This window comes from Gigantopelta aegis, chromosome 12 (genome assembly GCF_016097555.1).
Source record: "Gigantopelta aegis isolate Gae_Host chromosome 12, Gae_host_genome, whole genome shotgun sequence".
NCBI lineage: Eukaryota > Metazoa > Mollusca > Gastropoda > Neomphalida > Peltospiridae > Gigantopelta > Gigantopelta aegis.
The window spans coordinates 45125233-45197321 of NC_054710.1; the positions used below are offsets into that span (position 1 = coordinate 45125233).

The 72089-nt window shown below is 39.7% G+C and overlaps 1 protein-coding gene across 1 annotated transcript; it reads right to left on the reverse strand.

The window, feature by feature from the left end:
- Nucleotides 1–2845: 2845 nt before the first annotated feature.
- LOC121386933 (sodium-dependent glucose transporter 1A-like) lies at nt 2846–39654 on the reverse strand. The gene is made up of 4 exons (XM_041517984.1): nt 39583–39654; nt 19090–19261; nt 6979–7264; nt 2846–5696 (listed from the first exon to the last, which is right to left on the reverse strand). The coding sequence occupies exons 2-4, from the start codon at nt 19249–19251 to the stop codon at nt 4624–4626; spliced, it is 1521 nt and encodes a 506-aa protein (XP_041373918.1). The 5' UTR covers nt 19252–19261; nt 39583–39654; the 3' UTR covers nt 2846–4623.
- Between the last annotated feature and the right edge of the window lie 32435 nt (nt 39655–72089).

Consider the following 72089-nt stretch of genomic DNA (forward strand, 5'->3'; position numbering starts at 1 on the left):
ATAAATATTATGGAAAAAAGAAAGAATAAAGGAAACAGAAAAAAGATGTGCAATAAAGTATTCTATGTGTTGTATAATTAAAGAAAACGCAAAACACAAACAAGGCATCGCAATGATTACGTAATGGCTACACAAATAATCATAATAGCAATAAAATAAATAAATAGTAATAATTTTAAAGATCCATCCTTTATTTACTAATTAGGGAAACGTTTTGTTTCATTTATATACTTAAGTACATGAAAAAAATATTTCGTTAATGTCTTATTCACTTAGAGAATTTTACCTTTTAAAACTAGTTGTAAATCTATTGGACGAAATCTTTGCAATGAATTCCAGAGAGTGCGTCTTTGCCTTTCATATAAAATGCATTCACAGAAAAAACGATAATTGTTTTCAAAATTATATCCACAACTGCACGAGGAATCGGTGCTAAGACCAACACAATAAAAGTCTGCTTTTAAATCGCTACACCTGTGTCTTAACTTGGTATGTAATACATTTTCTCTTCTATTACTACATGAATAGTATGGCGCAACGCATGGGACATCGGGTTTTATAGGGTTTTTTTAAATGAAGATGTGTTTTGACAATTTCGAATTTCAGCCCATAATGTATATCTATGAGTGTATCAGTATAACATGCTACGGTGTTTTCGCGACCAGGCCAACTTCCGGTTACAACTCCGAGACAAGACAGACAGATAAGAAGAAACCATCAGTTGTAAGGTCTTATTCCAATTGCTCTGAGTCGTGGAATTACCGTAATGGGATTTATTTTCATCCCTTGACTTCCTACCGTGTTTCTGGCTGTTGTTGCAGCTAACAAGAAGCGGTTACGTTGATAGTTTCTCCTTATCTGGCTGTCTTGTCTCTGCGTTAAGCCTGGTCGAGGACGGTCACAAACACTTCTGGTCAGGTTATATCGCTTATTCAACCTTGAAATTGTTGAAGGGTGCACTTAAAAATTCCTAGCTACCCGTTGTTGCGAACCTCCACCACCCAACATTCCCAATGCTCGCTCCCTCTGGCCATTGCCGAGTCGTGGAATTGTTTCACATTGACTTATCCAACAATCAATCTGTGCCTTTTATGCGTCCAACGTATGCGGTTTGCATGTGCAAAGTATTCTGAACATACTGCACACTTTTTAAGTTTTACACTAAATTTTTATTTTTCACAGTTTGTGTTAATTGCAAGAAAAATTCTTGTTGTAAACTCACGTTGGCATGCGGGAATACACCTTAGCATGTTATAGTAATACATTCATAGATATACACTGGATAGTTTTGTTAGTATCACATTAAAACCAAATTGCGTTTTCATAGTGTGTTAGTATAGTTTGTTTGTTATTTATTTACATAGCCTCTCTTTATTTATTAGCCATTTTGGTTTCCGGTAATAGAAGCATCATAGCCACACATTATAACAATGATGTTTTACTTGTTTTCTCTATTTGCAAATATTTTCTGTTATCGAGTTAGTGATAAGCCTATTAATTGCAACATACCAATATCGTTTTACTTTATGTTTATTTATTTCTTAATTTTAATTATATATTTATTCGACACATCGAGACAAATGTTGTACATCTTACATACAGATATGACAGCAAATGTTTCGACTCGCCTTTCCCGGTGTTTGTTAAGTATTTATTTTTATATTTAGAGTTATTTTGTACACAGAGTTCACAAATTAAATATAGAAAATTGTATATATTTACATTTTACTATTAATAAAATACATATTGCTTTTGATGTTTCAGTAGTAATCATTTTATGATTCTAGCACTTCTTCTTTTTTTCTAATATGGAAAGCTGACCCAAACACCTTAGAATATTTGCCTGTGCCTGTACCCTCAGCATAATATTCTACACACACGCCTGGACACACGCATGCGCACAAACAGTGTCCGTGGTACATAAAGGGACAGGGTGTAGCCCTGTGGTAAAGCGATCATCTGATGCGTGGTCAGTCTAGGATAGAAGTACAGTGGACTATTTCTCCTTCCGGTCAGCGAACCATGACAGGTATATCACAAGCTATGGTTTGAGATATCCTGTCTGTAGGATTGTATATAGAATTTCCAGATGTTTGACATCCAATAGCTGATGATGGACAGATCAATGTATTCTAGTGGTGTCGTTAAACAAAACATTTTTTTTTTTAATTACAATTTAATTTCCATTTAAGAGGGAATCTTGACCAACATATGTGGCAAATTCGATATTATATTGCCGCCTTAGCAGAACATCCGATAATTGTTTTCTCTGATGGTTCATGCACACATCATATTGTATTCTAACCTAAGAGGGACTAATCGTTGCTGGACATCCTCATTGACAACATATCAAATTTGGGAATAGGACATGTAGACAAAAATATTGGAATCTGCATGAGCACGAACTGTGATTGACTACTATACTTACGATTTGCTTCTCTACACATATGAATCTGATAGAACATCTGACTAATCTGGTTAAATCAAACGAAAAGGATCCGGCTAAAACTTTTAACTTTACTTTCTGCTATATTGATGATTTTATATCATTTAAGTATTGTCTGTCCTTTCTTTTACGTTCATCAGGGTATGAAGCCGTCTCACTGTGTCTGCAGATGGTTTGTTTTTGTTCATAGCCAGGAAATAATAGACAATACTTATAAATACATTTGAATCATACTTGCTAATAATAACACTAAAGCTTCATACTTTATTTTCAATTATTCCATACACAATAACGCTCAATAAGAAAACTTGTCCATATAAAATGACGTCATTAGATATGACGTCCCCTGGCGACGTAAAATTTTACATTCATCAAGAAATGAAAAAACCTCCCGTTGCTACGTCTGGACCAATGGGATGACGTTATATTGTAATGATTGTAACTGAAATTTAATTATTCAATAACAGCAGAATAACAGATTGCCTTTCAATGATTTACTCACAAGAGGTAGAAATAAAAGAAACACCTGAAGGTATTATAGCAGAATAACAGATTGCCTTTCAATGATTTACTCACAAGAGGTAGATATAAAAGAAACACCTGAAGGTATTATAGCAGAATAACAGATTATCTTTCAATGATTTACACACAAGAGGTAGAAATAAAAGAAACACCTGAAGGTATTATAGCAGAATAACAGATTGTCTTTCAATGATTTACTCACAAGAGGTAGAAATAAAAGAAACACCTGAAGGTATTATAGCAGAATAAGAGATTGCCTTCCAGTGATTTACTCACAAGAGGTAGAAATAAAAGAAACACCTGAAGGTATTATAGCAGAATAACAGATTGCCTTTCAATGATTTACTCACAAGAGGTAGAAATAAAAGAAACACCTGAAGGTATTATAGCAGAATAACAGATTATCTTTCAATGATTTACTCACAAGAGGTAGAAATAAAAGAAACACCTGAAGGTATTATAGCAGAATAACAGATTATCTTTCAATGATTTACTCACAAGAGGTAGAAATAAAAGAAACACCTGAAGGTATTATAGCAGAATAACAGATTGCCTTCCAGTGATTTACTCACAAGAGGTAGAAATAAAAGAAACACCTGAAGGTATTATAGCAGAATAACAGATTGCCTTTCAATGATTTACTCACAAGAGGTAGAAATAAAAGAAACACCTGAAGGTATTATAGCAGAATAACAGATTGCCTTCCAATGATTTACTCACAAGAGGTAGAAATAAAAGAAACACCTGAAGGTATTATAGCAGAATAACAGATTGCCTTTCAATGATTTACTCACAAGAGGTAGAAATAAAAGAAACACCTGAAGGTATTATAGCAGAATAACAGATTGCCTTCCAATGATTTACTCACAAGAGGTAGAAATAAAAGAAACACCTGAAGGTATTATAGCAGAATAACAGATTGCCTTTCAATGATTTACTCACAAGAGGTAGAAATAAAAGAAACACCTGAAGGTATTATAGCAGAATAACAGATTGCCTTTCAATGATTTACTCACAAGAGGTAGAAATAAAAGAAACACCTGAAGGTATTATAGCAGAATAACAGATTGCCTTCCAGTGATTTACTCACAAGAGGTAGAAATAAAAGAAACACCTGAAGGTATTATAGCAGAATAACAGATTGCCTTCCAGTGATTTACTCACAAGAGTTAGAAATAAAAGAAACACCTGAAGGTATTATAGCAGAATAACAGATTGTCTTCCAGTGATTTACTCACAAGAGGTAGATATAAAAGAAAAACCTGAAGGTATTAAATAGTTTCACACTTCGATCTATGCATAGCTATTCAAAGCGACAGATGCCTCCAAACTAATATGTATGACAAAAGGGATAACTTGAACTTTCCAGTAGTGAATTGCCCCTTTATGTCAAGCAATGTACCTTCTGCTTCAGCTTGTGATGTATTCATACCACAACTTCTAAGCTATCTTAGGGTATGTTCAGTGTATTTGAAACAAAGCCAAATCATTCTGATTCAGAAACACGTTTAATATACAGCCAGTAATATTTTGTGCAGAAAACTATATTTTATATGTAATTACAATCGTTAAACAGTCTCTGTTAGTCGATAACATCTTAAAACGTGCATTAAACTCAGGAATGTCCCTTCAATGGAAGGCCTAGGATGTAAATTTTATTTCGTTTCTGTAGGAAGTTTGTATTTGTGAATGACCTTTTTGACGTATATCACCAGTATGACAAAGACGAACGCGAAACATACCGCCTCTGTCAGCAAGACGTAATTGTACCACAGTGGACTGTACATCTCCATGGTTGCTCCGATCACCTGAGGGTTGCCCAGCCCGCCAGCATACAGCGCGATATACACGGAGCCCACCAGCTTCCCTGACAGATGGGTCAGCTCCTTCTCTGTCCACGTAAGGCTGGCCGGGAAGATCACCGATATGGCCAAACCGATGACGATGACGCCCACCCACAACCCCCATTCCCACAGAAACCAACCCGAGAGGAAAAGACAGACGTGGCCGAGGATGAGCGAAACGCTGCAGATGGAAAACAGCTGGACGTGCGTGATGAAGCCGATTATCAACATCCCCACACCACGACCTGCGCAGTAGGACGCGAAGAAAGCCGCCGTGACTCGAGTTCCAAATTTCTTGTCCTGTTTGAACTGCTCCACCACGAACGTGGCCATGAAGGACGGTGTCGTGTCCTCTACCTCGTCCAGAAAGAAATACAAGGCGAAGAAAAGGCCCACAGCACCGACGATGACGCATTTAGGAATGGGACGCCTCGTGATGTTCTTGGCAACCTCCTCGTCGTGTTTTTCATCATCCGTGGACACGTCTTGGATTTTCATCCTGTCTCCATCCTTCGTCTCCATCATTATTCCTACTTCGCTGACATTCACCTGATGTGAGCTTCCGCGTGATATCTTTGTGGTGAAGTATTTCGCTAGGAAGACCAAAGAAGACAGGCAACCTATGACAGCTGCGATGAGAAACCCGTAAAATATTTTTGACTCTGGATTTGTGGGCTGTGTAGAGACTATCGTGTTTATCTCAGATGTTCGTGGATATGTGGTGTTCATCACAGTTTCGTCGAGTCGGGAGGGTATTGTTGACAGAAAGGGTTCAAGAGACAGGGGCGAGATGGCGGCTCCGAGCGAGAAGCTGAAATGCAGGCCCTGCATGTAGGGCTTAGACGCCCCCGCACCCCACACATTCACGATCTCCACGTTAGACCCTAAAAAGACACAAGAGAAATATTCCTTTAGTACAGGGGCGGGCTGTAGCCCAGTGTTAAAGTGTTCACTTGATGCGCGGTCGGTCTGGGATAGATTCCCGTCGGTGGGCCCATTTGGGCTATTTCGCCCCAGCCAGTGCTGCACGACTGGTATTTCGAAGGCCGTAGTGTGTGCTATACTGTCTGTGGGATGATGCATGTAGTATCGACAACAGGTTTCCTCTCCCAATACCTGTGTTGTCCTTAGTCATATGTCCGACGCCATATAACCGTAAATAAAATGTGTTGAGTGCGTCATTAAATAAAGCATTTCCATTTCCTTTAGCACAAATCATCTTACAGTGTCCTGATATTGGGCTTTTTCTCATTCCAACCAGTGCACCACTACTGGTATATCAAAGGCCGTGGCATGTACTAGCATGTCTGTGGTATGGTGCACATAAAATACTATGTTAAAATCACCAAATGTTTGACACCCAATAACCGATGATTAATAAAGCAATGTGATCTAGTGGTGTCGTTTAACACAAGAAACAGCACACATAGAATATGATTTACTAGGAGGTAGTTATAATACTGAAGAAATGAAACGACAATAATCAATTACCAGTACACTATGGTAATTATTTGTTTGTTTGTTTGTTTTGTTTAACGACACCACTTGAGTACATTGAGTAATTAATCATCGGCTATTGGATGTGTAACATTTGGTAATTTTGACACATAGTCATCAGAGGAAACCCGCTACATTTGGTAATTCTGACTCATAGTCATCAGAGGAAACCTGCTACATTTGGTAATTCTGACTCATAGTCATCAGAGGAAACCTGCTACATTTGGTAATTCTGACTCATAGTCATCAGAGGAAACCTGCTACATTTGGTAATTCTGACTCATAGTCATCAGAGGAAACCTGCTACATTTGGTAATTCTGACTCATAGTCATCAGAGGAAACCTGCTACATTTTCCCTAACGCAAAAACGGATCCTTTATATGCACTTTCCTAAAGACAGGATAGCACATATAACGGCCTTTGTCCAATTAGGTGAATGGATCATATCTCTCTCTCTCTCTCTCTCTCTCTCTCTCTCTCTCTCTCTCTCTCTCTCTCTCTCTCTCTCTCTCTCTGTGCGTGCGTGTGTGAGAGACTGTATGTATGTGTGTGTTTTTGTACGTGTTTGTGCGTGCGTACATGTGTGTGTGTGTGTGTGTGTGTGTGTGTGTGTGTGTGTGTGTGTGTGTGTGTGTGTGTGTTTAGGTGTTTGAATGCATCTGTCTCACCTGACCGCACTGCACCTGTCGACATCTCGTGGAGAAGAAACACGAGCACCATCAACCAATACTCCCTGCACAAGGGAATCAGCGCGCACGTTACTCCGTACAGCAGCATGGACACAAACAACACCAGGTATTGGTTGAATCGGTCGTACAGAGCTCCGCCCACAAGGGACCCGACCACGCCCCCTACTCCGGCGGCTGTGAAAAATGCCGCACCTTTGCTTGTTCCCACACCTACAAGCTGCTGCAAGTCCATAAAGGCCGGTCCTTTGATTCCAATAATCCAGCCCTGAAATGATGTTAAAGTATAGCGAAATGAAAAGGAAACTCAAATCAGGCTTATAATCTGTTTGTAATTACGGTTTGGTTTCGATCCTCGTCGGTGGAACCATTGGGCTATTTCTCGTTCCAGCCAGTGCACCACGACTAGTATATCAAAGGTCATGGTATGTGCTTTCTTGTCTGTGGGATGGTGCATATAAAAGAGCCTTTGCTACTAATGGAAAAATGTTGAGGGTTTCCTACATTTGTCCGTTAAGACCCGATTAAGGATCAGGACGCCGGGTGAGCCACGGATACGATACAGTATAATTCGTGACAATCCGTTGTAGTCCGTACTAAACTTTATCGATCCTTGAGTAATCGGTAACGACCCGTAACGACCCGTAGATCTCCCCGTTGTCAACTAACCCCTATCCTTAATAATCCTTGGTTTATCCGTCGAAAACTGTAGTTAAACCATGGTGCATCCGTAGGGGACCGCGAATAGACCACTATCCGGTGTTATCCATGAGGTTTTCATCCGTCGTGAATCTGGCCAGACAATCTTTGACAGTGTAACCGGGCCTTAAGTAATCTAAATATGTGTTAATCAATTCTTTTCTTTTTTTCTTTTTTGAAAATAATAATAAACAAAAAACAAACAAACAAATAAAAATAAAATATATTCGTGCTTCGTTTGTTTTTTGTTTTGTTTTTTTTGTTTTTTTTGTGGGTTTCTTTGACCGGCCTCGGTGGCGTCGTGGTTAGGCCATCGGTCTACAGGCTGGTAGGTACTGGGTTCGGATCCCAGTCAAGGCATAGGATTTTTAATCCAGATACCGACTCCAACCCTGAGTGAATGCTCCGCAAGGCTCAATGGGTAGGTGTAAACCACTTGCACCGACCAGCGATCCATAACTGGTTCAACAAATTGCTATGGTTTGTGCTATCCTGCCTGTGGGAAGCGCAAATAAAAGTTCCCTTGCTGCTAATCGGAAAGAGTAGCCCATGTAGTGGCGACAGCAGGTTTCCTCTCAAAATCTGTGTGACGCCATATAACCGTAAATAAAATGTGTTGAGTGCGTCGTTAAATAAAACATTTCTTTCGTTTGTTTTTTAGTATTTACACAGCCAGCACCTGTTCCAGAATCGATTTATTTTTTAATTAGCTATCACAAAATGACAATTCAAAGCAATAGCGCAAAAACAGCCGCCGTCCCCGTCCTCCTGTCACTGAATCTCATTAACAAGTAACTGGCGGTTTTAGATTTCATTTCGTGTTAGTTTCGTGCTTATATTCAATTAAGGTTCAAGCACGCTGTCCGGGACACACACCTCTGGGTTGTCTGGGCGATCGGAATTTAGTGGGAACTATGATAAAAGTCAAACCAACCGAGCACAATTGAACCAAAGCCCTATGTAATATGAAAATAGCTCCACCGTTGTTTTAGAGAACAGCATGAATTGTATTCAACAGTGCTGCGTTTGCACGTGCATACATTAATATCAGTCAACTTTGATCCTGCCCACGCCAGGTCGGGACGTGTTGGAATCCAGTCGGAGCTGAATGTGTCGCTCATTTGAAATTCCGATTAGGCCTATTCTGATTTTTAGAATGGCCGAAGTAGTGTACTGACTGTGTCCGAAACATGTGGTGTTTTTAAATGTTTGAATGACTGCATTCTGATTTAAAATAAATAAACAAATACATTTTAAAAGGAAATAACCCGGTTTTTAAAGTCTTTATCGTGCAGTTCGCTGTGTTGTTGGGGAGCCTATTTTGATATATGCAACAACTGTCCAACATCGTTGAAATGGCAACTTGGCAATTGCAGTTGTCCGACATCGTTGATTTGCATGGATAATGTAAATATTCGTCTCTCACATTCACAGGTATGTATGCACGATGTGTGTGTGTGTGTGTGTGTGTGTGTATGTTGTGTGTGTGTGTGTGTGTATGTGTGTATATACTCTTCGAAAAAGTAGGGGAACTCTAATAACAATTTACAGTTGCCAAAATTGTAAGGTATATTAGCTGTGGGGAATGGTTATATGATAATAGTGAATTAATTGGACTACCAAATATCTTGAAGGACGATTGGGGTCAGAAGTGAAATTTGAAAGTTGAGGTTTTTTTTCACTAAATCGCAAACTCAACGTACATCCATGCGACGTCAACGTCGATTGCAATGGCTGTGTTCCCGTGTCCCACTGGAGACGTGTGTTATTCACTAACGGGTTTCGGTTCTCGCATTGCAGGCCAGATGGACAGACAGACAGACAGATAGACAGATACATATTTTATAAACATTCTTAATAAAATAATAAGAAGGCCACTTCTTATGGAGTTACGAGAGACTAAAACGGGAAAAAAATTGCTTAAATGAGTACATATTGTAATAAAATACACAGTAGAGATAAACGTGTTGAAATATATACATATATATGACATGAATTAACCATATAAAACCCATTTACGTGTTTTTAAAAATATAATGACAGGTTTTGGCGCATAAAACAGACATACGTGAATCGCTAAAAAAAAACCCTAAAATTTGTCTTCTTCTGACATTTGATACAAATCGTCAATTAAAAACTAGCTTCTAAAAACAGCGGATATCTAAGATCATCATAAAGAGGACACTTCATTAAAACGTGAAATTCATCTTCAATTAAAAGGTTTTTACACATAGCGCATGATCGTTCCTCTAATTGTAGGCTTTCATATCTACCAGTTTCTATCCTTAAAGGTGTAACGTCACATCTAAATTTGGAAACAGCACTTCTATGCATTCCTGGCAAAAGAGTTGACACATAAAATTCAGTAAAATATTCACATTTAAAATGTCTGTATGTTCTAAGTTTACCAGTTTGCCCACTTGTCCGGTGATATCGATGGCCAAGGAAGGACATTAATGTTGTTGTTCTGTAGGAAAGCCGTTGTGAGACGTGCTGTGTGAGGCCTGGCGTTGTCATGTTGGAACACTGCGTTGGTGTTGGCCATAACTGGAACGATGTGTGGCCGGAGGATCTGGTCAATGTAGCCCTGTGCATTCAGGTTGCCCTGCACGTGGACCAGGTCAGTTCTGCCAGTGTGTGAGATGGCTGCCCACACCATGACACTACCCTCGCCGAATCTGTCCACTTCCTGCACGCAATTTGCCGCATAACGTTCACCACGACGCCTATACACGCGACATCTTCCATCATGACGTCGGAGCAGAAATCGGGACTCGTCACTGAACCACACCTGTCTCCATCGCAGTTGAGGCCATTGTCGATGAATCTGGCACCACTGCAGTCGGAGTCGACGGTGTTGTGGTGTTAAGATGACACCTCGAACTGGACGTCTGGCACGAAATCCTACCTCACGTAGGCGGTTCCGTACGGTCTGGTCGGATATCCTGCGCAAACCTGGTATTGCTGCGGCTGTGGAGGTGGCAGTAGTCAATCGTTCCCGAAGGTGGCGTACCCGGATGTAGCGGTCCTGCCCGGGGGTAGTGACCCGTGGTCGACCGGATCTAGGGAGGTCACGTGTTGATCCATGTTGCTGGTAACGGTCCCACAGTCTGGAGATGGTGCTTGGGGACACATGGAATGCCCTGGCAACGGCCGTTCTGGATTCGCCTGCGTCTAGTCGGCCGATGGCATTGTTTCTCTGCGGTTCACTGAGACGTGGCATGTCCTGGATTGTCAACTGTCGGCCAGATACAGAGGCCAGGCAAGCGAACACCCTGCTCTTTTATACTGTCGGTGTTCATGTTGCACGTGCAGACAACGCACGTGCAGTGGTGACATGGTTTGCACGTGGCTGCGTTTTTGCGAATATTCACATTTTGGAACTTTATTGTACAGTAGCTGCGTTTTATCGAATGTAACCGTGGGAATGTGTTTGGGACATGCAATGACCTTATATTCACAAAGCATGAACCGGTAGGAAACATAAAATCGGAGTTATAACCCATTTGTACCCTTTTGCGTTTTTTTTTTTGAAGAGTATACATCAAAATTCATGCCACCAATGATTTTACTTTGAGCAATAAGAAGACCTAGTGCTCTACTAGCAAAGAGAGCTTTAGCCGTATTACTGTAATCTAAAACTTCATCTAGCACAAGACCTGTATCTGTTGGTTTAGTCTAACATCACTGAACCGCACATAAACACGACTTGGGACAACTGTGTCGATGGATTACGGAAATGTGCTACATTTGATTGTTCCACATTTATATTAATTTTATAATCAAGGCACCATTCACCAAGACAGTTTAGAAGCATTTGGAGGTCTTTCTAATTTCCAGCTAAGATAACAATATCATTTGTATTATAGCAGCACACTGACCGTTTCTCTATCGATATTAACACTTAATCCAAGATTTTGCAGGGACATAGGTAAGTTAAAAAGCAAAGGTGATAAAAGGAAACCTTGTTTTACACCACAGTTAACTTGAAACCAATCAGTTGTATGACCATTTACTCTAACACAGATGTTTACGTTATGATAAATAGCCAGCAAAACATTAAACATGTTTCTGTGGATGCCCAAATCCTGAAGTTTGCATTAAAGAAGTGATCTGTCAATATGGTCAAACACTTTAATAAAATCAACGAAAGCCGTGGTGAGCGATATTCAGAAGCGTGCGTTAAAGGGGCATTCCTGAGTTTGCTGCAATTTTTAAGATGTTATCGACTAACAGAGACTTTTTAACTATTGTAATTACATATCAAATATATTTTTCTGCATAACATATTAGTGACTTTTAATTAAACGAGTTTCTGATCATTCTACTATTTGTACTAGGTTAAATTTCATTTTATTTCCTAACAAAATATTATTTGAAGACAAAATCCAGTTTGGGCTTCATACAAATATTAAGATGGCCAGAAATACATTGAATATACAGACACTGATATTCTAAACAAGAACATATATTTAATATGTAAGTTTAATCATAGAACTGTTTTATTTTTCGAAAACATCTTACAGTGCAACAAACTCAGGAATGTCCCTTTAAGGAAAACGAGAGATTTGGGAAGGGTCTGTTATAGGTGGGGGTTTTTGTGGAGGGGACGGTTTGGGGGTGGGGTGGGGATTTCTCATGAGATGCAAACACCTCTCGTGGTCATCCAGGGTAATCTTACAGCTGTGAGATATCGGGATCAGATCATCAGGCCTCACGCCCTTCCACGTATTCATGCGCGCAACCTTACGTTGCTGCAGGATAATGCAAGGCTGCACGTTGCGAGCGTTTGTCTTAACTTCTCAACCAAAACAATGTCCCAGTGCTCGATTGTCCAACCTACAGTCCAGATTTGAACCCGATCGATTGTTTCTGGGACGAGCTGGACAGGAGGGTCAGGAAGTGTGTCAACGTTCTAAACAACGTCGCTCAGCTCACGCAGGCTCTTCTTCAAGAGTGGAATAACATCCCACAAAGGACCATAAACAACGTCGCTCAGCTCACGCAGGCCCTTCTTCATAAGTAGAATAACATCCCAAATAGGACCATAAACAACGTATGTGGGTCAATGGTAAGGCACACACGTTATTGATTTTGATCAGGACATGGCGCAGGATACCCACATGTCCACGTTTCCTAGGCAATCGCCGTCTGTGATAGCACAACAAAACATGTCAACATTTATTCAGTAATGAAGACATAACCTACAAATCTAAACAATGAAATAATCATCAATAAAGCATTTGAAATATTTACTACCGAAAAACAACTTGCGGGTTTTTTCCCCCATCAGTGTGTGTGTGTGTGTGTGTGTGTGTGTGTGTGTGTGTGTGTATTATCCACATATTTCAAGATATTCAGGAAAATATAGCCAGTATGACACACGTGTGTCATAATGATTCCACGTGCACATCGAATGACGTCATATTGGGAAGCGACGTCATAACCTAATGCGGGTTCACCAGTATTATACCGCTGACACACCAAACTTCAGCTGTTGGTTTATTACTGTTATATTTCAAACATTTTGTAAGAAAAAAATTGTGAATTTTATCAATTATATAATATGATTTAGGTTAATGGGAATTTGAATGCAAACCAAGAAACAAGACGTAACAACATATGCTGTTTTACATGCAAGTGGCTGAAATCATTAAGTAATGCAAAATCAGCTTTTCTTTATTATACAGTAACATCCTTGGAAATATATTCCCTAGGAGATATCCCCACACTATATCTATGAGATACTAACATAGTTTACATCACCACCCTACAATCATGATTGTATAACAGTATTTAAAATATATTTCATATTTGCATTACAATAGCATGGTATATTTCCCAGGGAAAATCCCCCCCCCCCCCCCCCCCCCCCAAGGAGCCAATACCCTTGGAAATATACCCCATAGTAGATATCCTCACGTTATATCCATAAGACAATTACATTATATATTTCATTTGCTTGACATTGTTTAACATTTGTATGATTATATGGGAAATATTTCCACACTATAATCATGAGAGAATTACATATTTACACACACACACACACACACACACACACACACACACACACACACTCGCACACACGCACGCACACATACATACACACACACATACACACACACACACACACATACACATACACACACACATACATACAAACACACACATACATACACACACATACACACACACATACACACACACATACATACATACACACACACACGCATACACACACATACAACAACACACTCACACACGCACACACACACACACACACATATATATATATATATATATATATATATATATATATATATATATATATATATAGATAGATAGATAGATATCACTTGCTTGATATTGTTTCACATTAGCATTACAATATGAGGGTTTATTACATAATGGAAATATATTTGTATTCTTATTGGTCTACAACCAGTCACATGACATTCCATAAATAGCGATATTGCCCTGAGACGGTTCCACCGGTCCGAACAAAAGTGGGAGATTTAACCAGTAAAAATAAAGATGAGACAAAATGCCATCCAATTAATGAGTAGGTAACGTAATGTAACGTCAACTGCTAATTCTAGTGTAAACAACCATAAACTTGTGACAAAACCCTTCGCTGTCCTCTATCAAAAAGATAACATCTTTATCAATACTGATTTTAATTCCGCAAATACGACAAAGACATGGTCAGTAATCGTTAGATTTGGTAACGAACATCTCGCAGATTTAGAAACGTACATGGTACATCAAAATGCCCTCTCAGGAATGTGTTACACAAACAAAAATGCATTTGGAGGTAACTGTATCATTGTAAATTGTGTATTACCTTGGTATCATGTACGCCTACCTGTGAGGGCCCCCTCCAACCTCGTCATTTTCAAAAGCACATCGACCATGCTGGCTTTTTAATCACCGCCAGGCTCACAAAAACTGGTATTATCTCTTGTATCTTGGGCGGGACGTAGCCCAGTGGTAAAGCGCTCGCTCGATGCACGGTCGGTCTGGGATCGATCCCCGTCGGTGGGCCCATTGGGCTATTTCTCGTTCCAGCCAGTGCACCACGACTGGTATATCAAAGGCCGTGTTATGCACTACCCTGTCTGTGGGATGGTGCATATACAAGATCCCTTGCTGCTAATCGAAAAGAATAGCCCATGAAGTGGCGACAACGGGTTTCCTCTCTCAATATCTGTGTGGTCCTTAACCATATGTCTGATGCCATATAACCGTAAATAAAATGTGTTGAGTGCGTCGATAAATGAAACATTTCTTTTTTTTCCTCTTTGTATCAAGGCTCTATAAACCGAAAGTTGGAAGTTCCTGGTTTTCTAGGGATCAGTTTCCACAGCCCTGTGTCGTTCATTATCTTAGTCCATGCTATCAATAAGGAGGTGGGTCTGTTAAGGGCTCTGTTTTCAGTGGTGACTCGTAGTTTCTGGATGAGTGCATACTTCATGGAATCGATACTGACTTTATATTGGTCTATGAGTCGTTTTTTGAGACAGGAACATACAGAAAGCGGGCTTAACAACAAAGGACTAAGGTGCTTGGACATGGTCTGTCCTTTCAAGATATGTCAGCTAAAGTCGATCACTTAACAAACTGGCATAACTGGTTTGGTTGCGTACACAATAAATATTATATATCTTACGGTAATTTGACTTGAGATCTAATAGCTGTTGTTCAGCGTTATGACAACAGACACCTAGCATCAAACCAATCAGGTTAATAGACTATTTTCGTGCTTATATCCAATTAAGATTCAAGCACACTGTCCTGGGCACAGGTTTCAGCTATCTGGGCTGTCTGTCAAGAACTGTGGGTTAGTTGTTAGTTGGTTATTTGTTAGTGAGAAAGAATAGGGTGTAGTGGCCTTACATCTACCCACTGAGCCCTTAAGAACTCGCCCTGGGTTGGAGCCGGTACCGGGCTGCGAACCCTGTACATAGCAGCCTGTAGTCCGATGGCTTAATCACTGTGCCACCGAGGCCGGTAAGAGCCACAGTAAACGAACTTGTGCTCAGTAAAGAACACTTTCATAACAATCGTTCATCGTATTGTGAACCTACCTATACATCATTCATGTTATTTCATATTCTACTGTTTGATACAGACCACGCCGTCCCCCCCCCCCCCCCCCCCCCCCCGCCTCCTTTCTCGAGATCGCCCTACACCTAGATCTAATGCTATATACCCGGGATACAGAATGTCTGATGTATTGAAATGCTATTCACGTGGGGATATTTTGTACTCAATGCATTTCTCAACCATGGCATTTAGAGTGTGATCTCGTCCAAGACATAATACATGAAAATGAACACAGTGTGCGTCACTTTAGAATACTTATTATTTATTGCTGTATGTATTTATTTATGGTAAAATATTTATAGTCTACGAGAATTACAACATATTTGCTCATTCACTTTAGGTTGACAAAACAGCCACAGTGAAAAATGATTCAACCTCTGCTGCAGGACTGAAACAAACCAAACGGAAAAAAAAACAAAACAAAGAACCCCTCCCCCCTCCCCCCTCAACCCCCCCCCCCCAAAAAAAAAAAAAAAAAAAAAAACACAAAAACAACAGCAAACAAAAACAAACAAACAAAAACAAAACACAACAAACAAACAAACAAACAAACAAACAAACAAAGAAAAAAAAGTAGCACATGGAGTTGAGGCAGTGGATGTCTTTTTTATTTTATGTTTGGTCGTTAACCACATAATATTAAATATGAAGTGTGTTTTGTTTTGCGACACAAATAAACGACATTGGTTAACTTATGGGTATCAAACATTTCCTAATTCTCAGAGAAAAACTTTATATTTTTCCGTTTACCGGCCTCGGTGGCGCCGTGCTTAGGTCATCGGTCTACAGGCTGGTAGGTACTGGGTTCGGATCCCAGTCGAGGCATGGAATGTTTAATCCAGATACCGACTCCAAACCCTGGGTAGGTGTAAACCACTTCCACCGACCAGTGATCCATAACTGGTTCAACAAAGGCCATGGTCTGTGCTATCCTGCCTGTGGGAAGCACAAATAAAAGATCCCTTGCTGTCTGTCGTAAAAGAGTAGTTTATGTGGGGACAGCGGGTTTCCTCTAAGAAAGCAGTGTCAGAATGACGTCCAATAGCCGATGATAAGATAAAAAATCAATGTGCTCTAGTGGCGTCCTTAAATAAAACAAACTTTACTTTTTTTCCCGTTAGCAGCTAGGATGTTTTATATGCAACTTCCCAACTGGAGCATTGGTTGGGACGGGAAAATCCAGTGGGTCTGTCGAGTACAACCATAAATAAAAATGTGTTGAGTAAACTTTGATATTCATAATCTACAAAAACAAAACCCGTACACTCGGCTGACAAATCCTGTAGCAATGGCTGTACGGTTTGCCACCTGTGTGATTAATCATATAGCAATGCCTGTACGGTTTGCCACCTGGGTGATTAATCATATAACAATGCCTGTATGGTTTGCCACCTGGGTGATTAATCATATTACAATGCCTGTACGGTTTGCCACCTGGGTGATTAATCATATAGCAATGTCTGTACGGTTTGCCACCTGGGTGACAAATCATATAGCAACGCCTGTACGATTTGCCACCTGGTTGACAGCAATTGTAGCAATAACTGTATATTACCATCCTCTGGACAAGAGGAAGGGTGGATCTAGATAAGACATACCCCGGCTAATGACGCCAAGTAGATTATCATCGTATAGACAAGTGGTAGGGTGTATCTAGACTAAACATACCCCGGCTAATGACGCCAAGTAGATTATCATCGTATAGACAAGGCAGGGTGGATCTAGACTAAAAATACCCCGGCTAATGATGCTAAGTAGATTACCATCGTATAGACAAGTGGCAGGGTGGATCTAGACTAAAAATACCCCGGCTAATGATGTTAAGTAGATTACCATCGTATACACAATATGCAGGGTGGATCTAGACTAAACATACCCCGGCTAATGACGCCAAGTAGATTACCATCGTATAGACAAGTTGCAGGTTGGATCTAGACTAAACATATCCCGGCTAATGATGCTAAGTAGATTACCACCGTATAGACAATAGGCAGGGTGGATCTAGACTAAACATACACCGGCTAATGACGCCAAGTAGATTACCATCGTATAGACAAGTTGCAGGTTGGATCTAGACTAAACATACTCCGACTAATGACGTCAAGTAGATTACCATCGTATAGACAAGAGGCAGGGTGGATCTAGATTAGACATACCCCGGCTAATGACGCCAAGTAGATTATCATCATATAGACAAGTGGCAGGGTGGATCTAGACTAAACATACCCCGGCTAATGACGCCAAGTAGATTATCATCGTATAGACAAGTGGCAGGGTGGATCTAGACTAAAAATACCCCAGCTAATGATGCTAAGTAGATTACCATTGTATACACAATAGGCAGGGTGGATCTAGACTAAACATACCCCGGCTAATGACGCCAAGTAGATTACCATCGTATAGACAAGTTGCAGGTTGGATCTAGACTAAACATACCCCGGCTAATGACGCCAAGTAGATTACCATCGTATAGACAAGTTGCAGGTTGGATCTAGACTAAACATACCCCGGTTAATGATGCTAAGTAGATTACCATCGTATAGACAATAGGCAGGGTGGATCTAGACTAAACATACACCGGCTAATGACGCCAAGTAGATTACCATCGTATAGACAAGTTGCAGGGGGGGGGGGGGGGGGGTCTAGACTAAACATACCCCGACTAATGACGTCAAGTAGATTACCATCGTATAGACAAGAGGCAGGGTGGATCTAGATTAGACATACCCCGGCTAATGACGCCAAGTAGATTATCACCGTATAGACAAGTGGCAGGGTGGATCTAGACTAAACATACCCCGGCTAATGACGCCAAGTAGATTATCATCGTATAGACAAGGCAGGGTGGATCTAGACTAAAAATACCCCGGCTAATGATGCTAAGTAGATTACCATCGTATACACAATAGGCAGGGTGGATCTAGACTAAACATACCCCGGCTAATGACGCCAAGTAGATTACCATCGTATAGACAAGTTGCAGGTTGGATCTAGACTAAACATACCCCGGCTAATGATGCTAAGTAGATTACCATCGTATAGACAATAGGCAGGGTGGATCTAGACTAAACATACACCGGCTATTGACGCCAAGTAGATTACCATCGTATAGACAAGTTGCAGGGGGGATCTAGACTAAACATACCCCGACTAATGACGTCAAGTAGATTACCATCGTATAGACAATAGGCAGGATGGATCTAGACAAAATATACCCTGGCTAATGATGCCAAGTAGATTCCCATCGTATAGACAAGAGGCAGGGTGGATCTAGACTAAACATACCCCGGCTAATGACGCCAAGTAGATTCCCATCGTATAGATGAACTTTCCTTTGAATAATGGATCCCTAATGTCCCGGCGAATCGTCGCAAGTTTCGAGATTTTTTCTTCTTCTTGGATCTTGGAAATATGTTTTCCGTGGAATCCATTTTTTCCTACTTCCATGTCTGTTTACCTTAAATATAATAATAATAATAATAATAATAGCAATGTCACGGTACATGCTCTTAAATTTGTTTCGCCTGTGGCGATTTTAATTGTGTTAGAGGGCCGTGTGCAGTTTATTGCCCGTAGCCCAGATGGGCAACTTGTTACGTAATACTTCGCACGATCGGACATTCCAATATGCACTTAGTCCCGCTGTGGAGGCCATGTGGCGAGTAGTTACGTAATACCTCTGCGAGTGCGGTTTTACAACCGTGATTTTGGCGACGATGGCGTCAGTAAGTCTGACGATCAGAGAGAAATAATAACGACTCTAGTAGAGTCAGACTATGAGATGAAACGTGAGGTACCGCCTTGTTCCCCCAGGCCAATTCTGATTTTGGAATAAATAGCTAGGATTTAGAGATATCTGGGAGAACGAATTAGGACGGCTCGAGGGGATCACGAACGTAGTCCGTTAGGACTTGGTAAATATCATTTCTGCTCTGTGTATAACCTTGATGTGATTGATGTGACTTAAATATTTTAATACTGTATTATACCAATATTCTTTAGACAGTGTCTTCGGTCATCTGACGAAGTAAATCGTAGACTTCTTGTTCTAACATTATATGAGTATTTGGTAATATAAAGCTTAGCCAGTCATCCTAGAAGACCCTAGGTAAACTGTAGGTTATTGTCTTTATTGTGATAAGTATTAATTCTGTGTTACAAGGTTACTGAATGAGTAGTTAGGGTTAATTAAAATTAACCCGTTAGGAATAGAGCTGTAATTCCTTATTAATTAAGTTCCCCAAGAAGCGTTCCTAAATTATCACACGTTACTGAACGAGTAGTAAGGGTTAATTAAAAATTAACCAGTTAGGAATGGTGTTTGTAATTCCTTTATTAATTAACTTCTCCTGTAAGCGTTTTCTCAATTATCACACGTGTGGGTGTGGTGTAACGGTGAAGTGTTTCGCATATTGTGTAACTAGACACCTAGAGATTAACTAATTAAGTGATCAGTTCTGGGTTGTTATTATTGCTGTTATTAATTTACTACTACGGCTGTACATTTGTCAGCGTAGATTAATACAGATTCCAAAGTGTATTGTGTTTTGTTGTGTTTCTAGTGAGCTAACGTGCTATAATAATATATGCTTATATAAGATCGTATCTCTGATCATACCTAGAGACGAGCCATACTAGGGTTTAACAGCCTGTTACAGAGAGATCTAATAGATATACAGTTAGGAGAGATATTTTGATAATCGTGTTTTATTCAGTTACGGGAATTATAGAATCCCCGTGACAAGCAACAATAATAATAATAATAGCCATATTATTATTACCCATATGGTTAAAAATATATTGGAACATCGATTGACGCATTTCAAACTTACAGGAACGTCAACCAAATGAGTTTGATATAAATTATGATTTATTATGGGTAATAAATAGGATATTAAACTACCATTTCATATCATGTTTATGTCGCTCGTGAGATAATATTCATCGTCACTCGCTAAAGCTTGTGACAAGTGAACTTTATTTCACTCGGGACATAAACATGACACGAAATGGAATCTCGTTAAATATCCTATAATAATGACACGCACGCACGCACGCACGCACGCACACACACACACACAATACATACATTGTGACACATATGGGAAGAGACACACACAGATAGATAGTAAAGTTTGTTTTATATAACGACGCCATTAGAGCACATTGATTTTTTATCTTATCATCGGCTATTGGATGTCAAACATATGGTCATTCTGACAGTTTTTAAGAAGAAACCCGCTGTCGCCACATAGGCTACTCTTTTACGACAGGCAGCAAGGGATCTTTTATTTGCGCTTCCCACTGGTGGTGCAAGTGGTTTACACCTACCCATTGAGCCTTGAAGAGCACTCACTCAGGGTTTGGAGTCGGTATCTGGATTAAATACCCCATGGCTCGACTGGGATCCGAACCCAGTACCTACCAGCCTGTAGACCGATGGCCTAACCACGACACCACCGAGGCCGATCCCAGATAGATAGAGATATATAGACACAGTAAGGACGAAAGGACATTCCAATACCACCGGCCTTATAGCGTGTATGCTACTTAATCCTATACGCAATAATAATAGTGTATGTGGCTAAAACTGTTACATGCAACACATACACCACGGTTTAATATTGTAATCAATTCATCTGAAAACAATGGCTTGATAGCTGCTTGTTTCTGATATAACGAAAAGTGTTTTTCACAATCTCAGTTCCTCACTCAGATTGTCGTCCTAATATTTGTAGGACAATCCAGATGTAACATTGTTTCCACCACAGTAGTACACTTAATGGTACATTGATAGTAGTTAAAACGTATAGGAATTTACCACAACAATAATTGGTACATTGATACTAGATCAAGACTATAGGAATTCATAATTGTCACTGGTACGTTGATACTAGTTGAAAACTATAGGAATTAGTCGCAATGGTGCTACGTTGATACTAGTTCAAATCTATAGCAATTTACCTCAATAGTATCTAGTACATTGATACTTGTTCAAAACTACAGGAATTTACCTCAATAGTAACTGGTACATAGATACTAGTTCAACATTATAGCAATTCACCTCAGTAGTATCAGATACACTGTTACTCGTTCAAAACTATAGGCATTTATCAAAATAGTATCTGGTACATCGATACTAGTTCACACTTACAGGAATTTACCAAAGTAGTATCTGATACACTGTTACTCGTTCAAAACTATAGGCATTTATCGAAATAGTAACTGGTACATAGATACTAGTTCAAAATTATAGCAATTTACCTCAGTAGTATCTGATACACTGTTACTCGTTCAAAACTATAGGCATTTATCGAAATAGTAACTGGTACATTGATACTATTTTAAAACTATAGGAATTTACCACAATAGTATCTGATACATTGATACTCGTTCAAAACTACAGGAATTTACCGTAGTAGTAACTGGTACATTGATACTCGTTCAAAACTATAGGCATTTACCGTAGTAGTAACTGGTACTATTGATACTCGTTCAAAACTATAGGAATTTACCGTAGTAGTAATGGGTAATTGATACTCGTTCAAAACTATAGGAATTTACCATAGTAGTAATGGGTAATTGATACTCGTTCAAAACTATAGGAATTTACCGTAGTAGTAATGGGTAATTGATACTCGTTCAAAACTATAGGAATTTACCACAACAGTAACTGGTGCATTGATGCCAGTTCAAAACTATAGGGATTCTTCACGATAGTGGTACATTGGTACCAAGTCAAAAGTATAGATTTTTCCCACAGTAGTAACAGGTACATCGACACTAGTTAAAAATTGCAGGGATTTGACACAACTGTAATACTGGTGCTGGTTCAAAACTATAGGAATTTTCCGGTTATATGAAAGATCATTAAATTTTATGATCACAAGTCCTGGCGCATATCTCACCAATAGCCGGGAAGTCAGTTAATGGTCAATTATACTTTAGTGCACTTGGAATATGTGACAGAGACTATTAAGTACGTTTATACTTAAACTTGTGTCCCATCAGTATCGTTTGACTACAAATAGGTTTCCTCCAGTTACAAATAGCACGATAAAACTCAAATATACAGGTCATAGTATTTGTAGTAGTATTTTTGTTTGTCACTGTGTCCCGTGCAAATGTAATAGTGGACACATTTAAATTTCATCTGTTTAGTTGTACTTTATAGTTTTTTGTTTGTTTGTTTTGTTTTGTTTTGTTTTTTGTTTTTGTTTGTTGTTGGGGTTTTTTTTAGTGTGAGATGGCTCCCCACATCATGACAATCCCTCCACCGAATCTGTCAACTTGGGCGACGTAGTTGTTGGCAAAACGTTCATTGCGTCTTCTCTAAACACGTTGTCGTCCAATAGGTCGCTGTAGAAGGAAACGTTACTCGTCGCTGAACCATACTCGCCGCCAGTTTCCCAAGTTCCACCCCTGTACATTCGTGCACCAGCGAACAAGTAAATGTCGATGTTGACGTCGCAGGATGGGGGCAACATACGGTTTCCAAGCCCGTAAACCATCTTCTCGAAGTCGGTTCCGAATAGTTTGTGCAGACACCCTTCTCAAACCAGGTATGCGTCCAGCAGTGTTCGTTGCTGTGGCCGTTCGGTGGCACAAGTGCAGAACCCGGATGTAGCGATCTTGTGCTGCAGTTGTTAAGCGAGGTCTTCCACTTCTGGGCCGGTCTTCAGCTGATTGAAACTGCTGGTAAAGACGTGAAATGGTGCTCCGATGGACGTTCATGTGGCGAACGACTGCTGAATGCGATTCACCTAACTGGAGGCGGCCTATTGCAATGTTTCTATTCGACAGGCTGAGTCTTTCTTTTTTTTTCTTTTCTTTTTTTATTGTCCCCAGAAACATAAGCAAGGTCAAGGTTCGGGCCTTGAATCATTGTTGTACATGGTATTATTGTATATACATAAACGATACATAATTAAAGCTATACACTCGTATATAAAGCACTTATTATACAATATGTGTATACATATGCATGTGCGTGTGTGTGTGTGTGTGTGTGTGTGTGTGTGTGTGTGTGTGTGTGTGTGTGTGTGAGAGAGAGAGAGAGAGAGAGAGAGAGAGAGGGGGGCAGACAGACAGACAGACACGGACGTGTGGAGTAACAGGGATGAAGCCGAAGATAGAGAAAGGGAACACAAAGGGCGCGAGCCGTATGCACACATACATGTACATAGTATTCAATATTAAGTTGAAACAGATAGGCTTAACATGATACTGTAAAACAGGATATTAGCAATGCAAAAGCCTTACATAACTGAAGAGGAAATATTCTGGAGACTAGGAAGAAGAGTACTAGGAATAGAAACAAAGAGTGAGAGAAAAAGAAGAAGAAAAAAAAAAAAAAAAAAATTTCTTGAAAGGTAAATAAGATCAATGCGATCTTAAAAAGAAAAGAAATTATAGAAAGTCGAGATACGTGTTCCGAACTGGCGATATTTTGCATAAAAGTATGTTTATTAGCTTATTCGTATATTTTGTTATTAATAAGTTTATACATGAATTTATACAATTTGTTTGAGGTACTGCTGCCAAGGTTCCCACTGATCATCAAAGTCTTTATACAGACAATTTTTATAAAATATATATTTTTCAATCTGTATTTTATCAATAATGAATCTTAGCATTGCGTTTTTATTTAATCTGATCTTTTGTAATTTCGTTCTATATATATAATACTTAATATTAATAATGAACCAATTAATAAAACAATGCTTTTTTGTTATGATACCAAATAAAACCATGTTTTTATCCAACTGAAATTTTTCACCCATTCTTCTACTGCTTTCCATAGGACAGTAACTTTAGAGCACTCATAAAATAAGTGTTCCAGTGTTTCTGGCATAAGATGGCAAAAATCGCAAATATTAGAATCAACCCATATTTTATTTTATTTAGAAATATATTTGTAGCTATTATCCTGTGTAAAATTTTATACTGAAACCATAATAAAGATGGTTCTTTAATAGTTTTGAATGATAGAGCATAATACTTTCCCCATACTTGTGAAGTGAAGTCAAACCCCAATACTGAATATCCTTTTTGGGACGTAGGAACTATTGTAGTGCGATTTAATATTGCGTATATTTGCTTACTTGGGTTTGTATCTTTTAAAAATAGTTTTATTTTAAATGAAAGAATCGGTTTGCAAACAGTGTTAAAACTGGTTGTTTGATTTTGTTGTTTTACAAATATATAATTTAATGGCTCTGATTAAAGAAGCATATTCTAAAAAATTGGATTGTACTTGATATTTTGTTATCAAAGTATTGTAATTCATTAATGTCCCATTTTCGTCTATTAGATCTTGAATAAATATTATGCCTTTTTGCAAATACTTCATATAAATGAAAGGTTTCCCGGTTTTTTGTTTTTTTTTTGCTATTGTACCAAATGTTTAGGCTCATTACATCTTCATTATTATCAGGCGTTTCTTTCTGTTGAACGGTAAGCCAGCTTTGTAACACATCTTTCCAAAAATTATTTTTAATTGTTGTTATTTTTAGCTGAATATAATAATCTCCATATTTAATCATGTTTGCTGTCGTTAAACCTGTTACAGCTTGGAAAAGATGTGTCCATTTCGAGTTTGATATTAGAAGTCTTCTTAACCAGGTAGCTTTTAACGCAGTTGTAAAATTTCTAATGTTTAGCATTTTGATGCCTCCATCTACATAGTCTTGCATTAATACTTCTCTTTTGACTTTTTCTGGGGTTTTTGCCAAATAAAATTAAAAAACATTTTAATTATTTGTTTTGTTACTTGATGTGGTACATTTGGTAATGCAATTAATAAATGTGTTATTTTTGAAATTATTACGGTTTTGATAACAACGACGCGACCCAGTGGAGTTAATTGTCTAGTAGACCATTGTTTTAACAGTCTTTTCATCTCCATTAACTTCGGTTCAAAGTTAGTTTGAATCATTTCTTCAATATTAACTGAAAAATATACTCCTAGTAAGGAAAAGGTTTCTGCACCCCATTCTAACTTCCATTTTGGATGATGAAAAACATCTTTTGAATATTTGTTACTGCCTATCCAGATGATTTTTGATTTCGAGTAGTTTATGTTTAATTCAGATATGTTGCATACAGGTCTAATATTTTTAGAGTGCTATCCAGGGATTTGTGGGTTCCATCTAAAATAAAGGAGGTGTCATCAGCTTACTGCGATATTACATATTCTTGCCCGTTTACAGTTATAGCTTTGATATCCTTTGAATTTCTTATTAATATAGCTAGTATCTCGGCGCAAATTATGAAAATATAGGGGGAAAGTGGATCGCCTTGTCTACAACCTCTTTCTAGTTTAAGACTTTCAGACAGAAATCTATTTTGTAAAATCCTTGATTCTGAGTTATTATAAAATGTTTTAATCCATGATTTAATTGACATTTAAGTGCTTCTTCAACGAACGACCAAGAGACAGAGTCAAAAGCCTTTTCAAAATCTACCAGGAACAATAAGCTTGGAATTTTATTAACTTCTGTATATTGCTGTCTCGGGGATCCTATAATACCCGTAACTGAATGAAACACACGATTATCCAAATATCTCTCCTAACTGTATATCTATTAGATCTCTCTGTAACGGGCAGTTATACCCGCGTGACTCGTCTAGGTATGAATAGAGATAAGATCTTATATAAGGTATATATAATATAGCACGTTTAGTTCACTAGAAAACACAACAAAAACACAATACACTTTGGAATCTGTATTAATCTACGCTGACAAATGTACTGCCGCAGTAGTTAATTAACAACAACAAATAATAACAACCCAGAACTGATCACTTAATTAGTTAATCACTAGGTGTCTAGTTTATACAATATTCTAATCACTTCACCGTGACACAACACCCACACGTGTGATAATTGAGAAACGCTTCCAGGGGAACTTAAGTAATAAAGGAATTACAACTCTATTCCTAACTGGTTAATTTTTAATTAACCCTTAACTACTCATTCAATAACCTTGTAATACAGAATTAATACTGGTACCTATCACAATAAAGACAATAACCTACAGTTTACCTAGGTCCTCTAGGATGACTGGTTAAGCTTTATATATATATAGAACAGTGAGCCTACAGTATACTGCGTCAGATTACAGGCAGCACCGTCTAAATAATATTGGTATTATACAGTATTAAAATATTTAAAGTCACATCAATCACATCAAGGTTATACAACAGAGCAGAAATAATATATAATTACCAGTCCGGACGGACAACGTTCCCCCTGGAAGCCTTCCTATGTGTCTCCCTCATATCTCTAAAATCTTAGCTATTTATTATAAAATCCGAATATCGCCTGGGGGTACATCGCGGCATCGAATACCTCAGCAACCAAGACGACAATTTTCCTTAGATGGCCAGACTTGCTGACGCCTAGTCGCCAAAATCACGGTCGTAAAAACCGCACTCGCGGAGGTATTACGTAACTACTGGCCACATGGCCTCCGCACCTGGGCGCGGATCGCCTACGGTCGCGCGGAGGGTACCTAACAAAGTGCCCCTTGGGCTTAATCTGCACGCAGCTGGGTATTATACAACAATATTTATCCGTCACACACCACCACCTCAAAAAGGATATTCCTCTACTCCTAGATCGCCAAGTCCCGTATCCAACGCGCGGGTGATATTGTACCTTACGATCCACATACGCAACAAAGTGACCAACTTGATTCCGCGCCCTCTCGCTCCCCTCATTTTTTCCCAATCTATTGACCGCTTCTCCCCGGCTTTCCTACTTATTACGACTTTTCCTACTATTTTTGCACGCAACAAATGCCCCTCTATAAATCCCTTCCAACCCTTCTAACGCCCTTTTCCCCCAACATCATGGGCTTACACCCTGTGTAATTAGGCACATTATAACCGCACGCATTAAAACTTTCTTCCTACTTCTCGAATTACGTAACAATTCTTCTTGGCCACTATGGCCTCCGGCACACCCCCTCAAGTGAAAGACCCTTCGTTATACATCTCAAAAAGGATATTCCCTCACTCAGCTCGACCACGCGTCCTCCCACCCCTCTTCCTCGCGTCTCCTCTATGACTACCCCCCCTCCCCTTTACTTTTAGGTCATTACGTAAATGCCCACTTGTGGCTTAAGTTCCCCATAATGGAACTGGATCACGCACTTCCCCGGGCTAAAACAACACATTCTCCTCTACGCTAAACGACCCTCCTTCCTTTTCAAAGAAGTAATCATACAACACCTTTCCTTTTTCTCCGTCACCCATAAAAATTGTGTCTCTCCTCCTTTTCCTCCCTCACCAATTAAAACACCCCTTCACCCACCTCTTCACCCTTCAATCGATCCTAAATTATACATCTTCTAAAACAAGTGTCCCCTAGCTTAACCGATCTCCGCTCCTCCCCCCTTTTCGCATCCGGGCATTTTCTTATAACACATATTTTAATAAGGTGACTACCACGTAATCACACTGAGCCCCTGGTATACATTAATATATAAAATATAAAACAGAAAATCAAGAATGTCAACACATTATCTAACTGTTCAACTTTTGGGGACCATCTTCACGAGGGCATCAGCGATTACATTGGATGTGCCCTTGACTCCTATTGTGACCTTCCCGATCCACAATAACCACTAACTGTTATTAAAAACTTTAATAGACCGCAGAAGTCCACTCCTTCCCCTTCACGTGTACCAAGATTGATAAATCCGAATTATCCAATCATGGTACTAAACAATTGCCATGTGTACAAGTTATCACATGCAATTAAATACAATTATTAGATATAGACTGTGTGATATTTAATATCACATTATTCAATGCCAATAAACTAATTGCCCGATTAATAAATTGACTAAATAGCTAAAACATTGAGCACACACTTTTCTTGACAAAATTACATAACAAGTAGCAAGTGTTTAAATGTTTTTATATAAAAAATATATGTTTAAATAAATAAAGTTTTCCCACAGAATTCTGGCATTTAAGTTATTAATTAATAGTCACCAAACGAAATCAGTCCATCACGAAAAGTTTCAATGCACGACTGCCAAGGGCTGCTAAACAAGATGACCGGTCGCCGCTCCTTCATGCCTTGTTTGACGTGGTAACTTCTGACGGTGCTGGACAGGAGATACTCTAACTTCGAGTTCTGAAGATTGTGCGTTGATTCCCAGTTTTATATAGGCATCTGAAGACGTGTGCAACAGAATGCACTCCACAAGAACCATCGTGCAGAACTCATAACTTACGATGTAAATTAATTCGCCGACCAATCAAATCATTCCAAAAACGAAAAGCCACCAGACAGGTGCTCCACGGATCACGGTCTGGCTATACGAACAGACAAAAACAAAATGTCAGCCACCTTGCCGAACACATGTCTGCTCTCCAGGTAAGTCATTATTTTATTATTTCAGCACGCCGTCGTTGTTTAAACACATGATAGGACATAATGAGATATGTCCGCCACAGTTATATTTTATTCTCTCCAGCCAGCGAAACACATAGTCTTCCATATTTTTACTTGAATTTTCACCCGACGATAAAAACGTCCATATTACATAACCCAAAGCCAGATTTAACTTAAAACCAGATTATCATAACAATATGTTCAATGGTAATTGGGAATTCTTGCAGAAGAAGACTCCATCTCAAAACTCTCTGGTTGGTGGCTTTCATTCTGTGAATGAAGGTAAGCGGATTATAATCAGTAAAGACCACCACTTGATCCACTGCCGATTTCACGTAGATCTGAAAATGCTTCAGAGCTTGTACCATGGCCAAAGCTTCCTTCTCTATAGTGGAATAGTTCACCTGGTGTTTGTCAAACGTTTTGGAGAAGAAACTTACAGGATGGTCCAGTCCATTTTCGTCTTCCTGGAACAGCACAGCTCCAGCTCCCACGTCACTGGCATCCACAGCCAGCTTGAACGGCATTCGGTAGTCTGGTGCTGCCATCACGGGAGACGAGGAGAGCATCTGCTTAAGACGGTTGAATGACTTCTCGCATTCATCTGACCACTGGAACTTCGTTTCCTTCTTTAGCAGCGATGTGATGGGGGCAGCTACCATCGCAAATTTAGCACAGAAACGACGATAATAACCAGCCATACCAAGGAACCGGCGAACTTCACGACGGTTGGTCGGTGCAGGATACTGGCTGATGCTTAGTGTCTTGGCCTGCAGTGGGGCGACGCAACCATGTCCGACAGTATGACCTAAGTAGGTCACTGAAGCTTTCACGAATTCACATTTGCCCAGGTTCACAGTCAAGTTAGCTTTCTGTAGGCGACTGAATATTTGTTGTAACCAGTTAAATGTTCATCCCAAGTGTCGGTGGCTAACACCACATCGTCCAGATACACACTGACGTTTTCTAGGTCTGATAACACCTGGTTCATCATCCTTTGAAAGGCAGCAGGGGCAGTCTTCAAACCAAACGGCATCACTCGGAATTGGAAGAGGCCGTCAGGTGTGATGATCGCCAGAATGTCCTTAGCTTCCTCCGTTAACGGAATGGCATAAAAACCCTTCAGTAGTTCCAACTTGGTGATGTATTGCGCGTGTCCAACTCAGTCGATGCAATCGTCAAGGCAGGGTAGAGGGTAGGCATCTGCCTTGATGAGTTGGTTCACGCGACGTAGGTCAGCACACACCCGGAAACTGTTATCTCCCTTTTGAATCAGAATAACAGGTGATGTCCACTGACTGTTTGATGGTTCCAGGATGTCGTGTTCCAACATGTAATCTATCTCCTTTTTCAGTGCCGCATGTTTTACAGGATTTATCCGATAGGCATGCTGTCGAATCGGTGTAGTGTTGGGTTCCAAGCGCACATCCTGGATTAAGGTATTGGTAACCGTTGGAAAGTCCTGACAAATGGAAACATTGTCTTGTATCAACGTAGTCAACTTTGCTCGCTGGGTGCTGTCAAGGTGCTGTAGATAAGAACTCAAGTCTGATAGAATCTGGCTGTTGGTTAACTTGATCTCTGCAGTCTTGACGTCATCACAGGAAGTTGAGTGACTCTCAATTTGGACAGGCAACACTACTCTAGGAATAGGGAAATATACTACACTAAAACAAAAAGGTGCGTTAACCGACGCATACGGGCATTTATAACACATGTAATAATAAGGTGACTACCAGTAATCAAACTGAGTCTCTGAGTCCCTGGTATACAAATAAAATATATATAAACAAAACAGAAATAAAGAATGTCAACACATTATCATAACGTTCAACTGCGGGACAGGGCATCAGCGATTACATTGGATGTGCCCTTGATATGCCCAATGGTAATTGGGTATTCTTGCAGAGGAAGACTCCATCTCAAAACTCTCTGGTTGGAGGCTTTCATTAGGATGGTCCAGTCCGTCTTCGTCTTCTGGGAACAGCACAGCTCCAGCACCCACGTCACTGGCACCCACAGCTAGCTTGAAAGGCACTCGGTAGTCTGGTGCTGCCATCACGGGAGTCGAGTAGCGCCTCTGCTTGAGACGGTTGAATGACTTCTCGCATTCACCTGACCAATGGAACTTCGCTTCCTTCTTTCTCAGCGTCGCACGTTTTCCAGGTTTTCTCCGATAGGCATGCTGTCGACGCGGTGTAGCGTTGGGTTCCAAGCGCACATCTTGGCTTAAGGTATTGGTAACCGTTGGAAGGTTCTGACAAATGGAAACATTGTCTTGTATCAATGTAGTCAACTTTGCTCGCTGGGGGTTCAAGTCTGCTAGAATCTGGCCGTTGGCCAACTTGACCTCCGCAGTCTTGACGTCATCACAGGAATTTGAGTGTCTCTCAATTTGGACCGGTCTCTCTGGAACTATCGGCAGTCTGTCAAAATAACCTTTTAGCAAATTGATGTGACAATACCTACTTTTCCTAACCCTATCAGGAGTGTTTATCATATGCCCTGTCTCATTAACCCGTTTGTGCACAACATAGGGACCGAAATACCGGTTCTGTAATGAACCCCGTTTAATGGGAAGGTACAGTAGCACTTTATCCCCTGGTTTAAATTCCCGACTCTTAGCCTTCCTATCAAACACTGATTTTATTTTGCTTTGAGCATAGCTCAGATGCTTCCTAGCCAGTTCGGTCGCCTGCCACAACCTATCTCTTACTCTCCCTACATAAATCAGCAGGTTTTCGGCATTATCCTTGTCTAACCAACTATCTTTTACCAATTTGAGAGGGCCTCGGGCTGAATGCTCATAGACCAACTCAAATGGGGTGAATCCTAAGGATTCTTGCTTAGCATCCCGTACTGCGAACAACACGAAAGGAATTGACTGGTCCCAGTCAGTACCATTGTCGAAACAATGGCAGCGGAGCATACTTTTCATGCTCTGGTGGAAACGTTCTGTTGCGCCCTGGCTCTCAGGGTGGAATGCAGCAGAACAAATCTGACGTATATCTAACATAGACAGTACTTGCTGGATTAACTTGCTCATAAAGTTCGTACCCCAGTCGCTTTGAATTTCACCTGGTAAACCCGTATACATGAAGTACTTAAGCAGCGCACTAGCTACAACAGACGCAGTAACCTTCATTAAGGGAATCGCCTCTGGAAAACGCGTAGTTAAGCACATAATTGTTAACAAGAATTGGTTGCCTGAACGCGTTTTCGATAATGGTCCCACGACATCTATCAACACTTTTGAAAAGGCTTCCCCCACTATGGGAACCTTCTGCAGGGGATAGGGAGGAATTAGCTGATTTGGTTTGCCCACAACCTGACACACATGACATGACATACAATGCTTACTGACATCTGCAAACATTCCCTTCCAATAAAACTCTGAGGCAAGTTTACTATGAGTTTTATTTCGTCCTAAGTGGCCAGAAAACACATCCTCATGTGCTAACAATAACAATGACGGACGGTACTTAGAGGGCACCACAATTCTACATCTTGTCACACATTCCTCACTATCAAGCACAACCTTCTCCACACTCTTATTCATTAATACTCCCTTGTCCATATAATAACCTGACATCTGATCCTCCATCTCACCCTCAGTTAACAATGTAGTGCGAGCTGCCAACAACTTGGATCAGCCCCCTGCTCTAGGATTAACTCTTGTCTATTACAAGGTAAGTCCCCTCTATCAAACACAACTGGTTCATTTCCCCTCTGCGGAAGATCAACAGGTTCCACCACATTTAATTCCTCAGTTGACTTATCTACCATTTTACTGATAACCTCATCCACTCCAATTTCATGGCTCACAAATATCCTCTGGGTCTCGTGTTACCTTTCTGGTCATAGCCCTAGTCATTACACACGCAGGATATCTAGTCTCATTAACCTCACACTCTTCTATGGGTAAAGGGCTGCCTTCAATTAACAATTGGTCGCATTGCGGCTGACAACATTGACTAGTTAAATCATTACCCAACAAAACTCCTATGTTTTCAAAAGGCAAGTCCTTCACAACACACATAATGACTGGTCCCGTCACAAACTTCGAACACAAGAAAACGTTATGTAACCGGACAACCATATGTTCTCCAGCAACCGAGGTTAAGCCAAACTACGTCCTGTATCTGAATTCTCAATACCAGCTAAACACTCTGACGTTATCAGCGACTGACTACACCCGGTATCTCGATAGATTGATATTGCCTATAGGACTCAATTCTTGTTTCACATCCCAAACCATACCAGTGGACACATACGGGTTTACTTTCTCTGCCATGGGACTAACCATTAACTCTCTCGCTAGCGGAGCTGACCTCACTAAACCGACCACTTGCGCATTATCGCGTTTCCTTTTAAAACAGTCCCCGACAAGATGGTTATCCTTTTTACAGTAACTGCAATGTGGACGAAACGTTTGTGCATTGGCTGATAATGCAGGTTTATCCTTACTTTGCCCACCAGGTACATTCCTTGCCTGACTAGCTGACCAACTAGAAGACTCTCCCCGATAGTTACTTTCCCGGGAAAACCTGGCTGAAATTTCTTCTTATCACCCTGTTGTAAAGAGCTACCCTGTACTGCCTGAGCTTTGTGTATTAACACGTAATCATCTGCCACTATGCCTGCCTCCTCTATCTTTTTGACATCACGATCCTCTAAATGAATACGTAAGCTAACTGGTAATCCATTTTTAATGTCCTGTAAGATCAACAACTCCCGTAACTCGGTATATGACTCTACCTGATGAGACACCACCCATTTATCAAACATCCCTGCCTTCTTAGCCACAAACTCACTATAAGACTGACCCTGCGTTTTTCTCAACTCGCTATACCGTAAACGATAATCCTCAGGTCGTAATTCATACGCCCTCAACACTGCCGCCTTAACTAGGTCGTACTGACTTGCTCGCTCATCACTCATTGAATTATAAGCTACACTACCCTTCCCCTTAAACTTAGACACGGCTAACAATGTCCACTTAGATTGCGGCCAATTTAGCTGCTTAGCGGCCCGTTCAAAAAGTTGGAAGAACAAATCTACCTCCTGGTCATCAAATACAGGCACTGATCTATAAGCCTCCGACATGTTAAAACCATTTCCTGCTTCTCGTCTAACTTCTTCAGTATTCAATTTTAACTCATGTTCCACTTTTAATTTTGGTAACTGGAATTCTCTATCCCTATCTCTCTCTTCTCTACCCTTTCTTCTCTTTCTCTCGCTCTCTCTCTCTCCCTCTCTCTATCTTCTCTATCTCTATCTCTCTCTTCTCTATCCATCTCTTCTCTCTCTCTCTCTCTCTCTCTCTCTCTCTCTCTCTCTCTCTCTCTCTCTCTCTCTCTCTCTCTCTCTCTCTCTCTCTCTCTCTCTCTCTCTCTCTCTTTCTCTCTCTCTCTCTCTATTTAATGCACGTTCTTCTCTTTCGTACTCAAGTTTTTTAAAAGCTAATTGTTGTTCCACACTTAACTCATTTATCTCTATCTCTGGAACAATCTCACTGTCTTCCATAACAGGCCTATCACCAAAAACTTCCTGGATAATAATTGTCTTTATATCACCTAAGGTTTTAGCTGATGTTAAATCAATTTCTCGCTCACCCGCGATTTCAACTAATTCAGCCTTACGTGCTCGCTTAATCTCCACTACACTGAGCGTAGGCCTCTCCAGCAAATTCTTATCCATGTTTAGATATGACGCACTTATTATTAATTAATTTTCTAGTGAACAACGTTGCTACTTCTGGTTAATTTGTAAAAATAATTTATAAAGCCCCCATTTACAAACAATACTTTTTTAAATATGCATGTCCCGTTTCAGATCCGGGACGAGCGCCCCAATTTTCACTCCTGTCACGGGGATCCTATAATACCCGTAACTGAATGAAACACACGATTATCCAAATATCTCTCCTAACTATATATCTATTAGATCTCTCTGTAACGGGCAGTTATACCCGCGTGGCTCGTCTAGGTATGAACAGAGATAAGATCTTATATAAGGTATATATAATATAGCACGTTTAGTTCACTAGAAAACACAACAAAAACACAATACACTTTGGAATTTATATTAATCTACGCTGACAAATGTACTGCCTCAGTAGTCAATTAACAACAACAAATAATAACAACCCAGAACTGATCACTTAATTAGTTAATCACTAGGTGTCTAGTTTATACAATATTCTAATCACTTCACCGTGACACAACACCCACACGTGTGATAATTGAGAAACGCTTCCAGGGGAACTTAAGTAATAAAGGAATTACAACTCTATTCCTAACTGGTTAATTTTTAATTAACCATTAACTACTCATTCAATAACCTTGTAATACAGAATTAATACTGGTACCTATCACAATAAAGACAATAACCTACAGTTTACCTAGGTCCTCTAGGATGACTGGTTAAGCTTTATATATATAGAACAGTGAGCCTACAATTTACTGCGTCAGATTACAGGCAGCACCGTCTTAATAATATTGGTATTATACAGTATTAAAATATTTAAAGTCACATCAATCACATCAAGGTTATACAACAGAGCAGAACTAATATATAATTACCAGTCCGGACGGACAACGTTCCCCCTGGAAGCCTTCCTATGTTTCTCCCTCATATCTCTAAAACCCTAGCTATTTATCATAAAACCCGAATATCGCCTGGGGGTACATCGCGGCACCGAATACCTACAAGTGATATGTCCACAGCAACCAAGACGACCATTTTTCTTAGATGGCCAGACTTGCTGACGCCTAGTCGCCAAAATCACGGTCGTAAAAACCGCACTCGCGGAGGTATTACGTAACTACTGGCCACATGGCCTCCGCACCTGGGCTGGGTGTGTAATAGGCACAGCTCGACCACGGTTGCGCGGAGGTATTACGTAACAAAGTGCCCACTTGGGCTTAAGTGCATATTGGAACTGCACACGGCCCTCTAAAACAATTAATATCGCCACAGGCGAAAATAAAATTAAGAGCATGTTCCGCCACAATTGCATTATATCGTATATTAGTATTATATTTTCAGCTAAAAATCGACCTTTAATGAACCCAGTTTGATCTTTTGAAATTATTTTATCTAGCACTTTTTTAATTCTGTTAGCAATGTAGCCAGAGGCAATTTTGTATATACAATTTAATAGTGTAATTGGTCGCCAGTTTTTTTTTTAAGTGTTTAGGTTTATTAGGTTTTGGTATGCATGTAATAATCCCTAATTTTGGTGTGTTGGACATTTCGTTTATATTGTAGCTGTAATTAATGGATCTAACAATAAAATGCCCGAGATCCTTCCAAAACATTTTTAAAAAGTCCACAGAAACTCCATCAGACCCTGGGCTTTTATCGTTTTTCACAGTTTTGAGGAACGTTAATGCTTCTGAATATGTTATTTCTCCTTCTAGTTCCTGTGTTTCTGTATCTCTTAACTTATTAGCCTCAATGTTGTAGATATACTGAATGTTTTCGTTATTTGCTTGATTTGTTTTGGAGAAGAGTTTTTAATAAAATATTTTCGTTTTTTCTAGAATTTGTTTTGGGTCTGTTATTATACTACCATCTTCAAGTTCTAATCTAGAAATTAGTTTATTATGAAAGTTGCGTGATTCCATATTACACAAATATTTTGTCGGCTTTTCTCCTTCTTCGACCCACTTTGCTTTAGATCTAATAAAATGCCCTTTTAATTTATTTCGTCTAATTTCTATTAACTCGGTTTTTTTTTCTTCTAACAAATCGGAATTAACTGTACATTCATCTTCTTCTAATACTTGTATTTCCTCGATTAATTGTTTCTCTTTAACATCTCCTGTTTTCTTTTTGAATGCTGAGTATGAAATGGTTCTCCCTCTTATTTCCATTAGTAAAACTTCCCAAAACAGTTGATCGTTAATTGTAAACTGAATTTCTTCATTTAAGATATTGTTGATATTTTCTAGATCTAGATGCGTATTGACATTGAATATTTGTAATGGTTTCCTGAATGGTTTGTACATATGTTTTATCTTTAAGTAAGGAATTGTTAAACTATATGTATATATATATATGTATGTATATTATATATATACAGGGACAGACATTTTTTAAGAATGTACAAAATGTACTTGTCCACCAAAATTTCCACTTGTTCATCTATGTAGGGCCAGGATGTGGATGCAGACGGAAACGTTAAAGCCCTAAAGGTTTTTCGTTCTAAACCAATTCGCTTATTACTCTTCACTTCAGATTGCATGTGATTTCGTAACTCAGGTGACTACAACAAATTGTAGAATGTTTTACAGTCGAGATAGTTTCAGCGTGAAACAAAAAGTCATAAAAAATTAGTGTTTTTGTTTAGGATTCAATGAAAGCTAACTAAATTGTTCTGGAGAACAATTCCCTTCAGAACACGTCACTGGTTTTCAGCTTTCACTTTTACTTTCAGCTGAAAGCCTGGGAAAAAAAGACATGTTTTATTTAACGACGCACTCAACACATTTTATTTACGGTTATATGGCGTCAGACATATGGTTAAGGACCACACAGAGTTTGAGAGGAAACCCGCTGTCGCCACTACATGGGCTACTCTTTCCGATTAGCAGCAAGGGATCTTTTATTTGCGCTTCCCACAGGCAGGATAGCACAAACCATGGCCTTTGTTGAACCAGTTATGGATCACTGGTCGGTGCAAGAGATTTATACCTACCCATTGAGCCTTGCGGAGCACTCACTCAGGGTTTGGAGTCGGTATCTGGATTAAAAATTCCATGCCTCGACTAGGATCCGAACCCAGTACCTACCAGCCTGTAGACCGATGGCCTAACCACGACGCCACCGAGGCCGGTCTAAAGGCCTGGGAATAACAGTTACTGTTTGGCAGTGCTTGTCGAAATCAGCTGTCATCAATGAAAATGTGCCTGTCACCACCATGCTATCTAGCGTTCTTTTACATATGCACTGGTTTCGAGGAATGTGGATGGTTGTAGAAACACGAATATCGTTGCAGCCAGTGCACCACGACTGGTATACCAAAGGACGTGGTGTGTGCTATCCTGTCTGTGGGATGGTGCATATAAAACACACCTTGTTACTAATTGAAAACATATAGCGGGTTTCCTATCTATATGTCAGAATTACCAAATGTTTGATATCCAATAGCCGATGATTAATAAATGCACGTGTTCTAGTGGTGTCGTTAAAAAAACCTTTAAGTTTAACTTTGGTTTCGTGGCAAGGGGCGGTCGTAGAATCAGAACACGACTTTCCCGGAGTATTTGGGGTGTGCCGATCAAAGGAAGGAAATCGTTTATTTAACGACGCACTCAACACATTTATTTACGGTTATATGGCGTCGGATATATGGTTAAGGACCACACAGATACTGAGGGAGGAAACCCGCAGTCGCCATTTCATGGGCTACTCTTTTCGATTAGCAGCAAGGGATCTTTTATATGCATCATCCCATAGACAGGATAGCACATACCACGGTCTTTGGTGCACCAGTCGTGGTGCACTGGCTGGAGCTAGAAATAGCCCAATGGGCCCACTGACGGGAATTGATCCCAAACCGACCGCGCATCAAGCGAACACTTTACCACTGGGCTACGCCTCGCCCCTGATACACGTATGTGCTTCCCTTGAAGACGGTGCTCAATTTAGTACAACATACAGAACCACCTCCTTCAATGGAACGTTTTATGCAGCAACAAAAATCAATCGACCATAACACGATTTGTTTGTTTGTTTGTTTCACAAAAGCACACCCCACTCCAGATACTGTTCAACGGGCATGTATAGTAATGCAATTATTCAGTTGAGATTAAAGTTTAAAGTTTGCTTTGTTTAACGACACTACCAGAGTACATTTTTTCCATTAGAAGCAAGGGATATTTTATATCTACCATCCCTTAACCAGGATAGCACATACCACAGCCTTGATATAAAAAAAAACCTCAACAAACGATCAAAAACACAAAGTGAACAACTTTAAAACAAAGAACAACAACAAAGAAGAAGAAGAAGAAAATGATGATGATGATGATGATGATGACTACGACGACGAAGAAAAAGAGAAAAGAAAATGGAGAAAAAGAAGAAAGAAATGCGAGATAAAGAAAAACAAGAAATAGAAGAATTAAAAAATGAAAAGGAATGAGAATAACGAGAAATCACCACCATAAAACAAACAAAAGAAAAAACAAAAGAGAACAAAACAACGACATCAACAACAACAACAACAACACAATAATAATAATAATAATATATTTTAACACCCCCCCCCCCCCCCCCCCCCCCCCCCACACACACACACACATTAGTATGAATTAAAATAGAACAGTTTTATAATACAAACAAGCTGTGTATCATACCTGGCGACTGACACTGCGTCCCACTGAGAACACACTGAATACGTGAACGGCTCCCAGCCTGCTCGGTGACAGCCTTTTATTCGAGAAGCGTTAGGAAGAATGGATTAACTCATGTGACGTGCATACAAGAGAGACTATCGTTGCCACGTCCATTAATATGTCTACAGGTGTGAATCCAATACAAGCATTGGAAACGGGTGCCTTGCAACATAGGGGGGAGTGACGTCATGCCGGCCCCGCCTGTCACATTCCCCTGCTATGACGCCCAGAAGACGTATGAACATTTGGAATTAAACAATGTTTCACCTAGCATGACTTAACTGAACTGGGGTGGAGGTAGGGGTATGCAGTGGCGGATCCAGAAAATCCATTTAAGGGGGGCCCCAGTGACATGAGATGGAATGCCAAGGGAACTTTGGGAGAGGTTTGGAGGGGGATCGTAAAAAAAAATGAAACTTAATATATAATAAAATTATAACTATCGCAAAATTTAGAGAGGCGGACCCCCTCATTCTAGACCTATCCGAACCTGTAATGTCAGATGAAATAGTATTCTCGATGTGTTTCCTCGCATAGGCTAGTCGAAGCAAGTAGTCCAAGGCGGACCCAATAAAATGTTTAAAAAAACCCCACACATTTGCTACGTCCGATTCGGACTACGACGCTAAAATTAAATTATAAGACTTCTTCGCGACCATGGTGACGTCATGGGGGCGTGGTACAAGCTAGTTACCTCATCTATTGGGAGAGACTAAATCGTAGACAATGAGAGTCGTCAGCTAGTGAGCGTCTACTGAATATTCATGAGCAAATGGTTGATCGACATCGAGGTTTTACGACATCGAATAATGTCCTGATGTATATATACAAATTATTCCAACTGTAGATATTAATGTAACAAGTATTTAATAATATACAGAGTGGTTATTAATTTGTGTAATTGAATGTTAAGTAGCGTATATTAATTTCGTTGTTTGTAGTTTTCCTACTCTCTTCTTCTGTGGGATAATCCCGCCGATATTTTGATAAATCTTACACCAGTGGTTACGGTTATCGAAACGTCAAAATTGTAATGCACGTGTGTACAACTTAATTTTACAAACAAATAAACAAACAACAACAAAAATTATCCAACAACTACAGAATATATAATTTAAAATAATTACTGTATAAATGAGTACAGGTCAAACCGATTAGAAAAATGTTGTCCACTACTTTTAATTATAATTATTTGTAATAACAATTGTCCTAAATAAAAATAATAACAACAACACAACAGTAGTTACGGTAGTTTTTTAGAAAATAATTAATTTAAGATTTCAGTTGGTTGTATTATAAACACATTATCTCACTACCAAGTACACATGAAGTCGTCCACTGATGTAGTTGTTAACAAATTACACACTTCTTGGCTAATGTCTATTTCCTCAAAGTAAAAATATACTTTTGTAGACACAAAATTAATCAATTATCTAAGTGATCGGAGTAGATTTCTATTTCTTTATTTTATAAAGTATGATTTTTATTAAATAGATTTGAATAAAGTACCACTGAGGGTTCATTTACCATTGATATACATATACATACATACACACATATACATACATACGTACGCGTGTGTGTGTGTGTGTGTGTGTGTGTGTGTCTGTGCGTGTGTGTGTGTGTGTGTAACCGGCCTCGGTGGCGCAGTGGTTAAGCCATCGGACTACAGGCTGGTAGTTACAGGGTTCGCAGCCCCGTACCGGCTCCAACCCAGAGCAAGTTCTTAAGGACTCAGTGCATAGGTGTAAGGCCACTACACCCTTTTTTCTCTCCCTAACCACTAACCAACTAACAACTAACCCACTGTTCTGGACAGACAGCCCAGATAGCTGGGGTATATGCCCAGGACAGTGTGCTTGAACCTTAATTGGATATAAGCACGGACATAAGTTGAAATAAATGTGTGTGCGAGTTTGAACAGACTTATGTATAAGTAAACACTGGGTTATGGGTGGGGTTTTTTGTTTAACAACACCACTAGAGCACATTGATGTATTGGATGTCAAACATTTGGTAATTCTGACATAAAGTCTTAGAGAGTAAACCCACTATATTTTTTTCATTAGTAGCAGGTAATCTTTTATATGCATCATACCACGGCTTTTGATATACATGTACCAGTTGCGGTACACTGGCTGTAATAAGAAATAGCACAATGATCCAATCAAAATGGATCGATCCTAGACCATGCTTTACTACTGGGCTACGTCCGGCCCCTCCAATTTATGTAGACACTGAGAATTAAATATGAATATGAATTATTAATCAACTATCTAACTGATCAGCGTAGATTTCCATTTTAGTACATATGTGCATTTACATTTCCATTAAAATTATATTATTATTTTTAAGTAGATGTGAATAATCTTACTGTATGTTTATTATCGATGATAGTGGTAGTTTTCAGAAAAACAGACACATAACATTTCAAAAGGGTGGATTTTACGGTACCTAACTACCGAGGGTACTTTTCCTAGGATACTTTTCCTTTAATATTGTATATTGCATTACATATATGTTGGCTAATGTATATTTCAGCTAAGTAAGCACCTTCTAATGTAGACATGACAATTCAATATGAATGTGATGGCTTGATCTATTATTTAACTGATCAGGGTAGATTTTCTTTCCATGTGTGAAAGTTGTATTTTTTATTTTTTTATTTTTTTGTAATAAGATGTCAATAATCTTACTGCATATTTACTATCCATGTCAGGAGTGGTTTTCAGAAACGGAGACTCTTAAAATTTCAAAAGCGTGGATTTTACCATACCTAACTACCGAGGGTACATGGATATCATCCACCAAGGGTAGTTTTCCTTTAATATGTCATATTGCATTACACATATGTTGGCTAATGTATATTTCAGCTACGTAAACACCTTTTAATTCAACATGAATGTGATGGCTTAATCTATTATTTAACTGATCAGGGTAGATTTTCTATGTAAAGATGTCAGCTTACTGCAATTTCTATCCATTCAGGAATGGTTTTCAGAAAAGCTGGATTTTTACCATACCTAACTACCAAGGGTACATTGATATCATCCACCAAGGGTAGATTTTCTAATATGTTATATTACATTACACATATGTTAGCTAATGTATATTTCAGCTACGTAAACACCTTCTAATGCTGAGGCCCGTTTGTGCACTAATTGTTTGATTGGTATCACGGTTCATCTAACAGTTGCAGTAACGCTAGCTGTACTTGAAAGATCATTACCGATAGTCGCTTAACAACCAACATGACAAGTGTGGTGACGAAAGGATTGCAATGGCTAGTGTTGCGATTCCCCGATTCATCTATGTCTGCGTCATTTCTTTCTTTCTTTCTATAGTTCGTTCCGCCTAAATAATTAATCCGAATGTTATAATAACCAACTGCACAAGCGCAGCAATTGTTAGTCCTGTGTGGTGGTTTACCATAAGGCCAAATAAAAAAAAGAGTTGGTGATCGTCCCCGCCCGTACCTGAAAAATGCGTCTGTCCCTGAAATTATTTTATTTTTTATTTTGTTAAAAACTGTTAAAAATGCGTCGAAATAGCAGCAATTCAACTTTCGTAAGCACCGTAACGGGTAAAACCATCACCAGGTCCATCTGGCGGCCAGTGAAGGAACTACAACATCCAGGTGCATGCGCTGTTGGCTGCTACTCCTGCTACTCCTGGTCTCCAGGGTTTTATAAAGTTTTTCACAGAACCCCCCCCCCCCCCCCCCCCCAAATAAAATTAAAAATTAAAAATTTGATATTTGATGGATCACCAGTTCGAGGGAAATATAGCTATTAACATAGATGGGACCGACAATATAGTTCGAGCGAAGGCTTATAGTCGACGCTGGACGTGTTCGACCCTTCAGCAGTTAATATAAGGGTTTACCGAACAAAAAACTCGGGACTTCGTTTTTGGTTCGAGCGTTGTGGTGTCTTCGACCCTTCCGAGGTCGAACCAACGAGATTCTACTGTGTATGTATGCATATAATAGTTAGACATTAACCTAATAATAAAGGTATCACTATATATGAAGAGGAATATTTAATATCGCAATATGTAGATGATACTAGTTTTGTTCTTGCTGGCTAACCAGAATCTCTATACAATACGACGCCAGTGTTAGACTATTATGCAGAAGAGTCTTGCCTCAAAATAATGTGATCAAGGCCGTATCCCTCCACAATACAGAGTCGAATGAGCAATTGGAAAAAGGGTGGTTGATTCCATGAATCTCTATCTAGTGGCTCGTCTACAGGAGAAAGGATACTTCAGTGAGCCTGTTACACAGTTATCGAACTGAGCCAAATATCCACGATATCAAAACATAGTAACCTGATATTTTTTTTTATCGTGCAACCCCTTTCAAGTTATATGTTTGTAATATGTTTCAGTCAAAAGCGGAATAGAAACTATTAGTTTTATCGTCTAGAAACTACTTCCGGAAGCGGACAATAGCAGGTGCCCAAAAGCATCTTTGGAATGGCATAGCCAGCCTAAAAGTTATGTGTTTTCAAATTTTTAATAAAATACTTTGATTATATTTCAAAGTCTATTGTGTCATATTGCAATTTTTGTACCCTTTCCTATGAAAATAAACTCAAGTTTATGTGTGACCTGACGATCTACATCACTGGCTGCTAGTGACTGTGACGTCAGACGCTGTTCCCAATGTCAACATTATTTGCAGGAAGCTACTTGGGGTTTTGTTTCAAAGTGTTTAATTAAAAACGCTGGCTAGTTCCGAATGGGAGCGAATAATGGATAATTGAAAAATAAGTGATAAGTGTAAATGTTATATGTATATTATTATGCAATTCAACAATTATTGCTGTAAATGGATGTTTGAAAAATAAGAAAACGATCTTCCTGAAAATCCAACAAACGTCCGTCATGCGCACAACTAATTTCCTAGTGACATGATAACACTTGGAATTGTCCTGTAAGGGTCATCAGGTCAGTAGGAAGCATGGTTGCATGATAAGCTGTATTTGTCATGTATCTGTGTTTATTATTACACTTGCATTACGATGTTGTATGTGTCAGTAGTCTTCACTTACAATGCACACCTATGAAATGATTGTAAGATAGCGATACCAGGGCCCCAACCCTGGCACTACCGGGGTTTTTTTCTTGGGTCAATAAACGTCACGTGGTTCGTGAATAAGCTCGGATTGGCTAATAATAAATAGTTCGTCCGACAATTGGTAAAAGATTCGCTCTAGAGCCAATATCTACGGTATTTTATATCTCATATTATATTTTATTTGAAGACACTTTTAAGAATTCCAGTTTAGTACTAGCTTTCACAGTAAACTCCTTTCATATGTATGGGGTATTTTTTTATTTACCTGTATAAAAAAACTTTTGTTTTGTTTTACGACACCACTAGAGCACATTGATCAATTAATCATCGGCTATTGGATGTCAAACATTGGTAATTCTGACTCGGAAGTCATCAGAGGAAACCCGCTACATTTTTTTCTAATGCAGCAAGGGATCTTTTATATGCGCCATCCCACAGACATGATAGTACATACCACGGCTTTTGATATACCAGTCGTGGAGCCTAGACCGACCGCGCATCAAGCGAACGCTTTACCACTGGGCTACTTCCCGCCCCTTAGCTGTATATAACGGCCACCTGTCCATAGCGGCCACATAAGCAGGTCCCTTGAGTGGCAGGTATATACAGGTTCGACTGTATATGTATTTTCATTACACCATATGATATGCATGATTGCATTACAAGTCGTACTATTGTCCCGTCTTATCTAAATATAGTGTTACACCAAACCAGACACTACATGCATGCAGTTTGTAGGCGTTGCCCTTACGTCAAAAAGACCACATGTTTCCGATTAATAAGACATATTAACTATAGTGTCTTGTTTAGAAGATCAGTGTCTGTATATTCAATGTTTTTCTGATCGTCTTAATGTTTGTAAATTGTCCAAACTGGATTTGGTCTCCCAATAATACCGTACATCAAAAAAACTAATATACTAGCGGAAAAAAGTAACAGTGTAACTTGAAACATCAGATAAAATTAACACGGCTCAATATTTTAGCCTGATGTTTTGCACAGTTGACCAGTGAACGCACCGCCACACAATCGCGGGGTCAATTCCGTATTGGCACGTGCCGTTTCGCTTCTTGGACATGGGTCTGTTTTTCAAGCTTTTTCCCGCTCAACATTTTACTGCTCCAGCTTTTGTCGACTTTGCTACTGTTGGGTCATTGTTTGGCAACCGGTGGAACAGAAAAGCAGGTTTTTTCGGTTGAAAGTGGTCGTAGAGCAATGCCCAGGCTAAATGTAAATGACCGCCTTCGCGCAATTGGTATGATCCAGGCTGAAATGCTCCATTGCGCTGTTGCTACGCAATTTGGTGTCAACATAAACACTATTCAGGCTTTGTCGAGACGTTTTCAACAATTTGGTAATGTCAGAGACCGACCACGTGCAGGTCGTCCACGCGTGACGTCACGACAGCAGGACAATCATATCCGACTCGTGCACCTCAGGAATCACTTCCAAACGGAAAGTCTGACAGCGCGGACCATTCCTGGATTGTGTGCCATCAGCCCCAGAACTGTACGGAATCCATTACGTGAACGGCATATTTGTCCGCGACGTCCGGCTGTCCGTTCAGTTTTGCTAAGACGCCATCGTGTAGCGCGTCTGGCTTGGTGTAGAAGACACTTGCGCTTTAAGACGGCAGCGACGGCCTTTCAAAGAGTCTATCGTCGTGTTGGAGAACGTTTTAGTGACGCCTGTATTGTGGAGCGACGTGCTTTTGGCGGAGGCAGTGTCATGGTTTGGGGTGGTATCACGTCAACTGGACGAACACCTATTGTGGTCATCGATGGCAATTTGAACGCCGTAGGCTACCGTGACGACATTATCCAGGCTCACGTCATCCCATTTGTGCAAGGACAGCAACGCCACATCACGCTTCAGCAAGACAACGCTAGACCTCACGTCGCCCGGGTGGTAAGGGATTTCTAGCTCAGCAGAATACCGATGTGTTGCAGTGGCCTGCAGTCTCACCCGATCTTGCACCAATCGAGCACGTCTGGGATGAGATGCAACGTCGTGTACGTGCGCTGCCTAACCAGCCGGTGACGTTGGCAGCGCTGGGTCAGACGTTAGTCCAGATCTGGAACGGCATTCCCCAGGCATTCTTCAACAATTTGGTAGGCTCTATGAGGCGACGGTACCAGGCCTGCATCGACGCTACCAGGCCTGCATCAACGCAAACCGTGGCCATACGCGCTATTAACTTTGTGAACTGGTTTTTTACCCCCGTGTCTTTCATCCCCAATACCAATGAAATGACGGATGCTGTGACATTTTAAATGAATTGAAGTTTTGCAGATTTGCCTATTAACCATGCTATCTGATCGTTTCATCGTTTTATGTCTTGAAATTATGTTTTTATCAACATGATAACCATACACAGTTACTTTTTTCCGCTAGTATATATAATTACAGTATTAGGAAATAAAATGAACTTTGACCTAGTAGGTTACGAACATTAGGACGACGGGGAGAACATTGAATATGTCCGGCGCCATCGACCGATCTACGTTGTCAATTTATCGCGCTGCGTTAGCGTAGCCATCGCAAGCGTCGGTCGATCGCGTAGGTATTGAACGATCACGCTGCGCCAGTAATAGATTCGTTGTCAGCATAGCTATCGGTATATCGCGCAAGCATCGATATATTACGCTGTTAGCGTAGCTATCGATCTATCGTGCAAGCATCAATATATCATTCTATTACCGTAGCTATCGGTCTATCGCGCAAACATCGATCTATTGCGCTGTTAGCGTAGCTATCGGTCTATCGCGCAAGCATCAATATATTGTTCTATCTATCGCGCAAGCATCGATAGATCGCGCTGTTAGAGTAGCTATCAGTAGATGCGTAAGTATCAATGGATTTGCCGTTTTGTTGCGCATGTATTTATCGATCACGCTGCGTCATCCGTTGTTAATTTAGCCATCGATAGATCGCGAAAGTGTTTATCGATCGCGCGATTTCCCTATAGAAACGCTAACAATCGATGCCTGCGCGATCAACCGTTAAGTAAACTAACAACGAATCAATTAAATAATAATAATCATCGTCATTATTTCGCCATTGTTTATGTCCGAGTAGCTGTTTGACAGTAAACATCTGTCCTGAAATTAGGACGGAACGTAGCCAAGTGATAAAGCGCTCGCTTTGAGATCGATCCCCGTCGGTTGACATAGAGGACTATTTCTCGTTCCAGCCAGTGCACCACGACTGGTATATCAAAAGCCGTGGTATGTGCTATCCTGTTTGTAGGATGATCCGTTGCTACTAATGGAAAAATGTAGCGGGTTTCCTCTCAAAGACTAAATTAACAAATGTTTGACATCCAATAGCCGATAATTAATTAATCAATGTACTCTAGTGGTGTCGGGTGTCGTTAAACAAAAGAAACCGTGGACCACAAGAGATGTTTTGTGTTTATGGACCTTTTGTTTTCTTCTTTTATTATTTTTTTTTTTTTTTTTTTTTTTTTTTTTTTTTTGAGGACCGAGACTGAAAGGCAGATAATACACGTTTTTCTCTGGGTATCAGACAGAAAGTTACTTTTTCACATCCAAACGGTCGACAAATATCGTGTCTAAAATACACATTTACTTAAAGAGTTAGTGACTGGCACAAACGTTAGAAGAAGAAACCAGAAATCCCTATCTGAAAATTGAAAGAAAGAAATGTTTATTTAACGACGCACTCAACACATTTTATTTACGGTTATATGGCGTCAGACATATGGTTAAGGACCATACAGATTTTGAGAGGAAACCCGCTGTCGCCATTACATGGGGTACTCTTTCCGATTAGCAGCAAGGGATCTTTTATTTGCGCTTCCCACAGGCAGAATAGCACAAACCATGGCCTTTGTTGAACCAGTTATGGATCACTGGTCGGTGCAAGTGGTTTACACCTACCCATTGAGCCTTTCGGAGCACTCACTCAGGGTTTGGAGTCGGTATCTGGATTAAAAATTTCATGCCTCGACTGGGATCCGAACCCAGTACCTACCAGCCTGTATACCGATGGCCTAACCACGACGCCACCGAGGCCGGTCTGAAAATTGATGTTTTGGACAGGGATCTCTGGTGTGTTCTTCTTGTATCTGTACTGGTCAGCCATACCCACATCAATGGATCCGTCGTTAGCTTAGCCATCGGTAGATCGCACAAGCGTCAGTGGATCCGGCGTTAGCTTAGCCATCGGTAGATCTCACAAGCATCAATCGATCCGTCGTTAGCTTAGCCATCGGTAGATCGCACAAGCGTCAATGGATCCGCCGTTAGCTTAGCCATCGGTAGATCTCACAAGCATCAATCGATCCGTCGTTAGTTTAGCCATCGGTAGATCGCACAAGCGTCAATGGATCCGCCGTTAGCTTAGCCATCGGTAGATCTCACAAGAATCAATCGATCCGTCGTTAGCTTAGCCATCGGTAGATCGCACAAGCGTTAATAGATCCGTCGTTAGCTTAGCCATCGGTAGATCGCACAAGCTTCAATAGATCCGTCGTAAGTTTAGCCATCGGTAGATCGTACAAGCTTCAGTACATCCGAAGTTATTTTAGCCATCGGTAGATCGCACAAGCGTCAATAGATCCGTCGTTAGTTTAGCCATCGGTAGATCTCACAAGAATCAATAGATCCGTCGTTAGCTTAGCCATCGGTAGGTCGCACAAGCTTCAATACATCCGCCGTTAGTTTAGTCATCGGTAGATCGCACAAGCATCAATCGATCCGTCGTTAGCTTAGCCATCGGTAGATCGCACAAGCGTCAATGGATCCGCCGTTAGCTTAGCCATCGGTAGATCGCACAAGCGTCAATGGATCCGCCGTTAGCTTAGCCATCGGTAGATCTCACAAGAATCAATCGATCCGTCGTTAGCTTAGCCATCGGTAGATCGCACAAGCGTTAATAGATCCGTCGTTAGCTTAGCCATCGGTAGATCGCACAAGCTTCAATAGATCCGTCGTAAGTTTAGCCATCGGTAGATCGTACAAGCTTCAGTACATCCGAAGTTATTTTAGCCATCGGTAGATCGCACAAGCGTCAATAGATCCGTCGTTAGTTTAGCCATCGGTAGATCTCACAAGAATCAATAGATCCGTCGTTAGCTTAGCCATCGGTAGGTCGCACAAGCTTCAATACATCCGCCGTTAGTTTAGTCATCGGTAGATCGCACAAGCGTCAATAGATCCGTCGTTAGCTTAGCCATCGGTAGGTCGCACAAGCTTCAATAGATCCGTCGTTAGTTTAGCCATCGGTAGATCGTACAAGCTTCAATACATCCGAAGTTAGTTTAGCCATCGGTAGATCGCACAAGCGTCAATAGATCCGTCGTTAGCTTAGCCATCGGTAGATTGCACAAGCGTCAATGGATCCGCCGTTAGCTTAGCCATCGGTAGATCTCACAAGCATCAATCGATCCGTCGTTAGCTTAGCCATCGGTAGATCGCACAAGTATCAATGGATCCGTCATTAGCGTTAGGTTATTGGCGTCTGACAAATATAGAGCCACTGATATTTTATGCAGAACAAAAAAGCAATTTTAGTCATTAAAACATTTGTTAGTCGTAACATCTTAACAAACCCGGGACAGTCTCTTTAAATATCACTTTGATTGATACCTGTTTACTAAGAAAAGTTAAACGTTAAAGTTTATTCTGTTTCACGACACAACTAGAACATATTGATTTATTAATCATCGGCTATTGGAAGTCACATATTGGGTAATTATATCATACTCTTAGAAAGGAAACCCTCTACATTTTGTTTTATTAGTAGCAATGGGTTTTCTATACGCTCAAGCCCACATACACGGTAGCACATACCGCGGTCTTTGATATACCAGTCGTGGTATACTGGTTGAAACGAGAAATAACCCAATGGGGCCACCGACGGGGATCGATCCTAGATCGACCACGGTTAAGGCGAGCGCTGTACAAAGTGGGCTGGAAGTAGCTCAGTGGTAGAGAATATCTCTGAAACGTGATGAGAAGCAAGGTCGATCGTCTGTTATGGATCTTGGGGGAGGTCTGAACACGTAACCTACACCTTCCCAAAAGCAAACACCAATAAAATGCCAACCCCCACAAAAACATCAACCCCCAGCCACCCCCCCCCCCAAAAAAAAATAATAATAAAGAAATAAATAAACAATAACAAAAAAAAAACCCATTAAAAACAAAAAGAACAACCACACACAAAAAGCTCAGCCCTACCAAAAAAACAACAACAAAAACCCAACAACAACAACAAACAACCAAAACCTCCCCCCAAAAAAAACAAAGTAAAAAACCAAACAACCCCAAAACAGAACACCTTCTACCAAACCAATAACACAATCAACCCTTCCATAAATTCATTTGTTGTAACATATATCATCATGGACACAAGATGAGACGTAAATAATATGTCTGTCTGTCTGTCTATCATAGTAGGCGTGCAGATTCAGACTCATTTCAGGGATCAAGAGACAACTACCGTACTACTTGATAGTATATGCCCTGACTCTCTCACAGATGAAAATCACCCAGAATTCCTGTGGGGAACCTGCTCAAATGACGTCATTAAAATGGCGACCGTACTGTGTATATTTTTCAATCATCTCAATAAAATGATGTAGAAGTTCGAGAGAAAAGCATCAAATTCCGTCCACAGTTTGCCCAATGCGACAATTTTCAACTTTTAATATGAACCACTTCGCCTAATTACATTATGGTGAATAAATTGGATTTTCAAGATGGCCGCCATAAAAAAACCTATTAGTACCAATATCTCAGCACCCATGCCACCTAGGATCGCAATTCTTTGGTCTAACCTAACATTTTAGGTGCAAGGAATGCAATGATATAAATACAAATATTACTAGCTAGATGTATATAAAACAAACGAAATATAGAACAAAAATATTATTGAGGAAAACAAACGTCTATTGTGCATTACCAGCTTCTTACTGTATTATCGTTGTATTTGTATTTGTATTTGTATATTGATGTTGAACAACAATTAATATTTTGTATTTGCCATAGCTTGATACCCAATAGCTGATGTATTTTCGTGCTGGGATGTCGTTACACATCTATTATATCTATCTATCAATGGATTACCCTTTTCGATATGAAGTCCAATTAATTCACGAGAACGTACTTGAAAACGTGCTTAAAATAGATACGGTAATATATTGTAATCACGGGATAAATTAACACAATTAATATACAGGTATATATTATTGAAAAGCTTTGCTGATTTCATACGCCACTGCACAGGTATTGAATTGTTTTATTGAAACTAGAATTAGCACAGTAACAAATACATTTCAGTATCCCCTTGAGACTACATTTAACGGTTCACTTCCATTTGATTAAAATGCCATTTGGTCGAACAATAAAATAAATTATAATAAATAACGAGTGAATCGCTAATCATCTAACGGTTATATCCATTTGGACCAGTCAGCATTTCTTTAACAGAATAACAAGAATGATATAACAATAACAGTTTATAAAACTATTAAAAATATATCACATTTTAATGAACATTTTAGTGAATAATACTCGAGGAATAGTTTGAAAGTTTGAATGTCATTGTGTGGTTAGGGTCAATGTTATCCGAGTGTAATATTAATATGAGTTCAAATAGTACCGGAATACGTCCTGCTTAGCATCATTATTAATCCCTCACAAGGCATTTTAAACAAATTAGAGACATCTCATTTAATATATTAGTTAATATAATTAAACACTTTACCTATTTTACTATTATTACTAACAGACCCAGACGAACAGAAACGTGGTCGTGTAATTTTAAGCAAATCCATTTATTAAGCTATCTGATCGTTTCATCGTTTTATGTCTTGAAATTATGTTTTTATCAACATGATAACCATACACAGTTACTTTTTTCCGCTAGTATATATAATTACAGTATTAGGAAATAAAATGAACTTTGACCTAGTAGGTTACGAACATTAGGACGACGGGGAGAACATTGAATATGTCCGGCGCCATCGACCGATCTACGTTGTCAATTTATCGCGCTGCGTTAGCGTAGCCATCGCAAGCGTCGGTCGATCGCGTAGGTATTGAACGATCACGCTGCGCCAGTAATAGATTCGTTGTCAGCATAGCTATCGGTATATCGCGCAAGCATCGATATATTACGCTGTTAGCGTAGCTATCGATCTATCGTGCAAGCATCAATATATCATTCTATTACCGTAGCTATCGGTCTATCGCGCAAACATCGATCTATTGCGCTGTTAGCGTAGCTATCGGTCTATCGCGCAAGCATCAATATATTGTTCTATCTATCGCGCAAGCATCGATAGATCGCGCTGTTAGAGTAGCTATCAGTAGATGCGTAAGTATCAATGGATTTGCCGTTTTGTTGCGCATGTATTTATCGATCACGCTGCGTCATCCGTTGTTAATTTAGCCATCGATAGATCGCGAAAGTGTTTATCGATCGCGCGATTTCCCTATAGAAACGCTAACAATCGATGCCTGCGCGATCAACCGTTAAGTAAACTAACAACGAATCAATTAAATAATAATAATCATCGTCATTATTTCGCCATTGTTTATGTCCGAGTAGCTGTTTGACAGTAAACATCTGTCCTGAAATTAGGACGGAACGTAGCCAAGTGATAAAGCGCTCGCTTTGAGATCGATCCCCGTCGGTTGACATAGAGGACTATTTCTCGTTCCAGCCAGTGCACCACGACTGGTATATCAAAAGCCGTGGTATGTGCTATCCTGTTTGTAGGATGATCCGTTGCTACTAATGGAAAAATGTAGCGGGTTTCCTCTCAAAGACTAAATTAACAAATGTTTGACATCCAATAGCCGATAATTAATTAATCAATGTACTCTAGTGGTGTCGGGTGTCGTTAAACAAAAGAAACCGTGGACCACAAGAGATGTTTTGTGTTTATGGACCTTTTGTTTTCTTCTTTTATTATTTTTTTTTTTTTTTTTTTTTTTTTTTTTTTTGAGGACCGAGACTGAAGGCAGATAATACACGTTTTTCTCTGGGTATCAGACAGAAAGTTACTTTTTCACATCCAAACGGTCGACAAATATCGTGTCTAAAATACACATTTACTTAAAGAGTTAGTGACTGGCACAAACGTTAGAAGAAGAAACCAGAAATCCCTATCTGAAAATTGAAAGAAAGAAATGTTTATTTAACGACGCACTCAACACATTTTATTTACGGTTATATGGCGTCAGACATATGGTTAAGGACCATACAGATTTTGAGAGGAAACCCGCTGTCGCCATTACATGGGGTACTCTTCCGATTAGCAGCAAGGGATCTTTTATTTGCGCTTCCCACAGGCAGAATAGCACAAACCATGGCCTTTGTTGAACCAGTTATGGATCACTGGTCGGTGCAAGTGGTTTACACCTACCCATTGAGCCTTTCGGAGCACTCACTCAGGGTTTGGAGTCGGTATCTGGATTAAAAATTTCATGCCTCGACTGGGATCCGAACCCAGTACCTACCAGCCTGTATACCGATGGCCTAACCACGACGCCACCGAGGCCGGTCTGAAAATTGATGTTTTGGACAGGGATCTCTGGTGTGTTCTTCTTGTATCTGTACTGGTCAGCCATACCCACATCAATGGATCCGTCGTTAGCTTAGCCATCGGTAGATCGCACAAGCGTCAATGGATCCGGCGTTAGCTTAGCCATCGGTAGATCTCACAAGCATCAATCGATCCGTCGTTAGCTTAGCCATCGGTAGATCGCACAAGCGTCAATGGATCCGCCGTTAGCTTAGCCATCGGTAGATCTCACAAGCATCAATCGATCCGTCGTTAGTTTAGCCATCGGTAGATCGCACAAGCGTCAATGGATCCGCCGTTAGCTTAGCCATCGGTAGATCTCACAAGAATCAATCGATCCGTCGTTAGCTTAGCCATCGGTAGATCGCACAAGCGTTAATAGATCCGTCGTTAGCTTAGCCATCGGTAGATCGCACAAGCTTCAATAGATCCGTCGTAAGTTTAGCCATCGGTAGATCGTACAAGCTTCAGTACATCCGAAGTTATTTTAGCCATCGGTAGATCGCACAAGCGTCAATAGATCCGTCGTTAGTTTAGCCATCGGTAGATCTCACAAGAATCAATAGATCCGTCGTTAGCTTAGCCATCGGTAGGTCGCACAAGCTTCAATACATCCGCCGTTAGTTTAGTCATCGGTAGATCGCACAAGCATCAATCGATCCGTCGTTAGCTTAGCCATCGGTAGATCGCACAAGCGTCAATGGATCCGCCGTTAGCTTAGCCATCGGTAGATCGCACAAGCGTCAATGGATCCGCCGTTAGCTTAGCCATCGGTAGATCTCACAAGAATCAATCGATCCGTCGTTAGCTTAGCCATCGGTAGATCGCACAAGCGTTAATAGATCCGTCGTTAGCTTAGCCATCGGTAGATCGCACAAGCTTCAATAGATCCGTCGTAAGTTTAGCCATCGGTAGATCGTACAAGCTTCAGTACATCCGAAGTTATTTTAGCCATCGGTAGATCGCACAAGCGTCAATAGATCCGTCGTTAGTTTAGCCATCGGTAGATCTCACAAGAATCAATAGATCCGTCGTTAGCTTAGCCATCGGTAGGTCGCACAAGCTTCAATACATCCGCCGTTAGTTTAGTCATCGGTAGATCGCACAAGCGTCAATAGATCCGTCGTTAGCTTAGCCATCGGTAGGTCGCACAAGCTTCAATAGATCCGTCGTTAGTTTAGCCATCGGTAGATCGTACAAGCTTCAATACATCCGAAGTTAGTTTAGCCATCGGTAGATCGCACAAGCGTCAATAGATCCGTCGTTAGCTTAGCCATCGGTAGATTGCACAAGCGTCAATGGATCCGCCGTTAGCTTAGCCATCGGTAGATCTCACAAGCATCAATCGATCCGTCGTTAGCTTAGCCATCGGTAGATCGCACAAGTATCAATGGATCCGTCATTAGCGTTAGGTTATTGGCGTCTGACAAATATAGAGCCACTGATATTTTATGCAGAACAAAAAAGCAATTTTAGTCATTAAAACATTTGTTAGTCGTAACATCTTAACAAACCCGGGACAGTCTCTTTAAATATCACTTTGATTGATACCTGTTTACTAAGAAAAGTTAAACGTTAAAGTTTATTCTGTTTCACGACACAACTAGAACATATTGATTTATTAATCATCGGCTATTGGAAGTCACATATTGGGTAATTATATCATACTCTTAGAAAGGAAACCCTCTACATTTTGTTTTATTAGTAGCAATGGGTTTTCTATACGCTCAAGCCCACATACACGGTAGCACATACCGCGGTCTTTGATATACCAGTCGTGGTATACTGGTTGAAACGAGAAATAACCCAATGGGGCCACCGACGGGGATCGATCCTAGATCGACCACGGTTAAGGCGAGCGCTGTACAAAGTGGGCTGGAAGTAGCTCAGTGGTAGAGAATATCTCTGAAACGTGATGAGAAGCAAGGTCGATCGTCTGTTATGGATCTTGGGGGAGGTCTGAACACGTAACCTACACCTTCCCAAAAGCAAACACCAATAAAATGCCAACCCCCACAAAAACATCAACCCCCAGCCACCCCCCCCCCCAAAAAAAATAATAATAATAAAGAAATAAATAAACAATAACAAAACAAAAACCCATTAAAAACAAAAAGAACAACCACACACAAAAAGCTCAGCCCTACCAAAAAAACAACAACAAAAACCCAACAACAACAACAAACAACCAAAACCTCCCCCCAAAAAAAACAAAGTAAAAAACCAAACAACCCCAAAACAGAACACCTTCTACCAAACCAATAACACAATCAACCCTTCCATAAATTCATTTGTTGTAACATATATCATCATGGACACAAGATGAGACGTAAATAATATGTCTGTCTGTCTGTCTATCATAGTAGGCGTGCAGATTCAGACTCATTTCAGGGATCAAGAGACAACTACCGTACTACTTGATAGTATATGCCCTGACTCTCTCACAGATGAAAATCACCCAGAATTCCTGTGGGGAACCTGCTCAAATGACGTCATTAAAATGGCGACCGTACTGTGTATATTTTTCAATCATCTCAATAAAATGATGTAGACGTTCGAGAGAAAAGCATCAAATTCCGTCCACAGTTTGCCCAATGCGACAATTTTCAACTTTTAATATGAACCACTTCGCCTAATTACATTATGGTGAATAAATTGGATTTTCAAGATGGCCGCCATAAAAAAACCTATTAGTACCAATATCTCAGCACCCATGCCACCTAGGATCGCAATTCTTTGGTCTAACCTAACATTTTTAGGTGCAAGGAATGCAATGATATAAATACAAATATTACTAGCTAGATGTATATAAAACAAACGAAATATAGAACAAAAATATTATTGAGGAAAACAAACGTCTATTGTGCATTACCAGCTTCTTACTGTATTATCGTTGTATTTGTATTTGTATTTGTATATTGATGTTGAACAACAATTAATATTTTGTATTTGCCATAGCTTGATACCCAATAGCTGATGTATTTTTCGTGCTGGGATGTCGTTACACATCTATTATATCTATCTATCAATGGATTACCCTTTTCGATATGAAGTCCAATTAATTCACGAGAACGTACTTGAAAACGTGCTTAAAATAGATACGGTAATATATTGTAATCACGGGATAAATTAACACAATTAATATACAGGTATATATTATTGAAAAGCTTTGCTGATTTCATACGCCACTGCACAGGTATTGAATTGTTTTTATTGAAACTAGAATTAGCACAGTAACAAATACATTTCAGTATCCCCTTGAGACTACATTTAACGGTTCACTTCCATTTGATTAAAATGCCATTTGGTCGAACAATAAAATAAATTATAATAAATAACGAGTGAATCGCTAATCATCTAACGGTTATATCCATTTGGACCAGTCAGCATTTCTTTAACAGAATAACAAGAATGATATAACAATAACAGTTTATAAAACTATTAAAAATATATCACATTTTAATGAACATTTTAGTGAATAATACTCGAGGAATAGTTTGAAAGTTTGAATGTCATTGTGTGGTTAGGGTCAATGTTATCCGAGTGTAATATTAATATGAGTTCAAATAGTACCGGAATACGTCCTGCTTAGCATCATTATTAATCCCTCACAAGGCATTTTAAACAAATTAGAGACATCTCATTTAATATATTAGTTAATATAATTAAACACTTTACCTATTTTACTATTATTACTAACAGACCCAGACGAACAGAAACGTGGTCGTGTAATTTTAAGCAAATCCATTTATTAAGCACCCAAACATCTCAAGTAAAAAAATGTACCATTATTATGCAGGTAATGTTATGATCCTATCTTTTAGACCAATTGCAATGGAGACGTAGACGTAATGGGATGACACCCACTTAACTTACTACAGGTCTTCGAGGCTACAGGTGGAAAGCCTGTCTATATCAAAAGTCCATTCCCTCCCCTCTAGGGTGGGTGCATTTTGGTAACTGTTCACTGGTGAGCCATAATGCAGATTCGTAGGCAACCTCTTTTGGTAACTGTTCACTGGTGAGCCATAATGCAGATTCGTAGGCAACCTCTTTTGGTAACTGTTCACTGGTGAGCCATAATGCAGCTTCGTAGGCAACCTCTTTTGGTAACTGTTCACTGGTGAGCCATAATGCAGCTTCGTAGGCAACCTCTTTTGGTAACTGTTCACTGGTGAGCCATAATGCAGCTTCGTAGGCAACCTCTTTTGAGTGCTGCAGTCGGGAATCCTGGTGTAAATGAAATAGTTTCCAATACCATTCCCTTGCTTCGTTGACATTTTTCAGATTGCTGAATTTATCATACAGTATAACTGTAATGCGTTTTAGTAGCTGGAGATATGGACCATCTGTACCTACCTTGGTGTAAGAGTGGAGTGCCATATTGGTAAAAACTGGCCATCTAGGTTTTTGCGACAAAATCGCATGGAACGTGTTAGTTCGAACAGTGCTTAAAAGTGCTTAGAACGCAGAATAAAAAGACAGTACACGTCTCAACAAGTTAACATGCTTAATTAGTTGCGGAAACATAACCCAAAATCCTTTTACCAACAGTTCGAGAAACGTAAAAATAATGTTAAATCAGAACTCAGTAATGACGATTTTTATAATCACTTTCTAAATCTAGCTCTAAACGAACAAACAAGTAACAGTGAAATAAATAACGTTTTAACCAATTATAATACTCCTTGTACTAATGACTCAGTGGGTAGCATATTAGGTAGTGACATCACCGAGAGTGAAATATCGAATGTTATTCATAAGTTAAAGAAAACAAACATGTGGCTATGATGGTCTTTAAACGAATAATATATTAATGGTATGAACGTTTTCATGCCATGCTTGTTCAATACTGTTTTTAGTCGTGTCATTTTCCTCATAGTTGGTCAATTGATCAGTTATATACACACACACACACACGCGCGCGCGCGCACACGCGCACACACACACACACACACAGACAGACACACGCACACGCATATACATATACATATACATATATATGACAGTCCACCAACAGTCGGTTGAGTGCTCGCTTGAGTTCCTTGCGTCGCAGGATCGAGCCACCTCGGTGGATCCATTCAGCTGATTGGGTTTTTTTTCTCGTTTCAACCAGTACACCACAACTGCACGAAGGCATTGGTATGTGTTTTCCTGTCTGTGGGAAAGTGCATATAAAAGATCCCTTGCTGCTTTAGAAATAATGTACCGGGTTTTCTCTGATGACTACCAAATGTTTAACATCCATTAGAGACAATTAATTAATCAATGTGTTCCAGAAAAAAACGTCTTAACTCTATTTATGTAACTAAAACAAAATGTTTTGATAAGGCAACACAAGAGAGCCAGACGTGTACACACTCGTAGAACTTTAGACGCGCTCGATAATGTGTGTAAAACGGATAGCATGAATTTTGAAAACAGACAGGGCAAGTAGGACCAGGATGGAAAAGGAGAAAGCAAATACTTATGGAGGTTAGATTAACAGATGGGTCGGTTAGTACAAAAAAGAATGTTGTGCTAGATACATGGGAAACCGTCTATTCAAACCTGTTAAGTAGTAATATAGGCTCAGGAGAGGCTGTAGCATATGAAGAAAACAAGGATGTAGATGTGGAGATGAACGTAGATATTACAGTAAGTGAAATACGTAAAACCATGTTACACGTTAAAAATGGAACGTCCCCTGGCTTCGATGGTATCCCAGTTGAGGCACTCCAAAATGAAACTTCAGTGTACTTCATTCATAGACTTTTTTAACTTATGTTTTGAAAAAGGTGTCGCGCCTACTACTTGGGGAAAATGAATAATCAACCCCATTTCTAAATCTATAGCTGACGATCAGAGAGATCCTAAGTCTTATAGAGGCATTGCATTAGCCAAAGCTACCAGCAAATTATACTGTGGTGTTTTGAACTCCAGACTTATGAAATATACTGAAGACAATTCAATTATTAGTGATGATCAAAATGGCTTTACATGTCTCAAGTGTAACATCGTTAACAGAAACCAGAAAAGTGTGAAGAAGTCTACATAAGTGACTTTTATCGACTTTAAGAAGGCGTGTGACTGTATGGATAGAAAAATACTATGGAAGTAGTTATTCGAGTCTAATATTAAGGGTCGAATGTTTAATGCGATTGTCTCACTATATAAAAATGTAAAGAGTTGTGTACGCTTAAATGGGTGCTGTACACCCTTGTTCGATGTTAACGGTGACCTTAAACATGGATCTTTGTTATCAGCCTTATTATTTAACCTATTTATTAATGACTGGATCGTTGCAATTACTGAGCTCGAAATAGGAATAGAAATCGATGTTTCTAATGCTGATATATTGGCTTACGCAGATGACATTATTCTTTCAGCAGAATCGGAGAACGACCTCAATAGAATGCTTGACTGTTTGGGTACTTGGTGTCATACCAATAATATGATCATCAACGTTGAACAATAAAAAGTGGTACACTTTCGGAATCCATCAGTTGTATAGACGAGCAGTAATTTCGTTAGTGGTGATCATAGCTAAGAGACTGTTGAAAGCTATAGTTATTTAGAACTCCTCTTAACTGAACATTTAAACTATGGTCGTATGGCTAGGTCTGTAGCCGGTTCCGCCAGTAGAGCACTTGGTTTGTTAACTTCTAAATATAAATGTCTTGATGGAATGCAACACCACCATTGACTATGGAACAGCTATCTGGGGAACCGCACAGTTTTCTTGTATTGATGCTATACAACATAGGGTCATGTGTTTCTTTCTTGGATTAAGACCACGTGCCCTAAATAACGCTACATGTGGTAACATGCGATGGATCCATCCAATAGTTGTACAATGGGGGACTGTATCAAGACATTATATGAGATTATGGAATTTGAAGGAACATCGAACAACCTCTCGCATCTCGCTTTGGTCGGGCAGGACGTAGCCCAGTGCTAAACCGTTCGCTTGATGCGTGGTTGTTCTAGGATCGATCCCCGTCGGTGGACCTATTGGGCTATTTCTCGTTCCAGCCAGTGCTCCACAACTGGTGTAACAAAGGCCGTGGTATGTACTAACCTGTCTGTGGGATGGTACATATAAAATATCCTTTGTTGCTAATCGAAAAGAGTAGCCCATGAAGTGGCAACTGTGGGTTTCCTATCTCAATACCTGTGTGGTCCTTAACCATATGTCTGACGCCATATAACCGTAAATAAAATGTGTTGGGTGTGTCATTAAATAAAACATTTCCTTCCTTCCTTCTGGCTTTGGTCCCACAAATAGTCAACATGCAGACAAAACAACTGGTCTTTTAAAGTACGTAATGCAGATTGGATTTCTTCCACACTCGTACAGTTATAGTTCTCTGCAAAGTCCATGTAAACTACAGCATGGTGAACAGGGAGTTTTTGTTTTAGAATACGAATTTGTTCATACTGGGTTCTCATCCTAGAAAGGTGATCTGTGAATTCCTTTGTTTGGTGAATCAGGTACGTCATGAAGTCTTCCTTTGTGTTCGTGACTTGGACTACCTTCATTACTATCTTTTTCTTTCCCCTTTGCTCTACGACAACACGATTCCATTCTTCATAGCTCACATTGGAATTACTAATACGGATTTTTTCAATTAACGAATTTTCTGAATATTTCTCTGGATTAGTGGGAATGTCAACGCCTTCTCGTCGAATCGCCTTTAGTAGAAGAGCCATAGTTTAGTGTTTGGTACACAGACAGCTATCACGTGTGATGAAAGAGGTGGTCAGAATGTATTTCGGTCTTATCCTTTGAAATGATGCAAAGGACAGCTTCACTGTTGGATTTTCATTGAGAAATTTTGCGTGTAGATTGGACAGGCTTTTGTGTGTTCTTCTTTAACCCCGTCTTTACTTTGTCTGCTTTTCCTGGAAGATTTCTACTGTTATCATCTCTTTCCATAAAACTGATTACGTCGTCTTTCAATCGCTTTGACTTCTCTGTACCGTTGCTCAAAACACTTACGCATCTGTACTGTTTAATGATTTGTCTAGCTATAACATAACATAGAACCTTTACCTTTGCGGAATTGTTTCTCGTTTTTGCCGAGTTTACTTCCTCCAGGATTGCATTTTCAATTAACAGCTGCTTTCTCACTTTCCTCCCTTGTTTTTCATTAAGCTGTGCCTTCCTGATCTGTGCCGCTGTTTTGCTCTTTGGGGTATTAGGACTTTTTGGAACTGTCTGTTTTCTTACAAGTCGTTGTAATCGTCGTAGAGTTGTTTTGTGCTTTGTTTTTAATTTATTGAAATTCTGATGGAGTTTAGACAATTGTCGTGTTTTCTTAGAAAGTGCCCTACTGATTCTTTTTCTAGGACCATTCCGTCTATTCCTAAATTGCATCTGAATGATAAGTGGAGCTCGTACATTTTGATCTGAGTCATGGCTTTCATAACCGCTAGTGTCCATAACTTCGTTTTCACCAGCTTCGTTTTGTTCAGCAGCTGCCGCTGTTGTTTCATCAAGTTTCTTTTTTCTATGTCGCTTCATGGCTTCAGTCAGTTTTAAATTTCGCTTTCGACGATCTCTTGGTGTCAGTTGAGCTGAAAGGATATAACTTTTGTTTACGTCTTTCACTTTCTTTCTTTAAATACTCCTCTTTGTTTCTAGCTTTCAACCGCTCTCTATAGCCCTTGATTTTGTCATCTTACATTCTGAAACATAAAATTTGGCCATAATAGTATCAGACTATCCCAGTTTACAGGGGTTTAAATTCAAGAAATGTACGTTACTGATGACTGAAATGTCCGTTACCAGGACTAAAAGAGATCAGATCGTGAATTAGGTTTAAATTAAAATATGTTCAAATAAAGTTTGCAATCGACTAGATAAAAACAACAACACACTTTTGGACGAAGACAGAAAGGTTCACACAACTCTTTGCTTGGTTTCTAATTCTTGGGCCCAAGTGAAACAGACTACTTAGATTATGCCACATTGTAATTATGTTGCTAAAAGTGGCTTTCGCTATAACTGTATTGGGTTAGCAGTTAATTCCCCATAGATCTGTTTCTGTCTTCACATTTGATAACATGTATATCTAGAATTGCAATGCTGACAACGAAATGAATGTCTAAAGTATAATTCTTGAATCTGAAATGTTCGTTACTGGTGATAAGGAACATTTCAGTATACTTAAACCGTTATTTGCCCCTTTTTGTCATAATAGCTCAGATATATCCCCATCACATAATTTGATTACACTGGATATGCTAGCTAATATATGATATATAGCTAACCTGCATTCGTCTAAACAGAGAGTTGTAACACATAAGTACATTTCATTATATACATATAAACATACAAACAAACATACAATGCGGGTAAATAGAGCATGTATCGAACCATGAGTACATAGATAGTGATTTAAATACGAGTACATAAAGTTTATGGGGTAATACAATTATCGCCTGTTATTGCTGGCTTCAAAGTATTGTTTGCTAAATAGATGAATGTAATAGATAACAGTTTCACAGTAAGTACTTTCTATCGAGTCATCAACATTACCTGGAGGTTCACAAGATAATATCTTAGTAATAAAAGCAGAATTGCGATGGTTGTGAAGAGCGACACTGAGTTCCACTGGCCCGATGTCAAGACGAGATATCCAGAATTGTTTTAGAAAACACATGATCACTGTAATTTTCGTTTTACAGTCCCTAATAAATAGTGTGTAAGGCACGAAAAGGCTTTATTGCCGTTTTGTTGACTACAGAAAAAACCATTAGACTTTGTAAATAGAAATTTGTTATTGTATAAATTAATTAAACAAGGCGCCAGCGGAAAACTGCTTCCTATAATAAGGTCGCTATATCAAAATGTTAAATATGTAAAATATAATAATGTAATTTCTGATTTCTTTATATATGCAATTTTATTTATTTTTTGTTCAAGCCAATATTATTTTCCATGTATCTAAATGACTATTAACTGCAAGTAATATCAGATAACTGTCCTTATGTCGATATACAAATGTTAAACATATTTCTGATAATGTACGCTAATGACATGGTTCTGTTAGCAGAAAACAACAGAAGGGTTTAGAAAACCCAGATTAATTATCTGTTTAATTATACACAAACTGTACCAAAAACTGGGATTTAACTGTCGATATAAATAAAACTAAACTTATTGTTTTTAGAAACGGGGGGGGGGGGGGGGGGGGGGGGGGGGGGGGGGGGGGGTCCATTACGAGATAATGAGAAGCGGTACTTTAATGGGTGTCAACTAGAGGTTGTAAATGAATTGATTTATCTTGTCGTTTTATTTTTCTATAGTGGTAAATTTGCACATACGCAGAAACGATTTGCAGAACAAGGATGCGGGGCATTGTTTTCAATATTGAATGTATACAGGAACAATTTCTTCAATATCGAAACAATGTTTGCTCTTTTTGATGCATATATTAACTCTATCCTTAGTTATGGTGCTGAAGTTTGGGGCTTTCACTCGCCGGGTCATGATGTTGAAAAAGTACATATACAATTTTGTCAAATATTATTGGGTGTAAGAAAAGGAACGTGTAACGAATTTGTTTACAGCAAACTGGGACCGTTTCCTCTTCAAGTAACAAGAAAACTGATAATTTTAAATATTAGATAAAATGTAATTACGTAACACTATAAATTGTATTACAAGGGGTATATATGTGAAGAAATAACACAATATAATTGTAATTGGTTAATGAATATTAGGCAGGAACGGTATACACTTGGATTAAACTTGGAATTTAGTGTATGTTGACGACAGTATCTACATAATAATCAAAGAAAGGATATTAGATAGTTTTAAACAATTATGTTACAGCAAAACAGTGACACCGCCTAAAGGACTTTTATATCAACATTTATTAAATGGATTTAGATTACAAACGTATTTAAGATTGCCAATAGAAACGCGTTATATAAAGGAAATATGTAATATTATAATATGCGCTCGTAAATTAAATGTTGAATCTGGCAGGTATCTAAACATCGAAAGATCAGAAAGAATGTGTACTCTGTTTAATGCTAATGTTATAGACAATGAGTATCATGTTATAATAAGTGTCCATGATACAACGATTTGTACTGTAAACATATATAGAGGTTATTACCAGAGTGTTTTTCGGTATCGTCAATATCATATATATTAGGAATAAAAATTGTATTATGCGAGCCTCTGGCGAGCATAATACATTATTTTTATTGCTAATATATGATATTGACGATACCGAAATACACGAGGGTAATAATCTCTTTATCATATAAGCTCAAGCTTAATACAACGTGTTTTTGTAAATTGTACACGCAACTTTAATTCCAGTCCGCCATTACTAGATATGTGGCGCGGTGTATTTTTGAATGGAAATAACGTCAAACTCGAATGACGTCATTTTGGATGTCCTTACATCAAAATAAAGTTATGCCTAACGTTTTTTGTTTTCTGAATGCTGGACAGCTTTCTGTGTCAAATTCATGGGCGTACATGGGGGGGGGGGGGGGGGTCGATGGGTTCGACCCCCCCCCCCCCCCCCCCCCCCCCCCCCCCCCCCCCCCCCCCCCCCCCCCCCCCCCCCCCCCCCCCCCCCCCCCCCCCCCCCCCCCCCCCGAAATCGCTTTTTTTTATAATTTAATATATCTGACATTATTATATTTACTCAACATAGAAATATATGCCCAATATCTCTGCAATCTATTTTGGAACCCCCCTTTTCAAAACTCAACATAAAAATATATGCCCAATATCTCTGCAATCTATTTTGGAACTCCCCTTTTCAAAATCCTATGTACGCCCATGAAATTGCCATTGAAATGTTTTTATTTGATGACTATGATTGATTGAATGTTTGTTTAACGACACCCCAGCACAAAAATACATATCGGCTATTGGGTGTCACAAATGGTAAGTATATGAACATATTTATATAGACTCATGTAAAACCACAGTGTAAGGAGCTGTGGGGGGAAAGTATAATACAATATATAAAATCAAGTTAAGTATATCTTAAAATTTTGTATAGAAGTCAAAGTGTTTTAAAAACTTTACAATTAACATTGGATGGAATTTAAACGATTCCAAAACATTTCTATTGCCAAATATATCATTTCTTGTCGGCTTGAGATGATCACACTCCACCAAAATGTGCCGCACAGTCAGTGTACACTGACAGTGTTCACACTGAGGAGGAGGGTCCTTCTTTAAAATAAATGAATGCGTCAAATACGTATGGCCGATGCGGGCACGGCATAAGACTACTTCATCCTTCCTGCATCGCCTGTAGGATGACTGCCACTCTCCCAGGACTGCCTTGACAGAATGAAGCTTATTCGCAACCGCACCGTCCCAATCATCTTGCCAAGTCGAAAAGATATATTGGTTAATATGAAATTTAAAATCACTGTAGGGGACACCAACATGGACACGGGGCAAGTTCAAAGCAGACTTGGCAGCAACATCTGCCTTTTCGTTACCATTCCAACTAAGGGGTGCTCCAATTTCATGTACAGTAGAGCTTGGAGACACGAAATTGAGTCTGTAAAAATAATATACTTGGATGCATATGAATCCTTAATCTGTTCCAGGGCTTTAATGATTGCCCAAATTTCAGCAGTAAAGATTGATGCTGAATCGGGCAATCTCATGGAAATTATTGTGTCTGATGGAAACACTGTAGCACAAGCCACAGAATTCCCATCCCGTGATCCGTCTGTGTAAACAGGAATGTAATCACAGTACCGCTCTTGGATTTCCATGAAATGTTGTTTATAAATAACTGCATCTGTGCGATCTTTTTTTAGATGCACAAGATCAAATACAATTTTTGGTGGTTTGATACACCAAGGTGGCAAAATAAAATATGAAGGCGTTTCCAAAATGTCTGTTAAATCAATGTTGGAAACTGATAAAAACTGCTTAATGCGAAGACCAAATGTTCGAATCACATTCGGTTTCGCATCAAATAACTTCATATATTTATTATCAAACACCGCATTGTGTGCAGGATGTTTTGGCATTGATTTAATCTTTGTAGCATACTGCAGAGAAAGCTTTGCACGTCTAGCACCCAAACTAGGTTCGTGTGCATCGACGTACAAGCTCTCCACAGGAGATGTTTTGAAAGCACCAAGACAAAGCCTAAGTCCCTGGTTGTGTATAGGATCTAGCATTTGCAAGTAAGACTTATGAATGCATACGTCAATCATGGAGTGTCACCCAAGTACGTTTGCTTAAATGTCAATAAACCTAGTGCCGAGACCTCGACTAATTTACATCTAATTTGCAAAGTTATCAAATTCTTAAAGTATGTGATCTGAAAAATATCACATACTTTGATTGCACTGAAAAAGTAAGATATTATATGATAAACAATAAGCGGCCAAGTGTTTATCGTTTTATTATAAGTTGTAGAAGTTGATACTAGAAGCATCACGAGGGGTATTAGCCCGAGTACTCTGACTGTAAGAGAGCTAGACGGACATTTGGACATAAATACGCTGTAATGAGAGCGTATTTATGTCCAAATGTCCGTCTAGCTCTCTTACAGTCAGAGTACTCGGGCTAGAGGGGTATATGGCTTTTTATGTAGCCTCTGTGTGTTCTTTTACCCCGAGCCGAAGGCGAGTGGGTAAAAGAGCACACAGAGGGTACATAAAAAAGCCATATACCCCGAGAGATGCTTCTACAACGAATTTATCTTGCCGACATGTTAAACCATATAGCCAAATAATCAAAATAACGCCAGACAATAATTGTTAACAATTTATTAACGGAGCCGTACCACGCGGACGCGAACGAAACCACTTGACAGTGACGAAAAATAGTTCCATCGATAAACGAGTTTTTAACTTCAAATGCTTGTAATTCGAAATTGTCTGAAACAGATATTAATACAAATTTTTATTAAAAAAAACACATTTTTTTTATCAGAAATATATGTAGTAAAAAAATTAAAATATTAAAAAACAAAAAAAAACAACAAACAACTGTTGCTAATCGCGCATTAATACAATAACACCACGACCGTAATTAGGTGGCCGAGTTCAACATTGCAGTTTTTAAAAGTATTGAAATAGTGTATTTTATAGTAAAAATAAAATTATTTATGTATACTTGATTGATTATCAATGTTATTTATAATCTAATTATTGCTTTAGCATTAACTGGGGTGGCTTGAAACTGTTGGAAATTACAGACGGGGTATAAGAGAATTTGGCTCCGCCCACAGGGGTATAAGGCATTTGTCTAACGGCAAACAACCAATGAGATTAAAGAATTTTACATGAAGGCGAGATAAACAGTATTTAACCACCGGTAACAATAAGGAATAGAATAACCTAGGGAAATATTTAGTGCAAGCTAATACAATTAGCGATCGATTAATGCAGGATGATGCAATAAATGTACATTATATCACTTTATTTGTCCATGTCTCTCTCACTAACCACTAACCAACTACTAACTAATCCACTTTCCTGGACAGACAGCCCAGATGGCTGAGGTGTGTGCCCGGGATTGTGTGACTGAACCTTAATTGGATATAAGTTACAATTTTATTATTATAAGAGGCAAAGTGTTTATCGTTTTATAATTTAAAAAATGTAACTTATATCACTGTATTTGTGCATGTCTCTCTCACTGACCACTAACTAACTAATAACTAATCCACTGTCCTGGACAGCCAGCCCAGACAGCTGAGGTGTGTGTGCCCAGGAGTGCGTGACTGAACCTTAATTGGATATAAGCACGAAAATAAGTTTAAATGAACGAAATCATTGTTACATATTTATGGTACTGCATACATAAATTACATTCAGCTGGAATTGTTCATAATTTTTTGCATGTTACTTTAACTGAATAATTATAAATAATCGTTATTATTTCACCATTGTTTATTGTTTGAGCAGCTGTTTTACAGTAAACATCTGTTGCGAAATTAAGACGGGGCGTAGCCGAGCAGGGCCGGACCTTGATCAAAGTCCTAGGTGGTGGGGCACTACTGTTTAAAAACAAATGAAACACTATACAAATTAAACCCTGAGATGGGTATGCTATTTTATACAGTAAAAAAGTGAGATTCTCAGGGGGCAATTTGAATCTCTCTCTCTCTCTCTGTCTCTCTCTGTCTCTCTCTCTGTCTCTCTCTCTCTCTCTGTGTGTGTGTGTGTGTGTGTGTGTGTGTGTGCGTCTCTGTCTCTCTGTCTCTTTCTCTGTGTGTGTGTCTCTCTCTGTCTCTGTCTGTGTCTCTCTCTGTCTCTGTCTCTCTCTCTGTGTGTCTCTCTCTGTCTCTGTCTCTCTCTCTGTGTCTCTCTCTGTCTCTATCTGTGTGTGTCTCTCTCTCTGTCTCTGTCTCTCTCTGTCTCTCTCTCTCTGTCTGTCTGTCTGTCTGTCTCTCTCTCTCTCTCTCTCTCTCTCTCTCTCTCTCTCTCTCTCTCTCTCTCTCTCTCTCTCTCTCTCTCTCTCGAACTCGAACTCTAACCAGTCATCTGGAAAGTTAACAAGAATTTAGGTCCTCACTTTAAAGTTGTATCCTAGCCTGACGCGAGCGACGCGAGCGGTGCGAGCGATTATTTTAGAAATGATAGATTTCAATTGCCGCATCCTAACCGCACGCGTGCGACGTGGCAGATTTATATTTCGCGCCGTACGCGTGCGGTTAGGATAAGCAATTGAAATCAATTATTTGGTGGGGGTGGGGGGTGTATTGTGGAGGTGGGGCACTACGTTTTATGAACAAATGAAACGCTAAGCAAATTAAACCCTGAGATATGTATACTATTTTCTGGAGTAAAAAAAAAGAGTTATTCTCAGGGGAGAAATCCCCCTCCCCCCACCACCTCCCCGCCCCCACGGAGTGTCGTAGTTTAGCAATTAGATCAGATGTCGTTACACAAATATTCCTTTCCTTTATCGTCTTGTAGTTAAAGTGTAAAAACAAATTACTTATATTATATATGTATGATACTATTTCTGCTATCTTGGGTAATGCACACGTGTCTGGGGAAGATGCAGGCAACTGGGGAGGAGAGTTATTATATATACGTGTATAAATGGCCTCACATTTAATAAAGTTAAAAAGGGTTGTTTTGTTTAACAACACCTCTAGAGCAACTTGATGTATTAATCATCGGCTATTGGATGTTAAACATTTGGTAATTTTGAAATATAGTCTTAGAGGAAATCCACCAAAAAAAAATTCAATAGTAGCAAAATGTATTTTATATGAACCAGCTACAGCTAAGTACAGCACATACCACGGCCTTTGATACACCAGTCCTGGTGCACTGGCTGGAATGAGAAGTAGCTCGATAGCACACATTAAAAATGTAATAATAATTTATTTGTTTTAAAGGGGAAAAAAAGGTTCATAAACACAAAACATCTACTGTGGTCCACGGTACTTGCTTACATTTGGGCGAGACGTAGCCCAGTGGTAAGGCGCTCGCTCAATACGTGGTCGGTATGGGATCGATCCCCGTCGGTGGAGTCATTAGGCTATTTCTCGTTCCAGCCAGTGCACTACGACTGATATATCAAGGCCGTGTTATGTGCTAGCCTGTCGCGGGTTTCCTCTCTATGACTGTGTCAAAATGACCATATGTTTGACATCCAATAGCCGATGATTAATAAATCAATGTCTTTTAGTGGTGTCGGGCGCGGGACGTAGCTCAGTGGTACAGCGCTCGCTTGATGCATGGTCGGTATGGGATCGATCCCCGTCGGTGGGCCCATTGGGTTATTTCTCGTTCCAGCCAGTGCACCACAACTGGTACAACAAAGGTCGTGGTATGTGCTATTCTGTCTGTGGGATGGTGCATATAAAAGATCCCTTGCTGCTAATCGAAAAGAGTAGCCCATAAAGTGGCGACAGCGGGTTTCCTCTCTCAATATATGTGTGGTCCTTAACCATATGTCTGACGCCATATAACCGTAATTAAAATGAGTTGAGTGTGTCGTTAAATAAAACATTTCCTTCTAGTGGTGTCGTTAACAACAATAAAAAAAAAAAACGGTACTTTGGGCTTCCTAATGCCTTGGTCACAAATGGCCTGCGGCGTGCTAGCGGCGGCCTCAAGTCCCCAAAATTGCCATAACCGTGCGGCGCACGGTAAAATACGGTAGCCGTGAGGCGATCTCAAGTGTTTTTGCTTGTCGCAGGGGCTTACAATTTTTTTAATTTGACGTTAAACTTTTTTTCGGAAATCGCAAGGCCGTAGGCCGCAACCCAGCCGCATGTAGTATCGCAAGGTCACTGTACGGTTTTTACCCTGTCTGGTGTGCCTAAAAAATTGTACGGCAGCCGCAACAACCGTGAGGCCTCCTTACTGTCACCTCACGGTGGTCGTGCGGCCTCTGTGAGATGTCCGTACGATATTCTAAAGATCGTACGGCGGCTGTGCAGTGACTTTAGGGCTGCCGTACGATGGCCTAACGGCAACCGTAGAGTTGGCGGCCGCCGTACGATAATCTTTTTGAAGAGGGTATATATTGCCTGCTGTGACACTAGCCAGATCGTCAAGATGGCGTTGATTTTACCACAGAAACTGCGCCTGGCACACCTGAGATTACGACTGAGGCAGATCCTTGCGGCGGCCTCACAGCGCCCTTGCGGCGGCCGCAACAACCGTGCGGGCGCCTTGAGACTGCCTTGCGGTCGCCGTCAGGGCGCCTCGCGGTTTGTTAACTAGCGCCTTGCGGTCTCCTCGCGCATTTTGATTTCATGACTTTTACGATTGCCGTGCGGACCTCGTAACATTTGTGAACACTGCTTCCGCAGCCCGCAAAGCCGTACGATTTGTAAAAATCTACAAACCGCAGACCGCAGACCGCAG

Excerpts from the sequence above, each read along its gene's own strand:
- LOC121386933 (XM_041517984.1), bottom strand. The coding sequence starts at position 19,251 with ATGGAAGTAGGAAAAAATGGATTCCACGGAAAACATATTTCCAAGATC. Across the intron at positions 7,265-19,089 it reads ACTTGGCGTCATTAGCCGGG|GGCTGGATTATTGGAATCAA; the intron begins GTATGTTTAGTC and ends ACATCATTTCAG. Across the intron at positions 5,697-6,978 it reads GACAGGTGCAGTGCGGTCAG|GGTCTAACGTGGAGATCGTG; the intron begins GTGAGACAGATG and ends GTGTCTTTTTAG.